This window comes from Melanostigma gelatinosum, assembly GCF_949748355.1.
Source record: "Melanostigma gelatinosum genome assembly, chromosome: 3".
Lineage (NCBI taxonomy): Eukaryota > Metazoa > Chordata > Actinopteri > Perciformes > Zoarcidae > Melanostigma > Melanostigma gelatinosum.
The window spans coordinates 9423246-9494546 of NC_136636.1; the positions used below are offsets into that span (position 1 = coordinate 9423246).

General features: G+C 42.0%; 6 protein-coding genes and 1 pseudogene across 10 annotated transcripts in view; 1 reads left to right on the plus strand and 6 right to left on the minus strand.

The window, feature by feature from the left end:
* The window catches only part of LOC306797828 (myogenesis-regulating glycosidase-like), a 4342-nt gene extending 2864 nt beyond the window's left edge, over positions 1–1478 (minus strand). Inside the window, exons 1-2 of the mRNA XM_079297268.1 lie at positions 1161–1478; positions 1–1039 (exon numbers count right to left, since the gene is read on the minus strand). The exon at positions 1–1039 is cut by the window's left edge and continues 2864 nt beyond it. Coding sequence (XP_079153394.1) covers positions 1–1039; positions 1161–1444 — 1323 coding nt within the window. The 5' untranslated portion in view covers positions 1445–1478. The remainder of the gene's footprint in view (positions 1040–1160) is intronic.
* A 5850-nt stretch (positions 1479–7328) lies between these two features.
* Positions 7329–14224, minus strand: LOC306797570 (myogenesis-regulating glycosidase-like). Its single transcript, XM_079296908.1, has 3 exons — positions 14202–14224; positions 11353–11675; positions 7329–11231 (listed from the first exon to the last, which is right to left on the minus strand). Exons 2-3 carry the CDS (start codon positions 11634–11636, stop codon positions 9440–9442), a joined length of 2076 nt encoding a protein of 691 aa, XP_079153034.1. The 5' UTR covers positions 11637–11675; positions 14202–14224; the 3' UTR covers positions 7329–9439.
* A 3593-nt stretch (positions 14225–17817) lies between these two features.
* LOC306775588 (BOS complex subunit ncln) lies at positions 17818–22344 on the minus strand (the record flags this gene model as incomplete). The annotated part of the gene is made up of 15 exons (XM_079266045.1): positions 17818–17874; positions 18017–18095; positions 18173–18226; positions 18310–18482; positions 19387–19425; positions 19534–19621; positions 19750–19928; positions 20015–20154; positions 20272–20360; positions 20531–20634; positions 20728–20805; positions 20936–21033; positions 21128–21272; positions 21459–21649; positions 22194–22344. The coding sequence occupies 15 exons, from the start codon at positions 22342–22344 to the stop codon at positions 17818–17820; spliced, it is 1665 nt and encodes a 554-aa protein (XP_079122171.1).
* Positions 22345–22990: 646 nt separating this feature from the next.
* Positions 22991–33106, minus strand: fam219aa (family with sequence similarity 219 member Aa). Of its 4 annotated transcripts, none has more exons than XM_079265459.1 (7): positions 32898–33106; positions 32371–32467; positions 28478–28574; positions 27781–27874; positions 27259–27339; positions 26055–26109; positions 22991–25587 (listed from the first exon to the last, which is right to left on the minus strand). In XM_079265459.1, the coding sequence occupies exons 2-7, from the start codon at positions 32392–32394 to the stop codon at positions 25429–25431; spliced, it is 510 nt and encodes a 169-aa protein (XP_079121585.1). In that variant the 5' UTR covers positions 32395–32467; positions 32898–33106; the 3' UTR covers positions 22991–25428. The 4 variants fall into 4 exon arrangements, with proteins under 4 accessions (XP_079121585.1, XP_079121584.1, XP_079121587.1 ...); XM_079265458.1 differs by having other exon boundaries at positions 26034–26109; XM_079265461.1 differs by lacking the exon at positions 32371–32467.
* Positions 33107–33999: 893 nt separating this feature from the next.
* Positions 34000–49153, plus strand: dnai1.2 (dynein, axonemal, intermediate chain 1, paralog 2; the record flags this gene model as incomplete). Its single annotated transcript, XM_079266048.1, has 20 exons — positions 34000–34008; positions 34105–34170; positions 34281–34385; positions 34598–34678; positions 34786–34912; positions 35204–35259; positions 35346–35486; positions 35646–35705; positions 35829–35957; positions 36164–36248; positions 36350–36467; positions 36674–36717; positions 36830–37077; positions 37331–37420; positions 37650–37731; positions 37936–38015; positions 41532–41680; positions 42403–42502; positions 45298–45480; positions 48675–49153. 20 exons carry the CDS (start codon positions 34000–34002, stop codon positions 48774–48776), a joined length of 2055 nt encoding a protein of 684 aa, XP_079122174.1. The 3' UTR covers positions 48777–49153.
* Positions 49154–62839: 13686 nt separating this feature from the next.
* On the minus strand, positions 62840–64294 carry LOC306775591 (transmembrane protein 233; the record flags this gene model as incomplete). Its single annotated transcript, XM_079266049.1, has 3 exons — positions 62840–62851; positions 63722–63874; positions 64121–64294. 3 exons carry the CDS (start codon positions 64292–64294, stop codon positions 62840–62842), a joined length of 339 nt encoding a protein of 112 aa, XP_079122175.1.
* Positions 64295–68209: 3915 nt separating this feature from the next.
* The window catches only part of LOC306775162 (RNA-binding protein Musashi homolog 1-like), an 18335-nt pseudogene continuing 15243 nt past the window's right edge, over positions 68210–71301 (minus strand). The window contains exons 9-13 of the transcript XR_013773150.1: positions 70926–71006; positions 70360–70416; positions 69394–69453; positions 69063–69217; positions 68210–68947 (exon numbers count right to left, since the gene is read on the minus strand). The product of XR_013773150.1 is annotated as an RNA-binding protein Musashi homolog 1-like (transcript). The remainder of the gene's footprint in view (positions 68948–69062; positions 69218–69393; positions 69454–70359; positions 70417–70925; positions 71007–71301) is intronic.

The window sequence follows — 71301 nt, forward strand, 5'->3', positions numbered from 1 at the left end:
CCCTGCGTCAAATTTAAAAGATGACACCCCATACCTGGAGCGCAGCGAACGTAGCTGGGAGGAAAACCAATCGCGGGCTTCTGGATTTGTGAAGTCCAAAATGCCACCAATACCGTTCCACCAGCGCACCAAGGCTGGCAGCTGGCCTGTAGGCTCCCGGACAAACAGCCCCCTCTCTACGCAAGTATGGAAGTTTTCTGAGTCATAGTTAACAAAAGGGTGAATCCAGAGCGACACCAGAAATCCATCTGCTTTCAGCCTTTGGAACATGGACGAGGCATTCGGGAACTTTGTTTGGTCAAACTCAAATTCTCCGTAGCGGCTGGTGTAGCGGTCGTCTAGTTCCAGGAGGCTACAGTTAAACTTATATTTGCGGATGTTAGCGGCATACGTCAAGACTTTCTCTTGGTCAATGTCAGTCTTATGTAGCGCCCAGGTCGACCATATAGGATGGCGAAACATGACTTTGGCAGGCACTTTGTTTGGCTTGTTGAAGTATCTGCGGACCATGTACTTGTGTATGGATGTCACATCCAAGCCCACGCACACTCTGTAGCTGAGCTCAGCACATGGTGCCTCTCCTGGGTTTGGCTTGAAGGGACTGTCATTGTATCGCGCCTGGAAGGACATGGTCTTCTCCGTGTCATTCCAGCCCAGGTGGAAGGGCACTGAATTATTTATCTTGATGGCCGTAGCGTTGGATGAAAGCCAATAACTTTCCAAAATTCCACCAAATTCATTGCGGTTAGAGTAGATGTCACTAGTAACAAAGGGTTTGGGAGCCTGTTGGCCATTAATAGAAATAGGCCAGTGTTGAATTGCTGATACTGCACCACCATACCAGTGTGCAAACGTGTACGTCATGGCATGCTCAACAGGAATGTCAGGAACCAGTTCCTCCCAACGCACACGGTAGCATTGCACCGTGTCTTTGGGTCGCACTGTCTCAATGAAGAAGTTCAGTTTTCTATCAGTGGTGCGTCCGCAGCTCAGCATCTCCCCTTCTTTGGAGCATGAATCCAAATCCAGCGTACCTGACCTGCCAAGATTTACATATAATTACATTTATAAGCAATCTCTCTCAACAGACACATTTCCCATTTACTTTGTAACAGTTTACAGTTAACATACTATGCATCAATACACGGAGAAATACCAACCTGAAATCCATTCTGAAAACAATAGACCCTCCCTGGTTGCGGATAATGTAGCCATCTTTATTCAGATCCAGGAGCTCAGTCTTAAGCAGCTCAGCTTTGCGTAGAGAGGCTATGTAATAACACCATGCAGTCACTGCTGCAATTACCAGCACCAAGCCGATTACTCCAGCTCCGACCAAGGGTCGAGTGTCCTTCCTGTGCTTCTGCTTGGGGATAACATCTGTAATTGTGCCTCCCGCTCCTCCGGGAACAACTTGGTACATGACTTGTGCCGTCAAGATCATAGAAATGTTAATCGGGGAACCTTGATTGCTGCACTCGGCCTGTCATAAGAGAGAGAAAAACAAGCTTTGAAAAGTCAGTGGCAAGGTCTTCACGCAGTATTTGATCTTCATATATCAACACTGTTTTTGAGGGAAAATGGGTTCAAAGTAGAACAAAAAGGCAGCATGTACTCGGAGCCGTTGTACAGAGCATTCACCTAATGTTGCTTACCAGTTCTGTTTCCTCAAAAAATACTTTCAAATCACTTAACTATCAGAGACATGGAGGAGAACAGCCACAGACAGAGCAGCATGATATGCCAGCCTGTTTCTCAGTCTATCTTGTTTCCTTGTCAGTGTAAAGCCTCCATTACATTTCTAGCATTGTCTTATATGCTTTGTATTGCTGCACTATGTGATTCCACATCAATTAGAGGTATTACACTGTCAGGATGAAAACTTTAAAGATGTGTCTGAGATTTAACAAAACAAATCTACTGCCAATTACCCATAAGAGGATAAAGTGGTTGTTCCCAGCAGTAATGCTAACATATGAGTTCAATTGAAAGAAGACTCATTTGTATGGAAGGAAGTAGAGGAGCAAAAAAGGGGATTTTGGCCTGAAGGGTATGCCAATGCTGGGAAGGAGAGGAAAGAATACTAAACTTTGTGCTAACCTCGTTCATTCAAGCATTTGGCCATGCATTTTTGAATTTCTATTACATTTAGACCTGGCTGTCCCTCCCAGCAGGGATACAGCAAAAACTATTTGGGTAATCAACTAGTTGACGTTAGTTATTGTGGCTTTAGCAAATCTGAATAGATTAGATTAAGGTGCACAGCCAACCGAGGGGAGCTCAGTCCTTTCCACATTCTCCGTTTGCTGACTGGTCCTGACTGCAATTGACCCTCGTGATCTGCCCTGGCAGCAAGGGTCGATAATAAAAAATGCTTGCTATTAATTAGCAATCTAATTGACTAATTCTGTGTTCAACCACCCTTAGTATGGATTTACCCCCAACAACAGGAGTGATAACATGAGCCCATCATTAATTAACAGAGAACTTACTGTTGGTTACTCAGAGATCCACTGCTGGAATTGACCAGGAAAGTCAACAGAAGATTTCCTGTATTTATTTGCTTGTGTCTTTTTTTTTTCCTTCTTTATAAATGTAAAAGTGCAACGACAGATGTATGAATTGAACATACAACAATCTATGATTTGATTTGTGACATTCCTCACATCAGGCTCCAACCAACAATTGTTTTAATTATCAACAAATATGATGCTCATTTTCTCAATTAATTGTTTAGTCTATGAAATTATATAAAAACTGGGTCAAAAATCCAGCTTCCCAGAGTGCAAGGGGAAGTCTTCAATTTGTTTTAATCAACCAACAGACCAAAAACTTAAAGACAATACATTTATTAAGACGAGCAAATTAAGGTTGCAACCAACAATTATATGTACATTATTGATTCATCTGTTGATTATTTTCTCAATCTATCAACCACTCTTTTTTTATCCAAAAAACATTACAAAATAAGGAAAAATGCCGATTCCCACAGCCAAAGATGATCAATCAAAACCCAAAGATATTTAGTTTACTGTCATTTATATCACAAAGCAAAGCATCAACTTCTGACATTTAAGGACCAGAGCGTTTTTGCTTTAATCGATGATCAAAATAATTGATTATCTCTCAAATAACTAATTGATTAATTATTGCAGCTCTACAGCAAATAATCACATTTGTAACCAGAAAGGAAAGCTGGAGCCAGGAAATGTTTTGCCTAAAATTACTTTAAAGATGAATCGTTTATCTTTTTTTTATTATTATTATTTTAGAAAGCACATAATAAAAAAATCATGATGATACAATGATCTACTGTACATCTAATATAGACCAAATCATATTTGATCAAAATGGTTACAGATACATTTTCTCCCCTTAAACTAACTGATTGGTCGATTAACTGGTGCTTTTCTCACATAAAGGGTCTTTAGTGAACACAAGTATTGAACTTCAACGTGTTTTTCTCCGTTTGAAAAGGTTGAGACTGGAGCATTCCCATGTTTATGGTGTGAACAGCGGGATTCATATCTGCCGCTTCAGCCGATTCACTATCTGCTCTGACATGGGGAACACAAACACAGAGGAGCTGATGCAGTCGGAACAGAAGTCTGAGAGACGCTCGCGACCTCAAAAAAGCACGCGCGCGTTTGAGCGTGCGCGTAGGTAGACCATGCTGTAGTTATATCAGTCTCTTATAGGCATATATTCTGCTAATAAACTTGAATATTAAGTTGGCCTGCACGGCTGAATTTAAACGTAGCTACTGTACATACAAACGTGCGTTTATAAGTTAATAATCGTACTTAAAAATTGCTAATGTAGCCACAACTTCTAGCCTGCAGTCGAATGCATACTGAAGTCGTTGTTGTGCGCGGTGGTTTATTATTTGAGTAACATTATTTGCTGAATTACATTAATTGAAGAAATATTACGTGGAATTTATAATTTTCTCAAAAAATCCAACATGTCTTGATAAATGATGACTTTATCCCCTTAAACCCATAAGGTCCATGTGGCTGTGCCTCTTACCGGCCGGGGCTGGGGGTTGTTCCTTCGGTGGGCAGATGTTGGCCGAAGTTGTTCTCGTTTCGCTCTTCCGGGAGAGGCAAACTGCTCTTTGTACATGGTGAGGTAGAGCTGGGGAGCCATCTTCACTTCGTGTCTTACCTATTTGCCACTGCTTCCCTCCAGTCCGCCTGACAGTTATGGACATCCCTCTCCTCCCCTGTCACCTGGTGGCTCCTCCCTTTCCCTCATACTCTCTGTTGTTCTGCTGGGTTGTGCATGCCACCTACCTTGTTGATGTATATCCCCTGAGTCCTTCATTTTACTGTTGAAGCATATCTGTCGCTGTTTTCCTTAACTTTATACTATCTGCATACTCAAGAGAGCTTTGTTGTCATCGTCTGCAACAGCAGAATTACAGTTGCAGTCAGGTGCAAAGTCTATGGCTACGACCACCGCTGGCTGCAACTTGTGCTTTTCGTTATCAAATTATTTTCTTGGTTAAGTTGATCGATACAATGTCAGAAAATAGTTAAAAACCCCAAAAATAATTTAGTAAGCTCAAGGTGAGGTCATGGAATTGATTGTTTTGTCCAACCAACAGTCTTAAAACCAAAGTTGTTTGGTTTAGAAAAGAAAAAAGGAAAGAAGAGAAGAGCAGCACATTTAGTAGCTGGAACATGAGAATATTCAGCAACTGCTTGAATAATTGATCTGTCATCAAAATAATTGCAGATTATTTTTCTCGTTCGACGAATCAATTAATCGACTTATTGTTTCAGCTCAAGCTAAGATATAAGAAAAACACCAAATGTAAAAAATACTAAAGGAAGCCAATAAAAAAAACAACAGTGTACCAATAAAGAGTATCAAAAGTCAAAAATAAATAAGATATGAAAAAAATAAATCTGTAAGTGGTTACACACTGTAATACTAAACCCAGTCATAAAGTTAACAAACAACACCGACTATCTCCTACCCCGTAATGCCAGAGGCACGCTCTGAAATCCACAAAGGCTGCAGAGGAGCGTAAGTCTGATGCAGTGCAGCGAACCGACAGGTCAAAAAAAAAAAGATAAACAGATGCGAGACAAGTCTCAGGGGTGTCTGGTTCATTTGTTACCGAGCGAGGACAGACATAGTCCTGTCAGACAAGCCATGGCAGCACCAGATGCGAGGTCATTCTAGTTACGGAGTGAAAATCTTGGGTTAAGGACAAAGATTCACACTTCACACAAGAGAGACAGCGGGGTTTTATTTCCCCTGTGGCCCTCTACAATAAACGCTCATTCTGGCTCCAAGGAGCTGGAGCACTTTTTTTTAATAAAAACTGAAGCTTATTCATCATAGTCTGTCTATTGTTCATTTTGCTTTATAATTGTAATCTAAGTGCAACTTTCATGATGGATTCAGTAGTTTCGATGTTTATCTCCAATTATCATGTTTAATAAGTTGTTTGCAATATATATTATTCATTGCGGCTGAAGTCTAGCTGAATTAGGCTGTACAAATTACAACATAAATTGAGGTAATGTTATGTCAAATCTTTGGCACTTTAATTCACAAAAACATACATTACAACGCTGTGATTAAAAAAATCATTTTTACACTAATTTTTTGATCGTGGTCATTATTTAAATTCCAAACAACTGAGGACATTAACCAATTAGAAAAGCAAGTTTGAAATTGCAAAAGATGCATCTATTTGTAGTGTTTTATGGTTGTTGTTCCGAGCACCACTTCTCTCTGTGTGTAATATATATATGGCTTACTGGGGACGACAGACAGCAGACTCAAGGAGGATATGGGAAGGTACTTGAGACACACTGGCTCCGAACCAGAACAACTGGCGTCTCTCCTCTGCAGATGGACACACAGGTGGCCTCACAGGTGGGGAAGGAAGGAGGAGAAGGGCTTTGCCAGTTTTTGTGTCCTGCTTGGTGTGTGTGTGTGTGTGTGTGTGTGTGTGTGTGTGTGTGTGCGTGCGTGTGTGTGTGTACACGCACCTAACATCTGGACCATGGTCCACTGACATGTCAGAGAGAAATATCAATGAAGCTACACTGCACCCTTCTGGAGGTCTGCAGCACCACATGGCCAAAACACCCACAGATTTCATCCTTTGTTTCGTTTTCAATGTCTGTTAAAGCCCTTTCACAAATATGTGGAAGAAACCTATACATTCTTTTTTTAACGCTTTTTTCTTTCAAACACTTTGTCACGTACTTTGATGCTGTTTCCTCCACTCGTACTACTATCAACATCAAGTAAATATTCATTTTTTCATTCATTTCAATCAACAAATTTGTTAAAAACAGTAAAGCAGCATGTGCCTCAACGCACTGAACTAAGTACAAATATATATTAAAGCCGCTATTACTTTGGCATAAAATTGTCCTTTTTTTCCTCATCCCTCCTCCTGGAAATCTCCAAATTCCCCTCAAAGCTACTACATAAATAACTTGTCCATCCTATGAAAAGATGGGCAGAGGCAGACAATAAGATTGCAGAAAGCAAACAGACAAATATTATTGATCCCTGCAACACACGGACAGCTAATCAATGAATGTATGTCCTCCCCGCACAGGCTGCAAGTCCAGATCAATTTTGAAGGAAGATGAGGCATTGGCAAATAAAGTGAAGTAGTTCTTAAGCATATCCCGCTGTTTTGAAATGGAATGAATTCCCCAAACCTCTGAAAGATCGACTGCAGCCGTCAGAAAATGGTCCTGCCAGGCTGTTTGAACCCAGACAAACAATCATGCTTACGGCTCTAATTCTAATAAATATTGTTGCTATTATCTCCGACTGAAGTTTATCTTTTTTATTCTTGGTGTCTGCTCGTTTCATATTACTTGCTCTCTGGCCTCACATCACGAGCCACCAGATGATTTATTGATCTGAACACAGCCTCCAAATAACCTGCACAATTGTTTCATCACCTTGTCATTATCGCCCCGTGATGAGCTGGGCACCAAAAGTTTGAAAAGTCCCTCAAGGGTGTCTCTTTCAATACTGAACTGAGAGGCACATTAGTTTTCCTGTGTTGCAGACTCATAAGAGGCTACAGGTTGTTATTGGCTCACTGGTCGCACACTCCGCTTACTGACCTGGAATTAATGTCCATGTGTCTTTTCTTCTTGTAGTTTATGTGTAGCTGTGTGAAAAAGTAAAAGTCATCTGGGAGTGGTATTAATGGGGGAAATAGGGCTTTATGTACCATGTGATGTTTACTTTAACAACAAAGATTATTATTTTCAAATCAAGCGCAACAAAAATGCTCACAAACATACAAAAGTCAAACTTGATTTATTTGTAATGGATTCATACGAAACAGCATCAAACAGGCACTCTCAACGAAATGAGTGCAATGTTCAGTTGCAATACACACACACACTGGTTCAAAAGAGCCAAAAGCAAAGTAACACTCAGTCCGAGGTATACAGCCTCTGCGTCTCGTCATAGAGCAAGACAGTCTGAGACGGCAATAGCCTGAGAGGTTGGCCTGGCCCAGATGCTGAGTGAGAACTGCTATAAATAGGGAGCGTATAGTTATGATGAAACTATGTCAAAAGGCACAAACATAATCCACTTAGGTCAACCTATATGCCACACAGACGGCGTTAAACAAAAATAAAGAAGTAATATTGTGGAAATATTGGACCAAAATAATGTGGACGTTTCCTTTTTCGTTATTTTACATTCACATGTTAGTTTCATTATTGCAGCTTCAAATCTCATCAGAATCCATCTCAACAAGGTTTTAAAACGCGAACACGGGAGCCACAGGAAGTCATTTTTCCATGTTCCCAATATTATTCTTTATTGCTTTCACTTTGAAATAAGTCACTTCCGGAGTTTCATGAGACAATCAATATCAGTTTCCTCTGTGCATCTGCAAAATCACATGATGTACTTAAAAAAAGGTTTACGTTTGCAGCTGCATCATGTAAAATGTTATTTTGTGGCATTTGTGGAACACTTTGTTGACCATGGGATTGTGCATAAAGGGTTAACTCACCCCATTAAGAGTTAAATTAAGAAACAATATCACGTAATAAATGGACAATACAATCAATGTAACATATTCAATGTATAGCTTAACAACAAATTGCATACGAGTGTGTGGCAGTAAATATTAACACATGGCACTTAGAGATATCACCGCACTAACAAACTATTCACATCAACAAAACACAAGGTCACAAAATACATTGTACCATTCAATTTGATAATTAAATGCTGGTAAATTCATTGCACCTATAGACTTCCACACTGCATACCAAGTAGGTGTAAAGTAGCTTTCACTTAAGTTATTGTCTTCAATGTGTCATACACTATAGTTGTTTAGCTGGATTTGGAGTCAGCAAAGCACAATAAAGACAAAGACTCAACCAGACACTTTAAAACACACCAGAAAAAGCTGTTACCTGAGGAGGAGCATCAAATATTTAGTGCCTAATAAAAGGCATCTTCATCTGGACTAAGAGTAGTTACATGACACTGTGTTCCACAAATGAGAGCACATGCAGTTTGTAATGATTAAACTTCAAGCATTCATCCCGATTTAAGTGAAGCATAAAACCTAACTTCCTGAAAAGTATCTCGGAGCAGAGGAGTAGAAGAGTCATTAGTGTCAAAGGAAAGTAGGACATCTCAGTCAAATGGAAGTTAATATCGAAGGTTTTATGTGGCCTACTACCGGCGTAATGGCGGTAACGACACCCCTACAGTTGTCCTCCCACGATACAATCAGTTTGGCTTAGATTTAACTTCATCTTTATGGCATACAGTGACAAGTATGCTTTACTTAATTCACAGTTTGCATATTCCCTTTTTGACAAATGTTTGATATACATGATTTATACAGGCTTTAAAGTGAGACTATGTAACTTCTATACTGTCAGTCTGGTATGACCAGTAGCTTATGGTTTGAACTTTGAATAAAAATTGACATCATGGAGTCTGTTTGTTGACTTGTATAACTCTTCTCTGCTTGTGCTACTGCTGTATTACAGTCATGATTAGCCCATAGTTGCCACATATGGCTACAGTGGCTGCCATTCAGAAAACGTTACACGGTCGCTCTTTAAAACGTCCACTTTAATCAGCTACCTTTCCATTAAACCACAAATATATATATATATATATAGATAAAGATGATCCATCGATCATATACATGTATATATATAAAGATGATCCATCAATTTGTTTAAATGAAATAAAAAAATTAAATGAGGGTTTGACCATTTTTTGAGTGAAACGGTTTCACATTTGTGATGTTATAATTTAAGAGGTCTTCATATATTTTTGAAGAAAAGATTTTCCAAGAACTGTTTCATACGAGCATAAAAGCTGAATTTGTGAAGCTTGTCTTACAAGCAAATTGCAGCAAAGGCTTGTCAAGTTTGTTCAGCTGTACATTCCCTTCTTGCTACACCCAAAGAAAGTAAGCAATTTCATCCAGATCAACAGGATAGTCTGTAAGATGCAGCGGCTCCTTGATATCAAATCTCTCCCCCTTATAGCTTCTCCAATGGCCGGCAGGGAGGTAGATGTCACGCTCTTGCTTTCCAGGCTCTAAAACTGGGGCTACCATGAGGTCATCCCCAATCAGGAATTGGGAGTCGATTTTATAGGCCGTTTCATCACCTGTGGCAATCCACCACAGGGGCCGTATGATTGGGTCCCCGGTGTCCAGCACCTCGCCAGCCAGCTCCAGGACCCGTGGTGCCACAATACGCTCATGGAGGGCTGTGTATTTCCGAGCAATTTCAACCACCTCGTTGTCGTATGCCCATGGCGGAATAGAAAACTGCATGGACGGCATGAAGGCCGTCAGCTCCAGCCAGCGGATATAGAGTTCCCGGTCGGGTAATACACTTTTACCATCTGTGCGGTTTAGATATGCATTCCCTCCGATCATGTCCGGTAAAATGAACTGATAGCCCAGAATGCTGATGGTGAGCACGGTGGGGATAAGAGACTTGAGACCCAACTCGTAGCCCCAAACAGAGTCTCTGTCAATTGGTCTGAAGAAGCAGGATATGTTTTGGGACTGGTAGCCACTGCGCAGCTCAGCTCTGTCATTGTAGGGAATAGCCATTTCCGTGTAATGTCTTGTGAAAAGACTTGGGTCCCGAATGGGAGTTCTGGTACTAAATTTCCACGGCAAGTAGTTAGTCTCCCCTGCGTCAAATTTAAAAGATGACACCCCATACCTGGAGCGCAGCGAACGTAGCTGGGAGGAAAACCAATCGCGGGCTTCTGGATTTGTGAAGTCCAAAATGCCACCAATACCGTTCCACCAGCGCACCAAGGCTGGCAGCTGGCCTGTAGGCTCCCGGACAAACAGCCCCCTCTCTACGCAAGTATGGAAGTTTTCTGAGTCATAGTTAACAAAAGGGTGAATCCAGAGCGACACCAGAAATCCATCTGCTTTCAGCCTTTGGAACATGGACGAGGCATTCGGGAACTTTGTTTGGTCAAACTCAAATTCTCCGTAGCGGCTGGTGTAGCGGTCGTCTAGTTCCAGGAGGCTACAGTTAAACTTATATTTGCGGATGTTAGCGGCATACGTCAAGACTTTCTCTTGGTCAATGTCAGTCTTATGTAGCGCCCAGGTCGACCATATAGGATGGCGAAACATGACTTTGGCAGGCACTTTGTTTGGCTTGTTGAAGTATCTGCGGACCATGTACTTGTGTATGGATGTCACATCCAAGCCCACGCACACTCTGTAGCTGAGCTCAGCACATGGTGCCTCTCCTGGGTTTGGCTTGAAGGGACTGTCATTGTATCGCGCCTGGAAGGACATGGTCTTCTCCGTGTCATTCCAGCCCAGGTGGAAGGGCACTGAATTATTTATCTTGATGGCCGTAGCGTTGGATGAAAGCCAATAACTTTCCAAAATTCCACCAAATTCATTGCGGTTAGAGTAGATGTCACTAGTAACAAAGGGTTTGGGAGCCTGTTGGCCATTAATAGAAATAGGCCAGTGTTGAATTGCTGATACTGCACCACCATACCAGTGTGCAAACGTGTACGTCATGGCATGCTCAACAGGAATGTCAGGAACCAGTTCCTCCCAACGCACACGGTAGCATTGCACCGTGTCTTTGGGTCGCACTGTCTCAATGAAGAAGTTCAGTTTTCTATCAGTGGTGCGTCCGCAGCTCAGCATCTCCCCTTCTTTGGAGCATGAATCCAAATCCAGCGTACCTGACCTGCCAAGATTTACATATAATTACATTTATAAGCAATCTCTCTCAACAGACACATTTCCCATTTACTTTGTAACAGTTTACAGTTAACATACTATGCATCAATACACGGAGAAATACCAACCTGAAATCCATTCTGAAAACAATAGACCCTCCCTGGTTGCGGATAATGTAGCCATCTTTATTCAGATCCAGGAGCTCAGTCTTAAGCAGCTCAGCTTTGCGTAGAGAGGCTATGTAATAACACCATGCAGTCACTGCTGCAATTACCAGCACCAAGCCGATTACTCCAGCTCCGACCAAGGGTCGAGTGTCCTTCCTGTGCTTCTGCTTGGGGATAACATCTGTAATTGTGCCTCCCGCTCCTCCGGGAACAACTTGGTACATGACTTGTGCCGTCAAGATCATAGAAATGTTAATCGGGGAACCTTGATTGCTGCACTCGGCCTGTCATAAGAGAGAGAAAAACAAGCTTTGAAAAGTCAGTGGCAAGGTCTTCACGCAGTATTTGATCTTCATATATCAACACTGTTTTTGAGGGAAAATGGGTTCAAAGTAGAACAAAAAGGCAGCATGTACTCGGAGCCGTTGTACAGAGCATTCACCTAATGTTGCTTACCAGTTCTGTTTCCTCAAAAAATACTTTCAAATCACTTAACTATCAGAGACATGGAGGAGAACAGCCACAGACAGAGCAGCATGATATGCCAGCCTGTTTCTCAGTCTATCTTGTTTCCTTGTCAGTGTAAAGCCTCCATTACATTTCTAGCATTGTCTTATATGCTTTGTATTGCTGCACTATGTGATTCCACATCAATTAGAGGTATTACACTGTCAGGATGAAAACTTTAAAGATGTGTCTGAGATTTAACAAAACAAATCTACTGCCAATTACCCATAAGAGGATAAAGTGGTTGTTCCCAGCAGTAATGCTAACATATGAGTTCAATTGAAAGAAGACTCATTTGTATGGAAGGAAGTAGAGGAGCAAAAAAGGGGATTTTGGCCTGAAGGGTATGCCAATGCTGGGAAGGAGAGGAAAGAATACTAAACTTTGTGCTAACCTCGTTCATTCAAGCATTTGGCCATGCATTTTTGAATTTCTATTACATTTAGACCTGGCTGTCCCTCCCAGCAGGGATACAGCAAAAACTATTTGGGTAATCAACTAGTTGACGTTAGTTATTGTGGCTTTAGCAAATCTGAATAGATTAGATTAAGGTGCACAGCCAACCGAGGGGAGCTCAGTCCTTTCCACATTCTCCGTTTGCTGACTGGTCCTGACTGCAATTGACCCTCGTGATCTGCCCTGGCAGCAAGGGTCGATAATAAAAAATGCTTGCTATTAATTAGCAATCTAATTGACTAATTCTGTGTTCAACCACCCTTAGTATGGATTTACCCCCAACAACAGGAGTGATAACATGAGCCCATCATTAATTAACAGAGAACTTACTGTTGGTTACTCAGAGATCCACTGCTGGAATTGACCAGGAAAGTCAACAGAAGATTTCCTGTATTTATTTGCTTGTGTCTTTTTTTTTTCCTTCTTTATAAATGTAAAAGTGCAACGACAGATGTATGAATTGAACATACAACAATCTATGATTTGATTTGTGACATTCCTCACATCAGGCTCCAACCAACAATTGTTTTAATTATCAACAAATATGATGCTCATTTTCTCAATTAATTGTTTAGTCTATGAAATTATATAAAAACTGGGTCAAAAATCCAGCTTCCCAGAGTGCAAGGGGAAGTCTTCAATTTGTTTTAATCAACCAACAGACCAAAAACTTAAAGACAATACATTTATTAAGACGAGCAAATTAAGGTTGCAACCAACAATTATATGTACATTATTGATTCATCTGTTGATTATTTTCTCAATCTATCAACCACTCTTTTTTTATCCAAAAAACATTACAAAATAAGGAAAAATGCCGATTCCCACAGCCAAAGATGATCAATCAAAACCCAAAGATATTTAGTTTACTGTCATTTATATCACAAAGCAAAGCATCAACTTCTGACATTTAAGGACCAGAGCGTTTTTGCTTTAATCGATGATCAAAATAATTGATTATCTCTCAAATAACTAATTGATTAATTATTGCAGCTCTACAGCAAATAATCACATTTGTAACCAGAAAGGAAAGCTGGAGCCAGGAAATGTTTTGCCTAAAATTACTTTAAAGATGAATCGTTTATCTTTTTTTTATTATTATTATTTTAGAAAGCACATAATAAAAAAATCATGATGATACAATGATCTACTGTACATCTAATATAGACCAAATCATATTTGATCAAAATGGTTACAGATACATTTTCTCCCCTTAAACTAACTGATTGGTCGATTAACTGGTGCTTTTCTCACATAAAGGGTCTTTAGTGAACACAAGTATTGAACTTCAACGTGTTTTTCTCCGTTTGAAAAGGTTGAGACTGGAGCATTCCCATGTTTATGGTGTGAACAGCGGGATTCATATCTGCCGCTTCAGCCGATTCACTATCTGCTCTGACATGGGGAACACAAACACAGAGGAGCTGATGCAGTCGGAACAGAAGTCTGAGAGACGCTCGCGACCTCAAAAAAGCACGCGCGCGTTTGAGCGTGCGCGTAGGTAGACCATGCTGTAGTTATATCAGTCTCTTATAGGCATATATTCTGCTAATAAACTTGAATATTAAGTTGGCCTGCACGGCTGAATTTAAACGTAGCTACTGTACATACAAACGTGCGTTTATAAGTTAATAATCGTACTTAAAAATTGCTAATGTAGCCACAACTTCTAGCCTGCAGTCGAATGCATACTGAAGTCGTTGTTGTGCGCGGTGGTGGGTCGTACAAGAAAGTTGACGGAGGGGAAATAACCCACAGTCCGTGTAAGTACAGTGGCATAATATTATTGTAATGCGTGTTCTGTTTTACTGTCAGTTGTTCATTAAAAATAGTTTTTTTTTGCCTACCGATCAGCAGCAGCCCCCCTCAGCAGTTACAGCCACAAAATTGTTTGCCACAGTTCACAGAAAAATGACCAAGACATGCACGTTGTTGCGGATCCGCCTCGTCTACGCCCACCATAGCATGGGAAATGTAGTCCAGTAGGTGGGAACACAACAGTTTATTTTCTCATTCTGCATAGATTACACTGTTTTACATGATTTGAGCAAAGTCACACTAGTTGTACAAAACTTCACATAACACACGGGTTGTATAGTATAGCGAGAGGCAAGGGTGCCAAAAACTTGTTTTAAAGAACTCCAATTTGCAAAGTTAGGGGGAAAAAACAAACACATGTTGCTATTTCTATGGGGACCATCTGTACAAGGCAATGTGCTATAAATTACCGACAATAATAACCATGGTAAGTATTTAAATCCCCTGTGTAAAGTTTGATTGTTTGCAGTACTGTTTCTGTTTTAACCGTCCTATCATGCAATAAAGAATTCCTATATCAAATGTATAAAATTATCTTCTAATAGTGGGATAAAATTTTAATGCCACACACAGTTACACATTAGGGCCACGGTGCCTCATTCGATTTGATCACCACAAGGTCTTTGCCGCTGATTTAGTACTGAGTTGTAAAAGTGGCCCCGCTGTATGTAGGGAGATAACAGTGGCGAGAGTGCAGCCTACAGTTGCATTATTTATTCTTACACCTTGTCTCGCTGGGTTAATTTGTGCAGAATTAAACAATGGTGAAGTTAATGATGTCCTCAAGGAGCTCTGCAGGTCCCCGGTCCCCACTTTGGAAGCCAGGGCTCTAACAGTCCTAACGAAGGCATTCAGACACAAAGTCTGGGTGTATGATGTAGTGTCCAGCTTTGTAAGGCTTCACCACATGGAAGCAGCTGTAGCACCCGCTGTTGAGAGACAGAAATCCCGTGGTTGTTATTTAAGAGCATGATCAAATAAAGTTTTTATAATTTGCAGCTATAATCCTGGCTGCTACTAGAACTAGACCTCCGGTATTGTGTCCGTGGAAAGTGGTGTTGAGGGTTGCTGGTTTGCGGTCTTGTCCTGTGAAAAACAACGTCATTTAGTCAGAATCAGTCGACTATTGCTCAATAATGCATGTTGTTTACCAATGTTGAAAGGGTTTAAAGGCCACTAGAAGAGGTCAGAGGTCATTTTCTCACCTCAGTTGCTGTGCTGAGAGTGGATGAACATTCCTCTGATAACTCGTTCTACTGATGCAAAGACAATCAATTAGAATGAAAGTGTATTTAGAGTCCTCTTTGGAGCACAGATGAAACTGCTCTGTTGCTACCTTGTTGGGTTCTTCAAAGCTGCGTGGAGCTTAAATCCAGTGTCAGAAGGAGGCTCGGTCAGCTGTCGTGTCCGCAGTCCGCCAGCAGAGGGCAGAGCTTGTACCGTGGATGGGCTGACAGGGGGCATGTGGTTTGGTTTGTCCACTGTGTTCAGGTAGTTGTCCGGATGAGTCGTAAGTGGACTGTGGAATGATACATGTCCCACAGGGGGAAAGAGTGGACGGCCACCGTCCACAGGGGGTGAGGGGTGTGATGGTGAGCGGCGTGACCTGTAGTTGGACTGAAGACTCCGGGGAAACAGAAAGTCCTGGAAAGCAAGGAAAAGAAGCACAAGTGGAAATAGAAGATAAGGGCAACCTTGAACATTCCTGCTTAAATGTACCACACACATCTCACATTTAATATGCTTTTGATATGTACTTTTTTTCTTTTCTTTTACTTTTGTATTTATTTAAACCTTGTCCAAGATTATTCCTTTCTCCCAGTACTCACAATGTAAAGAGCATTCAAGTTTTAAAATGCTATTTGGGTTTTTCCTACATGGCTTTCCACTTAGTGCGATTATCAAACATAATACACCGAAAACTGTAGTGTAGGTTCTTACGGTCGGTTAACTGTACTCTGTTTTTAGCTCTGTTTTCTCCATGTCAGGATAGATAAATAGGCATGGAGGAAGTGCTGAATAATTGATGTCATGCAGCTTTCACCACGCAGAGGGAAATGTAAACAACCAGTCGGCAATTAGTGTAAGACTCCTAGGTCTTGCTAAATGAAGAACAAGAAAGAGAGTGCCAATAATAAGTGATCCAATTAGCCTTGTTTGACCTTACATGCACCACTTGGAAATGTGTTAAATTATTTGAGTAACATTATTTGCTGAATTACATTAATTGAAGAAATATTACGTGGAATTTATAATTTTCTCAAAAAATCCAACATGTCTTGATAAATGATGACTTTATCCCCTTAAACCCATAAGGTCCATGTGGCTGTGCCTCTTACCGGCCGGGGCTGGGGGTTGTTCCTTCGGTGGGCAGATGTTGGCCGAAGTTGTTCTCGTTTCGCTCTTCCGGGAGAGGCAAACTGCTCTTTGTACATGGTGAGGTAGAGCTGGGGAGCCATCTTCACTTCGTGTCTTACCTATTTGCCACTGCTTCCCTCCAGTCCGCCTGACAGTTATGGACATCCCTCTCCTCCCCTGTCACCTGGTGGCTCCTCCCTTTCCCTCATACTCTCTGTTGTTCTGCTGGGTTGTGCATGCCACCTACCTTGTTGATGTATATCAATCATTCTATGTTTAATGTATCACAACATCAAATGTGTGCGTGCATCAGCAGCTAAGAACGCTGCTGGGATCTTCATCAACAAACAAATACACGGTAAAAGCTTTGTTTAACTTGCACCTATTGTGATGGATCTATACGGAGGGAGTAGAGAAAGGTTAAGAGCATCCTTGCTGAACCAGAACAACTCTTTGTGCTACCCGAACACTCGGCCACTAATCCTCCTAAAGCCCAAGGCCCCCTGCAGAGACACACATACCTTGGGTCACTGTCCATGACCTACTTCCCTCCCAGGGCCCCACACAAACTAGCCACCACTGATCCCAAACACTCAGCTCCCAGCTGTTTAGCTGTCTCATAGCTAAAACAGAATCAGTCTTATCAGATCTATAGAACTGGAACAAACCAGAGGAGGGATGGGATTTCGAAGAATCTCCCACCACCACCATCACCCAGGGTCACCTCTATCCTCTGTCAGCATGCCACATGAGCATCAATAATTCACCAAGCGCTGCAGGGTGCCTTTGTGTCTCCACTGTTCTCACTGAGTTATCTGTGACAGGAACTGGCTGTTCATCTCGCCGCAGTGGCTGGGCCTTGTTTGACAGCCACGTTAAGCCGAGTCAAATCCATGTCAACAGATGCAAAGCAGAGGGAATCATAGCAATGATGCGGCAGCAACGGCCTTCACGGGTGCTCAAATCAAACCCAACCTCTAGTTTGTGTTCCCTTCTCCACTTTACTTTGACCCTCAATCCCATACTCCTCCTTTATTTGTTTTGTTTACTTTACATCTCGTCCAAACAACAAATTCCAGTCCGAGAAATGGTTTTCAATGCAGTGTATTTATGAAAACAATATACATTTCAAAGCAAACGCACACTTTGTAAGTTGTGCATATGATTGGTCTTAGAAGATTCTTGCTGCGTTGCTTTCATGTTCTGCACAGCCAGCGAAGCAGGAGTCCAACATGTGCAATGCAGACTTCAAAGCCCTGCTCATCGACTCAGCATTCACAGTCTCATTCAGTCGTGTTTGGATTTCACTGCCGCTTTGAGCTTTGTGTAGAGATAATCAAAATTCTGTAAGAGAGAACAGAGGGGTGGTGTGGGAAAAGAAACCCGATATGTCAAGCGTTGACGACCTGTTGAACGTATGAGACGACACACAAGGTGTTGTGCAATACAGTATGAATGGACAATATAAAAGGGTGTATTAACGAACCTGGATGGTATAGTAGACAATCCCCAAATAAGCAGCAATGCAGCCGCCGAGGAAGAGATCAAAGGCTGCAGGCTTCACTCTGGAATAAAAAGTGTGTCAGTGTCCTAGTGTCTTATTAAAATGTCATACAAAATGCATCGGAGTTCAGATATTTACCTGTACATCACTATTGGTTGGTTCATTTGGTCAAAAAAGGTAATATCAGGGTCCCTGTATGAAGACATGTAGTTAATCATGGGTGATATCTTTGCATTGGGATGACATATGTGTTTTCTCCTGCTACGACATTTTACCTCCTGTCCTGTCGGTAGGCGTGTCTGTGAACTTGCTGCAGGTAACGTTTGAACTCGTGCTCCAGTGAGTTGACCAGCAGGATGTGACTGGGCTCTTTGTCCAGCAGCTGGGTGGCTCGAGGGACTGAGGTCAGGAAGGACATCAGGCTGGACATACGACTGTCGTGAAAGTCCTGCGTCAACAGTTTAGACGTGGATTCGCATAAAGAAAAACGTAGGAAAGGCCATCACATGAAAATAAAAGTAGCCTATGTCGAGCATGAAAAACCTCATTTTCTACACTCCAAATATACACTGCCGCTGGAAAGTTTGGGATCGCCTGCCACAAAAAGTTTGATTTGTGAGTGTGACTGCTGAGAAAACAACAGTGGAATAGAAGAAATCCGTCATCGGTAAAAGAAACTGGAAGCTTTGCATCAACGTGTTTGCAGATTTAAAGAGGAACAAGTTCCCGTTTCAGTGTCAAGTGTACAATAATGCGGCCAATAACAAGCTGGAATACTAACAGGTGTGTTGCTTCAGCAAAGCTATTTTTAAAACCGCACACCAGAAATAGAAGGTTATTGTAGGCTGAGCACTATTGGAACTGGATCACAGAATATCATCTGGACAGACTATGGACTGACAAAACACAGTTTAAAACTCCTCAATACAGCAACTGAGTAGACTGCAGAGGGCCCAAATAATATAAAGTACCGTTAAATCGAGGGTCAATTATGCTTTTCTGGACTGGAAAACAAATTCTAAATGTAGACTGAACACAAGTTTTAACAATTTATTTTTAGATTTTTTGGCGGGCCAAACTATTTCAAATGTAATTATTTGGTGTCTGAATTATACTTAAGAGTAAGAGTTAAAATAGTCACTATTGAAGGAAAGACGAACAACATCAATATAACAGGTGACTTAAACTTTTTGAAGGATGGTGTCTCTTAATAAATGGTTTTATTCAAATGCCCCCAATCATTACATGAAGGCCGGGGACTTTGAAGACACAAAACTCTGCAATACCTATAAACTAACACCAGAGGTCAGCACTTGCCTTTGTTTATTGACCAAAATAACCAGACAACTTACCAATTGGCCCTTGAAAATCTGCACATCTTTTGGTGAAATCTTGTAGAAGACAATGAAAATGAATCACACATTAAAATGCTGATGACAGATGAAACCACAATATATGTGTTCGGATACATGCATTCCATTTTCATGCATTTGAATCACCTTGTCAGAGAGATTGTACATATAACGTGCCAGTGATTCTGCTATGATGAGGCCATTTCGCTTCATTTTCCTGTAGTCCACTTGTGACCTGTGAGAAGACACAAAGTCAACTGTGATGCGTGTCTTTGCAGCATCTTTTCATATCATCTCATCTTATAGTAAACAAGGCCTTCAAGCACCGAGTCATAACTATGAACCACAGAATAAAGAACCTACATGGTGTCTAGAATGGAGCCACGGAGCTCAGATTTGGGGTCTTCCAGACGAGACAGAGTGAAGCTTGGTATCCTGCGCAGGCTGTAGCGCTCATGCTCCCACGCTACTGTGGACTCCACAAGATTGATCTTCTTGTGGACCAATCCCACCTTCACCCAGGGAAATCTGGAGGACACCACCTGGTAGAGTGATCACACATGTAAGTCCATGAAGACCGAGAAAGGCCTGTACTCCATATTTTAGACCTGTCAATAAAGCTTGTTACTTCCTCCAGCTGTCGAATGAAAGACTGCATGGGAGTGTCGTGTTTAGGAGGGCGGGACACATGCATGTACAGTTCATCGCTGTTGGCCAGTGTATCCAAACACAGAACAAATGCCACATTGTCATGGAGCAGGCTGGACTCTGGAGAAAGAAAAAAAAAAAGGTTTGGATGAAATAAATCAGGGCTGCTCGTTTTTCAGATCTGGTGGTGCTGTAGACTACTTTCAAAAAGCCCAAAACACTTCAAGAAAAACTCACCGGCATGGTCCAGATTATCTTCAATCCATCTCTTCGTGCCAAGAAAATTGTACTTTCCTCCTCCAGTTAAGGAGAACATTAAATGGTATCTTTAAAAGAGAAATCAAACATTTAATAATATGTTGGTTACCTCTACATGAAAGACATTTTTTCAGATGATTCGCGGTAATCTACCAAAACAGATGGTGATAGTGCACGGCTCCCTTGAGAATGGGACACAGCTAGGTTTTCAGCCATGGTTTGGCGGGTTGTAACTCACGGTGGTCTGGTGCTTGGGTTACTAAAAAGCTTCTGGAAGAGACGTGCCAACTCTAGTAGGATGGTGACCCCACTGCCATTAGAGTCTGCTCCGTATGACAACCACTGTGTGACACACAAATACAAACATCAAACAAACACAGAGCATTGTACTACAAGTGCAGAAAACCGTGTTTACATCATTTTGACGTGACTCACTGGTGCCAGCCCGTAGGAATCATAGTGGGCAGCGATGACGACAGTGGGTACATCCTCCCCTGCACCGGGAAGCACTCCCTTGAAAGAAACATCACCAGTTATACAGTGCGGAGCTGAGGACCAATCACAAGCCAAACGAATCAGGTTTGACTGGCATCTGAAGAACGTCATGCGGTCAGAGGCTGGTACCAGTCGGTTCCGTACTCACCTCCAGTGTGGTGATGATGTTGTCAGTGATGCCCTTAATAGGGACATTGTTGCTCACTAAGATCTGAAAGGCTGTCGCTGTGACCATACTTCGAAGCACTGCGAAAAAAGAAAACGTATACAAACCTCGGAATGGAGATGTTCTAATGTTTTTCACCTCCTAAAAATGTAACGATCCTCTCGCTCCTCTCACCTCTGACGAATATAGACGAGGTCCTGGTGGCAGCAGCTTGCTTGACCTCCTCATACATGTAAAGCAGCTGTTCGTCCTCAGGCACCACATACACAGGCATGAGGGTCTCCTTCAGCAAGGCCTCGCTCTCACTCACCATGAAGGACTGCGAGGGGGAAAAGGGAACTCTTTCTAGTCGCAGATATATGAAAGATGGTACCTAAAACCCTGGAGCACTAAGATACAATATATCATGTTACAAAACTGCATCCTGTCAGAAAATGAGAATGTTTTTCTTGTTGCCTCGCAGCATGTCCTGGAGCAGAAAGGTGTTTCTGGATAACTTGTTTACCTGCACAGTGTCATGGGGGATACCGGAGATATTTTTGGGCAGCAGGATCAGGATGGCCGCAGCACTTTGCTTTTGGGCCTGGAGGTATTTTTCTGTGGTGAAGTCCAGCACCTTCATGATGACGCAGCGGCGGGTCAGCACCGGCTCATCGGCTGAGCGCGCCTCCGCCACCACGATGGCTCCGCGGCAACCTCAGAAGACACAAATATCACATCGAGCCAATTTACTCAAGTACTGTACTGGTAACGGCCTGTACTTTATTTCTATTCTTTGTTAGTTCACACTTCTACTACACTTTAGAGGAGATGTTGTATTTGTACTCCACTGCTTTTATCTCACCGCTATAAATTTACATTTTTGTTTTCACATGCAAACATGGTCAGTTTATGACATAGGATACATTCACATCCCGTTTAGATATGAGTGCACCAGTAACAATTACCCAACAGTATAAGACACACATAGGAAGGAAAGAAGAAAACATTTTCTGCAGCACATATTTGTAGTAAGTTTTCAGACCTCTAATCTTCACTTGTGTGGGAAATATTGGATGATTTGATCTCTTTGGGCCTCCAACAGTTATTTAAATGAGAGAAGTTAAGAGGGGGAATCTCTCTTTAAAGCAGCATTAAATGGATATACTCAAGTAAAGTACCTCACAGCTGTACTGAGCTTGAGTAAATGTACATAATCACCCTCCACCACTGGAGTTGAGGTGTAACGCTCTGAACTCACCATGCTTCCTTTGTACCAGGTTGAACTGTTGCATCCTGTAGGCTCTGAACTCGTAGGAGGAAACAGCCGGGAGAGCAGAGCCCTGCAGACGCTGGGCACAGACCAGCAGCAGCAGCAGCTCGGCAGCTACACTCAGGTCTCTCGGCAACATGATGTCACGTCCCGCCTGCGTCTTGTTATGTTCTCAATCTATGAGGGACGGCTGATGTTACTGTAAACTACATACAAGGCCTGACTCATGTGCCTTCGTACGTCTTCCTCAACTTCAGTGCTACTCCTTTCAGCGTGGACATAAACTAGATCCTGGGATTCGAGGCGTCTTCTGTAGGTAAGCCACCATTCACCATCTGCTCCCAAGGGATCAACTCAAGGCTAATCACAAATACCCAACCCCCCCCCACCTCTCACACTCACTACTCTTCCATCTCGCCGTCCCGCCTCCCAATCCTCTCTTTCCTGGCTGAAATGTTGCCTTCAGTCACTTCAGCAGGTAGTCCATCAATCACACATCACCAGCAGAGACTCTGTGTGGGAGGCAGGCAAAGTGTTTCATACAGTAGCTATTTGTTGCATCTCATGCAGAAACAAGCAGTTTGAAGCAGTCTGAGGAGCTGGTTGAATAAGAGCTCTCGAGAGCTGACTGAGGCTGCATGGAGGCGTCACCCCCTCTGACCAGACCGTCCATCTATTGGTGAAATATGTAAAACATTGTTTTAAAAAAAATAAAAAAATAAAAAGGGAGGAATGGCAAAACTTGTACAATTAAAAACTTACAGAAAGGCATGACACCATCACACTTCAGATATCTAATATTTATTCTTTTGATATGTTGCACTATACACAGAACTTTGACACAGTTAAAATCTAAATGGAACCAGTTCACAATCATAATAAGCATCTGACAAATAAAAAATGAAAAATAAAATCTGTCTGCACATGAATTATTTCCCATTCTTGAAAAATAAATTAAAAACACACAACTGCAAATAAATAGCTTATGTTACAATGCATTAATGAAGACTCTGAACTCAGGAGATTAGTGAAGCTACACCCCCAGTGAGACGACATTGGCCGGAGTAGTGCACACGGCACGCCTGCGACTGCCCGTGTGTGAATCTATCGGGATGATGTTAATGGTAGAAAAACAAAGCAAAACCGCACCATAGTCAACTGCAGTCAGTCCCTACATGGAAATGTTAAGTGTACTGGTCAGACACGCGCCTCAGCTAGTAGCACATTACCTGACCTACTCTTCTATTCAGGTATTCTTCTACGTAATACAAGTCATTTTATCGTCTACACACATGGCACCTGTAGCTTGTTTTAATGCTTCTTTTCTTTTGTAACTCAAGTGCTGCAGAAACATTGAGGCCGTTTAATAATCAGGTCGATCAGCGATGAGAGAAAGGCAATGCCCTCTTACAGGTTAACGGGTACAATCAGCCTCTTTGTTTCCTTTACAAGTAGCTTTGACTTTTCTTTATTCTCCACTTATGGTATACGATTCATTCAAAAAATCATCTTTTTTTCTTGACTGTGCTTACTGTATGCTTGCAGATTTGGCATTCTCCAAAAAAAAAAAAAAGTGAGCTCTAAGAGATTCAAGGTTCAAGGTTTAAGTTATGTTGAATAGAAAATATTTTTCCAGGTGTCGAAATGTGCATTTTGTGTTTTTGGGAACAGATTCACATACAGTGCATCTGTAGATCTAAAGAGAAGTGATGCAAACATTACAAAGAACCAGAATGCATTAAGTACTTCCTACTCAACATCATTGGAAAACATCCATTGGCATAAAGCATCGACAATACACAGCTGTGTCCGGTGCTACATATACAGACCCCAAATCAAATCAGACAACTTGCTCATATTATCAGTCAGGGGGGGGGGGGGGGGAATATGCGCAGATGTACAACCATACAAACCCCAAAACACTTAAAACTAAAATTGTGTTTATTTTCTGAAAAAAAAAAAAAAAAATCCATTTAATTTCCATCCAAGCAATATGGAATCAATTTATAGACATTCTTCAGAAACCATAACACGGGTACAGGCCAAAAGCTGCACAACGTTTTATGTATTTGCACATATTCTAAGCCTCTTATTGTTATTATTCGTAGTATTATTGTGTAACCACATCCACTCATGTCGGGGCTTTCATGGACAAAAACAAAAAGGACGTACGCAGCAACTCATGAGCTGTTTCTACGGTTTCTCTACATCCACCGATATTACAGCGGATGAACCTAAATACTACGAACTCGATGTTTTTGAAAGCACGCCTCGCATGTCGTCTCATCGGCACGAGGATGTGTTTAGAGGTCGACAAGAACTTGATAAATCATCTGCACAAACTGGTCACTAGGACACAGTGTAAACAGGCAACATGCAAAACTATTTGTTTTCAGCTTCTTTTAACTGTGTCTGTACAACCTCGTTGTCACAGACACACTTGAAAAAGAAAATCTGGAATTGCTCCTATAGTGTTGTGAGTGTAAGCATTCGTGTTTCACCAGCAGCTTGGTGGTTTAGAACTACTTCCTTGGACATATTCAGACACACGCATGTCATCTTCATGTCTGACACATATACACACACACACACACACACACACACACACACACACAGGAAGACAAAGCAGACTGGCTGAAAGAGAAATGAGAAAGAAAAAACAATGGCCACTACAAGACGTCCAATCTCTCCTTGTCCTTTGTTCGGACACTTTCAATGACACACCAGTAGAAGAAGAAGTAGACTCCACGGATGATGCACTGTCACGGTGACGTCACAGTGTCACCCTTTCAGGTGTTTGTTCCCACTGACTTTGTTTCCACAGTGACGCACAATCCCCCCATGGTCCTTGTAAACCTAAATATCCACAAGCACGAGATGGGAAGTCAGACGAAGACGAAGCAAAAGTAACACGTTTTCCTTAGAGGTAATGTTTCTGCCATCAGTCGAGTCCCCGCTGAACAAACAACGCAGAAGTAAGATGCACAGATCCTACCATAGGAGGAACGTGCACAGATACTGTACATAGTGACTCTATTCTCACCACTTGACCTATCTCCATTTCTTAACTTCGCATGTCTAACCCTTGTTTTCCCTTTGTGCCACTGCCAGTTGATAGTTTGTTCCTCCTTGCTGCCACTCTGGTGTCAGTAGTTGGCCTCAGTGTAGGTGGCAGGCAGGAGGGTTTCTTTGGGGGAGGGGAGGGGGGGAGGGGGGGGTTGCACTATTGGATTTGACAGGCTGTGGAGGGAGCAGCCTGGCAGCACATGCAGGTGGGGTTGACCGCTTTTGGGGGGATCAGATCCAGGTCCTCGTCATCCGGGATCTCGTCGAGCCGGTACCCATCCTTCAGGAGCTGGATGTTCAGGTCCTGGTTGATCTGCTGCAAAAGGAAGAAGAGATGAGACACAGTATCAGCAGAGCCTCAGGACAGTGTGGACAAATCCTTCAGCTAGGAACAACCTCGTCAGTTAAACCAGTTCCTATGTTGATTCCAAAAAAAATCTCATCATAATTACATTTGACAGAAACAGAAGGCAGAAAGATCATTGTGCAGGCAGGTCATATAGGTGGCAACGGGGAAAAGCACAACAACAAAAAAGAGAATTTACTCTAAGCAGGAGAAATGAAAAGGAATTTGAATGAGAACTATGGAAAAGTCTTTACAGATGACTGTGAGTCCTCGGAGGAGCCAGCAAAGGTGTGTTTCAGACGGGTGCACATATACCTGGTGTGAGTGGAGTGACAATGGAACTGGGTGATCAAGGTGGTGATGTTTGTGGATTCACCAAATGACGCTGTGAAACAGTATAATGCGTGTATAGATACCTGGTCCCTCAGACATCTCACCTCGGCTGAGGAGTATCCTGATGAGGAGTATCTGGACATGTCGAAGTCATCATCACTGAAAGACAGGCGACATCAGCAGTTAAGACAGACGCGTCTCAAAAAAGGTAACGGTGAGACATGATGTCTGAATGTTTAAAGTAGAAGTCTAGCAATTCAATGTTGCTGCGAGACTCCGGAGAATCTGACTTTTAAAGAACGGTTAAATCGAAGCAGCAGAGGTTGAGATATCCTGACTGTATATTCACAGTGAGTCAAGCCATAAAAAAAAAAAAAAAACGCTGGATCCTACGTTTCCCATGATGCAACTCTGTAAACTCTTTCGTCCTACGCTTCCTGCCTGCTAAATGCCCACGTCTTTCAAACTCTGTGGCTCCAGTTTGTGACGCAGACTTTCTGCTGTAGAATTCGAGTCACCATTGAGGTTATTTAGTCTGTACATCATCAGTGGTTTTTATTCATTTTCTTATAGATATATAATATCAGTTAACAGTGATAATCTGCTGCAGTCTCTTGATTCCTAAATGATTAGCTTTTTTTCAGTGAGGCTGAATGAACAACAAACAGGACAATAACGACATTTAAAAAAATAAATAGTATCAGGCTCATGCACCCAACAGGCTTTTTCCTCCAAATGAATAATCTGCCTTTCAAACTGCCTCGTAAACAACCAACAGAGCGACATTGTCCAAAAGGCTCTGCACGCGAGCCTAAAATGTGGACAACAAACAAACTGGTGTCCTGTGTTGCTGTGAGTCAGAAAGCTTGTCAGAGGGCGTGTATGAAGCAATACATGATGTAAGCTCGCTGGGCTTCCAGAGTTCTCATTTCACATGAGAGTTTCCCTCGTGCAGCAGCAGACGGAGGGCACAAAGGGTGGGGCTCATATGTGTCAAACGCAGATGCTGCTGGTATAAGGGGGGGGGGGGGGCGAGCACTCCCACTGAGCCGCTTTTCCCTGCCCAAATCCTCACCCTGCTATCCTCTCATCTCACGCCCCGGGAGAGGCTTTGTCCCCCTTTTTTAGGATCTCTTCTGTTAAGAACTCTCTCAAGTTGCTCCATGGATTGATACGCAATCCAGCGGCAGAGTGAGACCCGACAAAAACAGCAGAGTTAGCAAATATCTCCCGTTCGATCCCTTTAAGTCGACCTGAAACGTTTGTTCTTCTAAATGTGTGAGAACATGTACTACGTGGTATACATACCTGTCAGTGTCCAGTGCTACCAGGGGCTTCTCATCCGGGCTCTGGTCTAAAGAGGAGTAGCCTTTGTTTGGCACCACCAACCTGAAGATGAGCGCAGACACAACACAGAAGGCAGAAGACTTGAAAACACAACACAAACGTGGTGCTCTTCTTACAGGCCACGAAGAAACTCAAACTGGGGCTAATCTGTAGCCTTCAGACTGTTTCTAGATTATCTTTCCCAGACCAGTCGGCAGCCTCTCTTATATTTCCACTAACCCACCAGTGGGATTAGACAGATGAGCCAGTTGTCAGTGTTGTTGGTTGCACTGGGTTAATGCTCAGCGCTATGACTCGATTATCACCATTCACACCATAAAAAAAAGCTTTGTTGAGCATTTTGTTGTAACGTTAGGAAGTCTGACGGCGTCCCCAGCAGGCAAAAAAAAAAACATGCTTGAGATGCTAATTGATGCAAAGTGTAACATTTGTGGTCGAGGTGGTCAACACAACAGGGAACAAGGAGGCAGTGGAAGCCGTTACCTTGTCCTGGCATTCTTCTTGGGCTGTTGATTGACAGGACTCCCCACGGTGCCGTTCTTCACTGATCCCTTCCTGGCAAGGTCCCTCTGTTTCTCTGGGCAACCACAGGGTGTGAGGTCATCAGTAAATGCATCAATAAAGCTCACCTTCATGAGCGTCAGATGCCAGATTTATATGATTTTGTTTGTTGCAGAAAGCAATCAAATGTGTTCAAAACAAAAACAGACTTTTAGTCATATTATCTGCTGTACAACTGCTTCACAGTATACAGCCTCGACAACCAGCACAAGCAACACCTTGAATTTAATTGAAATACGTTTTATTATCCTTTGACAAACTGAACATTTTGTAGATATTGACTCGGGAGTTTGTTTGGAACAGAGCCCTCAGGACCAAATAAATATGAGTGTGACGAAGGCTTTCACAGTGTTGCAATGCTGGGGAATATAATTCCACGAACAGAGAGTACTCTCTGTGAATATCTTATGGTTCTGGATTTTAACTAATGTTTGGACTTACGTTGACCTTTGATGATGCCTTAACACAAATCTGCATACTTGCTGTAGCCCAGAGCAAATACTTTGTTCATGTGTTGAGTTATTTCCATTCTGCAAGGGCTTTGTTTCTGCTTACTGTTAAACCTCGATTATTAAGCGGGAAGTTGTGCATTGATTTGCGATGTGTTTTCTTGCGATACCTATTTGGACTTGCAGTGGTGAGGGCTTGTAGTTCATGGTCACACTCTCTCCCTTGGTGTCAGCGTCTGCCTCTGAGGTGGAGGATGCTGCTGGGTCCTAGAAATAAATTTAAAAAAGTAAAAAGGCACAGGGCATGTCAGCTTTGATACAACACTAAGAACCAACTTCATATGTTATCGTCTCGTCATAGACGTTTGCTAATTCACTGGCTGACAGGGGTTAAACTAAACAAGTTGTTTCTGGTAATACAAGTTGAATTGTGTTATACTTCCACTGGGCAGCTGAAATTGAACACAGTCCTGAGGGCACAATCAACTCAGTACCGAGAGCCACTCGCTGATTTATCACCAGGCCCACACAGCACAGAGAATCAGCTCTATCTATCTATCTATCTATCTATCTATCTATCTATCTATATATATATATATATATATATATATATCTATATATATATATATATATATATATATATATATATATATATATATATATATATATATATAATTTTACAGAACCTGCTTGTGTCCAGTACCCTGGCGATATTCCCGAGCCTATATGTGCTACTATAGCTGCCTGCTTTTCTCCATGAATAGGCTCGAGTGTTCTGGCTATGTGCTTGGCTCCGTCTCTTTTATGTGTTGAGCAGCGATGACATGGGGAGGGGGCCGTGAGAGAACAGAGGGGGTTGCTGTTGCAGTCACGGCTTCCCCAGATTGAGAGAGGGGAGCTGACAGAGCTCCACATTATGTTGGAGAAATGCCTGCTATGCTTAAACTATCCCTCAAGCAGTTAAATACCTGCAGAGGAAACTTTTTATTTGATTATTTTACAGTTAAAGTTGAAAGATTCATATCGGCTCAGATCACTGCTTTATACTTACATACATCATGCTACTGTTCTTCATTAAAAACTAGAGTGTCTTTAAAGATGCAGGGGGATTGATGGGATTTCAAAATAAATAGGTCTAGACACAGATATATACTATAATAGTATACCGTATATCTGTACTATATGAATTTTGGCCAATTCCATGAGACCAGTAGAGCTTATTCAATCCCACAGGGCTGAGTACTTGGCTGGGGACAGTGAGAATATAAATTTTCATGGAACGCATTTAAAAAACAAGCCGTCAAGAACATAAAAAAAATCCGGTAAAACAACAAAACACAACACGCTTAGACACACGTGATGTCTCGTTAACGAGCAAGCAAAACTAAAATTTTGTCATCAGAGCAAAAGGTTGATATTGTATCTTTTAAATGTTTTCTCAGCAGCCATCCAGATGAATCCATCTCTTAATGTGATAGAAAAGCAACCTCCTTCCATTTCTCTACAAGAGCAAGTGCACTGCGGCCAAATACACCTCCAATGCGTTCAGCAGTCTCATTCTCATCTGGCGAGGGAGCATCATCCATTTAACTGGAATAATTAATGAGAGCTGCAACAGTGATGAGTATGGAGCAATGGAAGCACACGGCACACAGATGAGGCATCCCCACAGTAACGAGCACAAACACGAGCTGCGACAGGCCCTTCCCTTGGATCATTGAGGCTTACCCACAGGATTTATTATTTTCACTCTTGTTTTTTCCCCACTTCCCTTCCACCTCGGACAGACACTGTGATGAGGTACGGTCATATTGTCTGTCAAGTAAATCCCTTTGAGATATTCCAGCAGAGCTGGCAGTTAATCGTGAAAGGGACTCAGTACTAAGACGAACGGGACAGAATTCACTGCCTCATCTCGAGTATAAGACGAGTAAATTACTGATAGCAACTGTAGCGGGACGCCCATAATAAACAAGATAGAGTTCATCTTAAAATAGACCAGCTTACACTATAGCACGACAGAGTTTGGCTGAAAGAAATGCTACCAGAAGGTTAAAAAAATGTACTAAATAAATCCTTATGTCAGTCACAGCAGTTAGCTGAAGCCAAAGCAAGATGGGCCATTTAAAATGTGTATTTATAGCCTATAGTTCCCCGACAGTAACTCACCAATGATTTGCGAGCTGGCCTGTGACAGACGGAGTGACACATTGATTTTGATGTCTGTAAAAATCAAACAGGGCCACTGGCCCTGACCTTCAACATGCATTCAAATACACCTGCACTCACTCATGGTCACACACACACACACACACACACACACACACACACTCAAGAGAACATGTGTACACACACACACGCATATAAATGAGACGCCCTCTTAGTGTATCCGTTTCATCAGCATGTTCTCAGACTCCTTTACTGCCTCTGATGATGAAGAGCCACAAGGCCGCTGACACAGCACAGACACAGAGCCATTGGTGGGATTACACACCCCGGCCTCCCACTGGCCAATAGCAGTGTCGGCTGACAGATCAGGTGACCATTAAAACAGTTGCGTGTTGTTGTTATGATAATGTGTCATAATTAGATTCAGGCGACAGTGATCACTCTCAAATGTCCTTGTGCTTAAATGATGGGCCGGTTTGGGAAAAGGGTCGTTTCTTTGAGACCATATTTCATTCAGAAAAATCACTTAAATTTAGTGCAGATTTAAAATAATCTATAAATTAACGTTCACAATCTAAAGCGTGAAACATAGAAGATAATAGACAATAACTCAGTGATTTAAATCACTCAAATTTCTATGAAAAAAAGATTCTTCCATCATAAGACGGGCTGATTTCATGGGTGGAATATGGTCTCAAAATGCCTTTATTTTACATGGGAATATGTATTTCAGGGTCATTGTTAGCAGGGTCCTTTTAAATATATATTGCCATGTAAAAACAATAATTTTGCTCAAACCCTACAGTGTGGCTTGGATCAGTTTCCAAGGGGGCTTTGCATTTATTAATGACCATTTTCCACCGATGCATTGAGCTCTTCACAAGATGGAATAAGCGCAGCACACCTGAGGGATCCAAACAGCACCTGTATGTGATCGTTCACCACAAAAGAGCCAGCAATGCGCCTCGACTCCATTGTCTATAAAAAGCCGTTGTATTTGAGGGAAATGTATTCTCAACAAGGAGGCAGGTGCCAGGAGCATTCATGCGTGTTTTTAGCAATCACAATGAAGTTATTAGCATTATAATACACATCCATGTGTGCCACAGCACACTGTGATTCTGACACAATCAGACATGGTTTGAATGGAATGTGTGTTTCCGAGGCTGGGACTGCCAGATAGCAGGGGTAACATTTAGGAGGCCAAGGCATGATAATAAGTAATTACATGATAAGGAATGAACTATACCATTTGTAACCGACACACCGCAGCCACAATCCAAGTATCACTGATATTGGATTGAATTCCACATGAGAGCAGACTGATCAAATCGTCATAAAGGAGAGGCAAAAAGGAGACTTTCTGTACCAGAGAAAGTATGTTCCTCTGTGATTTCTGCTGGCGTTTAGCCTCAGGGGTAGGAGGGCTGGGGAAGCACAGGTACTATAATGAACAGTAGAACTTGGAGCTCTGCTTTTGCCTAAAACCCGAAGGCAAACACTTACAAAGTATAAAAAATAAAAAGGGACATCTGTTTGAGACTGCTTTGTTTGAAGTATGGAGAATAAGGCTGGCACATGAGAAGGATCTATGGTAATAATAAACTCAACTCAAAATTAAAAGTAGGGAATCAGAGCAGTGGTTCAGTAAGTTATTGGTGGCCATTATTTATGATGTCAGATGTTGTCCGGTGTGCAGGCTGGGCCTTGTATTATACTTGCATTCAAACCTGGAGAAATAGATCCCTTGTGTGATGAACAGCACGATGGAGAACTAAGCACAGAACACATTAATGTCATGACTGGCTACTGTTTGAAGTGTATCTGTTGTAAATTGTACTGGCAGGTCTGTGTCCAATAAGAAAGCATGGAAGGAGAGACGATATCCTCTTACTATGGGCCTGCTCGGGCTAGCCATCCTGAAGGGTTGCAGTCTGCAGTATCGGTGTGGTCGGAGCTCCTGTTCACGCGATCATTTGGGCTCACAGCACCTACAGCCATCCCGACCCCAAATAACACGTCACCAAAACACGAAATGTAACAACAACAAAAAAAAACAGTGGGCTATGTCGTCTATTGATACGTAGATTTAAAACAACAACAACATGATTTTAGTCAAATGCGTGGTTTAACTACTGGGATACAGTAAAGTGAACGCTTGTCTATTATTTAATCCATATATGTATTATTTATGTAATCACTCTCTGGATAAAGAGAGATGACGTTGTCCTTTCGTCTACAGAAGATCAATCTACACCCATCCCAAAGGCTCAGTCTGTGCCAAAGCTGTACATTGCTATCGGTTAGCTCACACACGCAGATTACATGTCAATATAAACCCACGAGCGACACTAAAATGTTGCATTCAATAGAATTATTTGCAAAAAAATAAAAATGTTGTTTTTGTCATTGCTCTCTTACCAAAGGCTGAGTCTCTCCGTTGACTGGGGGCACTTGGAACCGGTCGATTTCTTCCATCATTTTGAACATAGAAACGGTGCAATAGTCAAAGATAAACAGTGACTTCTCACTATCCCGGTAGATGATGCTCGGTTTGTCGGGAACCTTCGTCTTTCAGCACGATAGCAGTTCGTTTTCCTCCATCCTGACAGAGGTGACTCGACAGCAAAACAGCAGCACCGCCCCACTTCCGGGTCTATAGAATATTAATGAGGAGTCCGACCAATCACAGAGGAGATCGCACTGAAATGCGTAGGGGAGTAATCCCATGCATTGACGGTGAATTTAAATGTTTTACTGATAAAAACATTTGTAGGAATCTATATTAATATCATACTGTTTTTTGATTACCTTAACATACCGATATGTTTGTGGCATTGCACATATGTGTGTTTCATTTCAGGGAAATATAGCCACCCTTTCAGTCTACACTGCAGTATGATATCATACAACATAATAGAAACATGTATTTCTTTCAATCTTAACGTATTGTGGTCTCAAAAATGTACAAACAGCACCCATATGGAACAAAACGCTGTTTCAAAAGTTTAAAACGTAGGTGTGTGGCTTTCAAAGCGTATAAAATGCTCTTATCGGTTGATACAATTAAAATATCAGTGCAACAATTTACAATTTGGAAAAACGGATTTTTTTGGATTGTATTAGGATCTTTTCCCTCTTTTTCCTGGATTATATTAGGATCTTTGCTCTTTTTCTGGATTATTTTAGGATATTTGCCTTCTTGTTTTCTGGATTATGTAAAGATATTCGTCCTATTTTTCTGGATTATATAGGACCCTTGCCTTATTGTTTCCTGGAGGTTTTAGGGTCTTTGCCCTCATTAATGACTGACAGGCCGAGACTGCTGGTTGTCCTGGTAACCTGTATACAGCAGCAGGCCATTGCAGAGCTAGTCTCGTGTAGTTTACAGCTAACGTTAACTATCTAACCTTTCTTTTTTTTAACTTTGTGTCGTTGTACTGTATTTTGACAGAGCTAGATTGCGGCGAAGACATTACAACGGACTCTTTTCTCAATGTCTATCAGTAACGCAGGAGCGACAATGAAAAAGGTAAATGACAGCTTTGTTTAGCTAGCTAACGCTAGCGTCATCAATCACTAACCTGACGATGATTTAGCAACGTTTTTCATTTGTTTTTGCGCACAGGGCGTACCTGCGCAGAAGGCAGCTTTACCTGGTGCAAAGCCAACCAAAGCTGCAGCTAAGAAAAAGGTGTGTGCACTTCCAAATCACAGAAACATGGGACCAACTTCCAGAAATGCCTGAAAGTTCAGAGTTTTAAACACATGTTGCAGCTTGACGTAACTTGTTTACCATTCCAGGATGAGGAAGAGGGAGCTGTGGATAACGGTGGTGGGATAACGGACGACTGGTTTCATGGGAAAGGACTCGTCAAGCCCCCAGATCAACTGGAGCTCACTGAGACTGTAAGAGATCTCCATTGCTCAGGTTTATGACAGGCTGTGTTTGGGGGAATTAGCTCAGACTCTACTGCTGTTGCTTAATTCTCTTTTTTCCCAAAACTAGAACAATTCATCATCATCTTTTAAACATTATTTTTGCAACCTTGGCCAAATGAGTCAGGCATGTGTACCCTGCGCTGCTATGTGCTCTGCTATATCTACAATGTTATCATTAGGAGCTGAATGAGGAAATCACAAGGATCCTGACTACAAACAACCCACACGCTCCACAAAATATTGTCCACTACAGCGTCAAGGTAATAAAGCTATATCGCTGTAGATGCATCACTGTAATATCACAAACAAACTAAACAGGTTTCCTCTGCTCGCTGTTCCTCACATCATTGCTCATTGTGTTTCCCAGGAACGTGCCTACAAGCCCATCGGTGTTGTGGATCACATGGCTGTTCTCTTCGAGTTGGAGGGCAGCCTCGTGCATCAAGATTCTGATGAGGCTCGTAGACTGAGGGCCAAGGGGGATCTCCCCAAGGGTAGCTCCTGAAACATGCTGCATTCTGTGTTTACAAATCACAGTCTTTGTTAGACATTCAAAGGCGAACATACTATTCTCTTCCATAACAACTGCACTCTGTGTTGCACAGTGTTTTGTGGTATGTGGTGATGTTTTCCTCCCTGGTGCAGTACGTGATTGGTGCCACAAGGTGTCCCTTTTAAACATGAGTCATACAATTGAAGACAAGGCTCAGAGTTTATACAGAAAAGAGTGACGTGTTTGTTTTCTTGACAGTCAAATCACGATTTCATGTTTCTAATGTGTCCAGAGACTGCAACGGTCGACACTGAAACAGAACCCGATGAGGAGAAACCGGACACCCTGGTGAGAGCACTGGTCTGTGTTGAACAGAATATTTTTATTTTTACCAAACTTGAGCTACAACTCTTTCCCCTGTTGGATTTCCACAGGGCACACTTGTAGAAGTGGATGACGCGGGAGAAGAGGACAGACCAGACAGTGCTGCCTCCAAAGCAGACATGGAGCCAAAAGCTTCGAGCCAGTTCAACCTCAGTGAGAGGGCCTCCCAGACCCTCAATAACCCACTGAGGGTAGGGAGGAGAATCTCAACACGCATCTTTTACGCAGTATAGTTGGGATATCTAACATTTCACAGAGGAAAGTTTGAATATTGGAGGGTATGAAAAACACGATATTGATGTATAATAAAATATTCATAGCCTAATGCCTGTTTTTTAATGTTCCTGTAGGAAAGAAGCTGCCAGACTGAACCTCCTCCATGCAGCATCTTTGCTGCCACTGCTAATCAGGTACTGAATTCCCCGACTTGTTTAAAGAGAGATGTTTCGGCCAGGCTTGTTGTCGCACTGGCGAGCATCAGTGAACATTTGCGCTCACATGGGCCGCCTGTAACGACTCTATTCTCTCTGCAGTGGGTGATCTACGATGCCTATGTGGAGGAGCTGCAGAAACAAGAAAGAAATAAAGAAAAGCAGAAAGCTGCGGCTTCAAAGAAAGATACTGACAAAAGCAAGAAGAAACCGATGCTGATGGAAACTCAGGTAAATAGAGTGCTCACCCTTTCCTAATTTTAACATGCATCTAACATCGTAGCACAGTTACATCTGATTACAATGCTGACTCATTTAGACGGTCCAAAGCATAACTTACAATCACGTCAAGATACGTCACGCTGGCCACAGTAATGTAATATCAGCAAAATCTATTCTTGTGTTTCCAACAAAATCGTGTCATGTTTCTGTTACAGAGCGATGACATCACCAAAGTGAGAAAGTCGGCCAAGATCTTGGAACGAATGGTCCATCAGAATATTTTTGATGACATAGCACAAGGTATGTTCAAGTGCATCTGTCAAAGTGACACACAATGATGAACTACGATCTGAAGTTGCTCCAGATTCTCTTCTCCCTGCTCGCCTTTCATGCCCTTTCAGATTTCAAATACTTTGAGGACGCATCTGATGCCTTCAGGGGCCAAGAGGGCACTCTTCTCCCGTTGTGGAAGTTTCAATATGACAAAGCCAAAGGACTGTCTGTCACTGCCCTCTGCTGGTAGGTTTGCTGAACAACACGTTCACTTAGAATGATGTTCATTATTATTCTCTGGGGGAATTTGTAGTCGCGACTGCCCTGCTGTCTAGATAAAGACGTCATTGATTGTATACCTCACTTATCAGTGTTTGCATTTCAAGGTTTGTACATCTCTCCTGCTGTTACAAGAAGGGCAGATGACTAATTGATGCACCTGTCCTCAACAGGAATAAGAAACATCAGGACCTTTTTGCCGTGGGAATGGGGTCGTGTAAGCAGTTAATGAGAATTCTCAAGTGATAAGTTGTGTTAGCATTTCTATTCTGAGATATTTGACCTGACCTTTCCTCCCGTCCCCGCTCCTCTCGCCCTCTGCTGGCCAGACGACTGCAGTAAGCAGGGACGTGGAATGCTTGTGCACTACTCATTGAAGAACTCTACCTTCCCGGAGTACATCTACCCCACAGACTCTGGCGTCCTGTGCCTCGACATCCACGAGCAGCATCCCCACCTGGTGGCGGTAGGCTTCTATGACGGCTGCGTGGCTGTCTACAACTTGAGAGAGAAGGGATTGGAGCCTGTGTATAAGAGTACAGCTAAGACTGGCAAGCACACGGACCCAGTCTGGCAGGTGAGAGGAGGGGGGGGGGGGGGCAAAGGTAGAGGTGATGGGAGTTCAGAGTGTGTATTTCGTTTTTCAGAGCTATCCCAAATCAGTTAGTTGGAAGTGTAAGCGGACTAATACGTTCTCAAACACCAGACATGCAGCCATGACCAGTTACGATACCCTACAAACCTGACAGAGAATTTCATGTTAGGTTAGAGAATTTCAACCATTTTCTTCTGTTTTCAATAGATTTATTTATTTATTCATTTTTATTCAGGTGCGCTGGCAGAAAGACGACATGGACAATAACCGCAATTTCTATTCCGTGTCATCTGATGGCCGAGTTGTGTCCTGGACACTCGTCAAGGTTAGCTGAGGCATTGTATTTATTCATCCTCTCTGTAACTAAGGTCATTATCTCAGTATAATTTAAATACAATGAAACTTTTGAGAGGCTAATTACATGTGTTTTGTGTCCACTCTGGATAAGTCTGCCTGTGTGATTGTTCACATTTGCAATCGTTTATGTTTGTTCTCATTTGAATATGTGTACAGTATATCTATGACTGCGTCACAGTGTGTTTGCATGCTTGCAGAATGAGCTGGTCTTCACAGACATTATCAGACTAAGTGGAGCCGTCTCTGAGGGGCCAGAAGGTGCACAGCAGCCTGGCATCGGTAAGATCTCCATCACTCACAATGTCAATTTGTGAACGTATGTAAGAATGTATGCAATTACAATACAGTTTTCACAGCTATTACTCATGCAAAGTGCTTACACAATACATGTCACCTGACATCAGATCAGATTTGACTGAGTCTGGTGCACCTGTCTGTAACAGTGCGTGTCTAATTTAAGTGCTTGATGCCTCCTGTCCACAGCCTGCGGTACAGCATTTGACTTCCACAAACAGATCGACTATCTCTTCCTTGTTGGCACCGAGGAGGGTAAAATACACAAGGTATGTATCCATGGCTTCTAAAATGACATTAAGCGTGTTGTCGACGTAACTCACCTCAGGGACGGGAATCATAGCATAACTTGTGATACGGTAACATCAAGATAAAGAACATTGGCAGGAACGAACATTGACAAATCTATGATACAAAACACATTACGGGACAATCATCTATAAATACATGACAATACAGTATGTGTGTGTGTAAAAACAGGACCCTATAAAATGGCTAAATAGTTTTTAAAGAACATGAATTCATAAGGTTCTGTGTCATTCACTTCATTGACATACTTTAAACTTTCATTCAGTGTAATCCCGTACTGATACAGATGTGTAGTAATATTTTAGCAGGTGATGTACATTCAATGAAAAGATGTTTCAGTCAATTGAACACGGGTGTCTTTTAATTAGCTGTCCTCCTCATTCCCTCTGTTTGAAGCTTCAGCATCAACATGTAGCTATTTGGTAGTATTCTACAACTATTATGCTGAGTATGACTTGATGTTTTAGTTTTTAGTTTCGCTTTAAAACAGAACCAGTTTCAGATAAACAGCAATACTAGATGGCAGTGTATCAATTATGCAGTGGCGCAACAGTGGAGCCACCCAGAGTGCATGTGAATGACCGCTGACAAAGGACCTAGACGAAAGAGGACAGACAACACGAGCCTTGAATCAAGATAATGTTTTAAGTTGGGCGAACATCCCGATGGAAGCTCAGTATTCCTGTCAAAATATGGTCAAAACAAAATGGCCAACCTCAGCAGGCAATTGGTCTGGGAGGGTCGTCAGCTCATCTAATTCACCTGGGCCTTGCCCACGGCTCACTCTGTCTCTTACTTATGCATCCCCACGACCATGACGACCCGTACCTCCCGACCACTGCCACCCTTCTTATCAGCTTTAATTCCCTCCACCCAGCCACCGTTTATCCCCAGGGCCAATTTAAAGGTGATAAAACAACCATTTAAACAGGGTCAGTGATAAATCTACTGGGCCCCTTTGACAGGCGACACTTTTCTCTAGCCCTGACCTAATGTACCTTTAAGCTGCTTTTAAATCCTATGGCTGTGTCCGGAATCACATACTTTGCACTACATGCCCAATACCTTTACTGTCGCTCAATATGTGGGAATAAACCGCATTATGTATCTCATGTGACCAAAAGATGATTTGTGAGAATCACGAAGGCTGAACTAGTCTTACACTTGAATTAAAGTGTTACAGATGTCATAGAACGTTCTCGTCTACATCATTGCACTGATATTTATGCTTTATTGATATTATATATCGTATATATAATATTTATCTTTTGCCAGTTTTAACCACAAAGCACTATGTATACATACAGAACCAAAGAAAATGTTTTTCGAACTTAACTTTGGTTCACTTGTTTACCTTTGAAAAGTCATTAAAAAATGCTGCTGATGTTGTGCAGCACAGCCTTATCCCTCAAATGTGTTTTCTTTCTACACCACCCCTAAATGACATTAGGATCATCTTGGGCCTTTACGCTGTCTGCCCTGAAAAACGGAAGCTCATTTAGTTTGAGGTGCACTTATAGATATCGTGCTGGGCTTGCACTCCAGAGGGTGCACACGCTAGGAAGTTCCTATTAAGTGTGTGTGTGTGTGTGTGTGTGTGTGTGTGTCCACGTGGCTCGTCGGGAGCCCGGCAGGCTTGACATTAAGCGTTTAATGAGCCTCCTTAAGCAGAGGCTCTCTCTGTCCACATCAGGCAGCTGCTAGTTGTTGGCTGGCCTCCCACCTCCTCTATGCTTTTCTTCCTCATCTTCTTGTTACCATCGGCAGAAAGACACTCATAAAAGTCTCAATCGTTTTCCGGTTTCCGACCGTGTCCTCATTCAATTCGAAACAGCTCAGTGACTAATGCACACATCATTGATATCGGCTGATGTTTATCAAATTAAATCTAGTGCTTGAGGGAAGAAGAAAGGGGGGGGGGGGGGTACTCAAAACGGCTTCTGTGTTAGTTCGTGCTACAGAAGGTTTCTCCAGGACAACACACACACACACACACACACACACAGGGTGCTTTTCAATATACTATCGTGTCTCCTCGGTTCCTTTCCTCACCTCCTCTTCTCATATCTTAGTCCCGCTCATAAGAGACGCGAGTGTAGGAGCCATGGAAGAGATGCGGGGAGAGAGGAGAGGAGGGGGAAGATGCTTAAACAAGATTTAATTCAAGATTTGATCAGTTTCCTTTCATATCAGACAAAGATTATCCTTGAATTCCTGACTGAGACAATCTGAAATGCAATAACATCCACGATTAAATTACTCATTCGTCTTAATCGTAATCAAACACTTTTAAAGCCTTTTTGATTGCATGTTGATAGCTTTGTGCTACAAGACACAATTCAGGTCACAAGTGAAGCAGCAGGCTGATTTGTCTACTTCCTGCGATGGCTGTGGCTTAGATACTTACTGGCTGTATATATAGGGACACACCATGGCTGCACTCCTGAGAAATCACTTCATATACACCTAACCCTCCTTGCAGACGTACGGGCAGACACACAGCCGGTACGTGTGATGAAATACGTTCTGTCTGTCACCTCAAGGTTCACTGGCACAGAAACCCCGGGAGAGGCCAGATTAAGAATCTTTCTCCTCGCTGCAGGAAACAATCAAGCTGTCAGTGCTTTGGAGAGCAACAGCTGTCTCCACAAGCTGTCCAGCTGTTTGATCTTAGATTGTCCAGTGAATGTCGAGCTCTGCTGCTGTAAACCTTATTCTGTCATTTGCAAACAAACTGTAAACGTGTCGGGCAATTCAACATTGAAGCAGAGAAGCTTACATTGTTCTCTTTGCGTTAAAACGGGCAAGTATATTTGACTTCAAGCCTTTCTCCAATCAGCGATGTCACGGCAAGACTTTTCCATCCGCTTTTGATCATGTGCTCAGATATATAAAGCATTCTCAAGAAATATTTTCATTTTTCATCGTTGCGGAGTCTAAACTAACCTTCTTTAGGAGTGGTTTAACAACTGCAGTTTTTATGGCTTGTGGGAAGACACCTGAAAGAAGGGATGTGTTTACAATTTGTAAGAGATCAGTGGTCATGCAGTTTGAAATATTTTTGAAAAAGTGTGTTGGTAGAATATCCAAGCAGCAGGAGGATGACTTCAGATGTTGTATTTTGGGGTTCTAAGAGTTCCTTAGAAAACAAAAGTAGATTACAAATTCAAGTTAAAAGTTAAAAAAAAAAATGTTTTCCTTCTGTTTACGAGTCACAAATACCTTTGTCGCGTCATACTGATGTCTAGTTAGGCCTCTTTTTTCTTTTATTCCCACACAATTTGTTTTTACGAACCATAATATAGAAACACTAATAACAGTTTGAAGCTGAGTGGGAACGGTGTTACCACAGAAACTTTAATTTAATACTGGACTGGTGCGCTATCACAAGGTATTTTAAAGAAAAATCTGTGTTTATACCATCAACTTTGGCCCAAATCAAGACTGATATTTGCCTTGATGCCTTTATTCTCTAGTGCTCCAAAACGTACTCAAGCCAGTTCCTGGAGACGTATGATGCCCACAGCATGGCAGTGGAGGCAATAAGGTGGAACCACTTCCACCCGAAGGTTTTCATCTCTTGCAGTTCAGACTGGACCGTCAAGATCTGGGACCATACCATCAAGTAGGAAAACTGAAAGAGAAAGAGTGAAACGTGCAGCTACTGTAGATATTTTATCACTCTACACACTGTATATTGTATCACAGCTATAGGAATTATATATATATATATATATATATATATATATATATATATATATATATATATATATATATATATATATATATATATATATATATATATATATATTCTATTTTGTCTATATGTTATGTTTCAGCATTATTCAGGTAAAATACCTGTCTGGAAGAAGATGAATGATACATTTGTTATTTATACCTCATGGGAATTAAGTGTCGTGGTTAGTTACAGAATAGTAACTGTAACTTTATACAGTATTTATATTTTCATGGTTATCAACATCACAAATTCTCTGTGTTCGGATGTCTATGTGCATTCAGAGACAATATAATCAGCATTCCTGTCACCCTTCCTTTATATTACAGTATATTGGTCTTTATTACCTTGTACTCACATTGCGTCATGTTCCTTGCTTATTTGACTAACCCACAGTGCCGCCCACTTCTTGTCAGCTCAGGCAGCTCGACTGAATAATGATAGTAATCATCCTCCCATAATGAGAGACAAGGTTTTCAAGAATGATCCATAACACCCCATGGATGTAGTTTCCAGGTCTATAGATCTGTATATAGATGAGGCTGTGTGTGTGTGTGTGGCCGTATTTTACATTCAAAAAGCACTAATTTGAATAAATTGTGCTTTGTCAGCACTCCAATGTTCACATTTGATCTGAATGCAGCTGTTGGTGACGTTGCCTGGGCTCCATACTCCTCCACTGTATTCGCTGCCGTCACAACAGATGGAACGGTAAGTGTCCGCCTAAACTTACATTTTGCAGCCCTCAGCTTGACATAGAAGTTTAGCAGTTCATACGTATGCCTGTTTGGGCCTGTAGAGTACTCTGGTTCAAGCCACAGTGCATGTTCTCGCTTAGATTTATTAAGAAGCTCACAGCATTGATTTGTACATTGAAGTGTTTTACGTTTATATGCAGAATAGCCTATAGGCAATTGAGTTTGTTCAAACACGGTTTCATGTGACTAAGGCGGGCTCCTGCCAGTGGTGATTGATTCCAGCCAAAAGTCATTTCCGTGGATGCCTTGTTGCTTATCTTCGCATCTTTTCTTAGTATGGCTTCAAGCTGTCCCCATCTGTTTGTCTTCGCGCCAGCCTGCACCATGCTATGAAAGTCCAGAGTGTTGTGTCTGACACATTTCCTGTCCAGTGTGCCAAGTGAAGTCGAGTGAGAATGATAAAAAAGGAAAGGAGAGCTGAGCTATTTGAGAGACACCGTATGTGATAGTGTGTGTGTGTGTGTGTGTGTGTGTGTTTCCCGTCCTTTCCAATGCCAGAGTTCAGTCCCCATAGGCTCAATACATACTATAGTGTACCGATGATTCCCCAAAATATTTCATAACCAAACATTAGTCTTGATTAGATGTGGAAGAGAAGAAACATGGGATTGTTTACCAAATTCACAACCACAAATGAAATGTCCCCTCATAGTACACAAGCTAAATGGCTATATGTATACAGACAGATTATTAAACGCAGTATAAAATCAGCAGTTTTTTTTAGAAATTGTATACATCCTCTACAGAGAAAAGAAAGAAATGAAATGACTGCTAGAAAGCATATTAAATCTCAGTCCTGTAATTTATCCTCTGAAACTAGATCAAAAGCACTTTCAGCAGCTATTAAAAAACTCATTAAAAGCTCATCAGTTGGCATACACTTTACGAGCACAATATCCTCTCCTCTCTACGCAGCGGGAAGGACAAGAATATTAAGTTGGAGTCGATCAAGGTCAGAGTGCTGATCCTCAGTGTGCTGAACTCAAATGTGATTTTAAGCATGTGCTTGCTTAGACTTTGTGAGCTTGTGATGTTATATAGATATTATATTCGTGTTTGCTGTAATGCCACATTTCGAAGGTGTAAATGTCATCTGTAAACTGAGGGACGGGGCTGTGCAGAATTAACTGTATCCACTAAATAATCATCGTACATTCAGTTCCAAAGCGAGGCTGAACGTGCTCTTCGGTCACTGTCACATTTTGAAGCATGGCAGAATATTGTCCGAATTTCCACATTCACTGGTGCGGTCGTATCGTGTATGATGTTAGTCGGCATGATTTGCAGTATACGTTGTTGTTTTCTGAGTGTCTGATAGAGCTTGAGTGACTCAGCATGAGCTGTGCGCCCCCTGACGTGTGTTTTCTGTTGATGAAAACCTGGCCTGCTGCTGCTGCTGCCACACTGCAAAATGTCAAATGTGTGTGTGTGCGTTTGTTCGTGCGTGTGTGCGTACATGTGTTCATGAGGATAATGACTTGCCTGGCAAGCTGAGGTGTAGAACTGACACTGAGTTGTGCAGTGCAAACAAATATCTCTTGGTTCTCTCTGTCACTGCCTCTCCATCTGAGGTGCCAAATGAGGAATTAAAGTGTCAGGATGAAATAATGAGAAGTCCAAGCTTATCCTCCAGTGATTAGATTCCAAATCCATATTTGCTCTGTGTGCAGCTCTTCTTAACCTTCTGCACATGGACTGCTTAATATTTCAGTTAGAATACCTGCATCAGCTCATGCTCGGTTTTTTAGATCTGATACAACAACATCAGCCTTAAGCAATAAAAACTGCCTCGATAATATAACAATTTGATATTTTAAAATCAAGTCAAATGAATATGTGCTACCGCGTAGGTTTAATAAATTATAGGCAATCATTTCAACACAGGAAAATGTATCTTGTGTGAATTACAAATCAGTGTGTACTGCAATCAGGTATGACTAATGTTACATTTGTGCTCATATATCAAAAGCGAAAACACACTGCAGATAATGGCTGAAGTGATGGAGGTTACAGAAAGTCATACCCTGGTAGAATATGATGATTGGTTGTGACTGTGGTGCTTAACGTGGTGTTGGTACACATACACGGTGTGACCAACAGCCCGGGCTCAGTCATATTTCTGGTAAAAGGAGTGGGCCGTGCTCTGCAGTGGGTTTATTCGTTGCCGGACAGATTGTCTGAATGCACTTATACGCTGAAAAAAGAATGTCTGTGATCTGGATAATGATGCTTCTGGTTTTGTATGCCAGCACACAGCGGCTGTGGCTCAACGGTAGACCGGGTCGTCCTCTAATCGTAAGATCGGTTGTTGGGTCCCCCGGCGACTCACGTCCACGTGTCGAAGTGCGGATTGTCGGCATCGGTGTTTGAGTGTGCGTGACTGTGCATTAGTTTAGATCTGATGGCAGGTAGCACTTGTGATGGCAGCCTCTGTGTATGGGTGTGTGTGTGTGAATGTTGACATGCACGCTATAAATGGAAGTCCATTCACCATTGACATACATACACACATACTGACAGAAGTGCACACACTTTGCACCAGATGTTCAGCAACAGATCTAGCCTTCAGAATCTTCAGACATGATGTCCGTCCTCCAGCCTAAATACTGCTGGTCAATACGATGGGTCAGTTTTTAGTGTTGGTGGTGATGCCAAATTCTTGAAATCTCAGTTCAGAGGGTCAGAACTGTAACAAACAAAAGATTTATAAACAACACATTTATTCTTTTGATTACTCGTCTTTTTCAGGTTCATGTCTTTGACCTCAGCGTCAACAAATATGAGGCCATCTGCCAGCAGTCGGTGGTGGCCAAAAAGACCAAGCTGACTCACATTGAGTTTAATCCCATCCATCCTATCATCACTGTGGGTGATGACCGAGGCTCTGTCAGCAGCCTCAAACTCTCCCCCAACCTCCGCAAGAAACCCATGGTAAGAATCTAATCGAGTTGCAAGAGAGGGAATTGTTTGAGCTAATTTGCTCCAAAGCTATGCCCATTTGAATCCTTCCAAATGCAGCTGCTTTACCGTTCCGTGTTTCTTTTCTCTTGCTGCTTTGTCTTCATAACGAGGCTCTATTGGCACATCCGAATGGAGCTTGTCCACATTACAAATTGAATACCTTTCAGCACGATGGAGCAGTGTGTTCTGCATTGTTCCCATTGCATTTGAATGGCTTATTGTGCTCTTGCCCCTGCTTTGGATGGTAACAGCTAATCGAATGGGTGTTATCAGCGTCATAGGTGTCGGTTAGATGGGGCCTGCTACACCTACTAGTAGGTTCAGAGAGCTGTTATCATGTGTTCGATCACCGATACAAAAACACGAAGACGCACTGACCTCGTTTCACTGCAATAATTATGAAGGGAATTAAGGTGGAAGTGAGGTGATGGAGTAGAGCGATAAAATGATGGATGTATAAAGAGACTGGAGGCAGCGCCCCGTTCATTCCTATGAAAGTTTCTCAGTGGCACAGTTTAGAGTTTAGAATTCAGTGGAAAATACCCGGATGTTCTGGCAGTCACCTACATAAGGGGCCCATGAGGGGCGATGGATGGGTCAAACATTCACGGGACTTTCACCTGGAGGACCATTGTTTGAGTCCTGTGTGAAACCATAAGTCACTTGCATTAGTGATCACTTATCACTTGATAGTGATGACCGCTGATGAAGCCCATTGAAATCAGATCAGCTGATAACATTCAAAATGGGTGTTTCTTTCACCTTATACACCATCTTATCTGTAAATGATCTGAATGCATGTCTGCCCTTTTGTATTATTGTTCCTTTGCATGAGTCCTGACCTCGAACTAAGAAAATATTCTTCAAGAAAAGAAAGCTGAAATATATTTTGGATTCAAAACAACTTTTTGTTTACAGTAAAACTAAATTCCACTATACTCCATTCACAATTGATGAGTCACTGAGGGCTCTGTTGCCAGCCAGTGACAGTGGTTAATGAGCTGTGGAGTAATCACAGCGGCCCTACTAAACACAGGAGGAAACCTAATGGCACGCTGAGTCACAACACTTTAGCCAGGGCCCATTTATAGAGTCCGCTCCGCCACCTCTCCAGCCTTTTCTTTTGTGCTCCTTTGTGTTGGCCACATCGGTGCATGTAAACTCGAAAAAAACATTGTCATGACCAGAGTAATACATATTTATTTCACAACGCATTTGTGTGTATTATACACTGCAATGTAGTGCCTGGGTGCAACACGCATCAACAATTCTCATTCAAACACTCGCATAACACAGTTTGAATGAGTACAACATATCAACACACACACACACACACACACATCCAGTGGTACCTCATTAGCCTCAGACCTCAGACTGTAGCCCTAAAGCCTACAATTGGGGAGTAATTGTATAGTTAAGCGCCACTGACTGCGGTCAACACCCACAGCAAAGGTTATCAGTAATAATATGTCTTGTAAAATTGGCACTGCAGCCCTCTAAAACTTGCACAATGGGCATGGTGGCCCATTGAAATACCCCAAAATGCTGTAAGGCTGTCGGCGCAGTCCAACTTCTTGGCTCATTTACTCTCACCATAAAATTCCACTTAACCTCTGTTTGTCTTGCAGTGCACCTCGAAATGAGTTAATTGTTTGGGGGCTTCTAAAATGAGAGGTCAAATGTCAGAACTCTGACTTTAAGTGTCAGAAAACAAAAGGTTTACCGCAGGATGTTCTAGAATGCTCTGTTGTGCTGAAGTGTGCCGTTATTTCCCCGTTGTAAGTCTGAGGGCAACCATCAGTAAGAGGCAGTGTCAGGTGTGCCTGTTGTTATGCTGTACACACACACACAGAACTCTATAGAACTGTGGATACGTGGTGTTATCCTGGAGAAAGAGAACGTTCATGCAGGCTTCTCTTTCTCGTTGAATCTGGTCTGAAAGTGTTTCATAATTCACATCATGCATATTAGGTACCCGAAAGTCCACGTTCTAGTCAACTTTAGACACACGCGGCAACTGTTCATCACTTTTAGATGAGCACTTAGCATCAAATTACCCCCCGTCTGTGTTCAACACAACGCACTCTTCTGGTCAGCATGAATGCGCATCTCATCTGTTCTCTTCTCTTTCGTTGTCGCCCACATAATAAAGTGTAATATAAAAGCAGCATTGTGCAATATTCTGTAATTGTCTATTAATCCCGATTATCTCCCAGAACATAACGCCGATCACAGCGTTTACATCTGTATTCATGTTGAATGCTAGAGAATGAGCAGACACAAGTCTTGGATTTGTTTTTTCTGCTGCAGTAAGCAAGCCAGCAAGGAATTTAGGAAATAAATCAGAACACATGTTGACATCTTGAGAGAAGATGATTTGATATTGATTTTGATTATACTTTTGAACAGCCTTTGTCTCCACTACGGAGGAAGCTTTATTGAGCCATTAATCGTGGCAGAGATATTATGTTGCATCGAGATTTGATGCTCATTCATTTCGGGGGCGCAGCTGTCTGTCTGGACCATCATTGTGTCAACATTGCAGACTAAAATATATACATATTTTAGTATGCATACACGTCGTTTTATCCCTCACGTTGTCATTCTTCAATGCAAAAATACTACACACACAATAGATGATTATATTAGCATTACATAGCAGCCATTATGGGATGTCATATTAGGAAAAGCACTCGTGTGTCTAATAACATTAATGATAGCTGCATTCCATTGTGGTCCTGGTAGCCTGCCTCTCTGCAAAAGCAAATCAATATAAATGACCTCTTTGTTCATGAAAGTAATAAAAGTCCATATCCAGTAAGTTGTAATATCATTATATAAATGTCATGAAATAATATAGACATTCTAAGACTTGATAATGATGGGCCCGTCCTTCAGCTTCATGTCTTCAAACAACATCACAACATGGTGGAAAGAAATGACTGTAGAATGGATTATTATGACCTCTTTGCTGCTATTGACTTAACATCCATTTCAGTTCATGTCTGATTGTTTTCTCCTCTGGTTAACTGCCTGCACTGCTGGGTTTGTGGTCGCCCTAAGTGCTTGGTAAGCAAAATATAATTTACAAGTTTTCTCTCTCACTCTGTGTGTGTGTCTGTGCTTGTGTGTGTGCGTGTGCGTGTGCGTGTGCGTGTGTGTAGGCCAAGAAGGGTCAGGTGCAGCCGAAGGGTCCAGAAGTGGAAGTACCCAAGATGGAGGAGCTCCTCAGTCTGCTCAGGGAACCAGAGCACCGCACTGCTTAACGCGGCCGCTGAGGTCACTTTTAGATGAGCACTTAGCATCAAATGACCCCCGTCCGTGTTCAACGCACTGTTCTGTTCAGCATGAATGTGTTCATCTCATCTGTTCTCTTCGCATTCTTTGTTGCCCACAAAATCGCAAGTGGCACTGTCAATATGAAAGCAGCATTGTGCAATATTTTGTCACTGTCTATTAATCCCAATTAACTCCCAGAACATACCGCCGATCACAGCGTTTACATCTGTATTCATGTCGAATACAAATGTAAACGCGGCCGCTGAGGCTCCCAACACAACAACATGATACAATCTTTTATTCTTGTTCGTTAAAAAAAAAAACATGTCTTTTGCTCAGTGTGTGCAACCGTAAACACCATCAACATAACAACGAAAATATTTCTATGTCTTTATTCAAAATGCTTTTTGTTTGATCTCTCTTTAGCTGTTAATAAATGATTCCGTTTCATTTATCAATGCATTTATTTATACTGCAGTACATAATACATGTTAAACAGGCAACATTACAATTCCATAAGCTAAAAAGTCATAAGGACGAGTTATTGCAAGCGAACGGGGAGTTAAATGAGCGTAATAGATTTATCATTCATGGACCGTATCCAGACGACTTATCTTGGCTGGCACACGCCGTCCAGGGCTGAGATAGAAGCATTTTAATACTTTAATACATTACTTCATCTCCACAACTTTAGTGAGAGAGGGGCGGCTCAGCAGGCTTCCGACAATGCGGCACAAATGATTGTGGCCACACTCAAAGAAAATGAATCATGGCAGAGTCTGTTATTAAGTATTTTCATCTATTTAATTCTATTGAAATACTCATATTTTCAAAAAATATGTTTGTTCAAATTCCTTAAAATCAGCATGAATCTGTTATTATTTTAACAACAATTAAATTGAATCGGTTGAAACGTATGAATATGGTTTGAATATGGCTCGTTGTGAAACAAGCAAGATTCATGAGATTGGTTTACATATACACTACGGGGAATGGAATCGTTCAGAAGCGGGAGTGACACTGGCTTTGTCGGCCATCTTACCTCAGAGCAACCTGCAGCCTGGATTATAACAGGTAAACTACATCTGCTCTCATCTTATATAATCTCCCCGTTATCTGTGTATGTACATGTTTTATGAGTGCAGTTGACATCGTGGCACGCCATTATCGATACATTGACGGTCATTTTTGTCTCGTCAGCTTGCCAACTCGCACTTGTTGTAACAAATAACAACTAACTTTAGACTTAGCTATTTTTTCTTCCTCTTTTGTTTCGTGGGAAGTTTTGAAAAATGTTGCATTATTTTACATATGTACATTGAATGATTATGTCATGATATAAACAGTGGGCCTTGAGAATTTTGAACATCACAATGTGACCATCATGGGGACACAGCTCATTGTTCTCTGTGTTTATCCTCCAGGACAGCGGGACAACAGAGGCTGTGTCGGTGATTGCACAGACAACGATGGGCATCTACGTCTTTCGGGGGGAGGGCGCCGGTCCTCCAGAAGAGCCTAAAGATACTGCCGTTGTACTTGAAGTCATTGACGTTTTTGCAAAACCTACCAAGTGTCACCCTTGGATGTGTAATACTTTCCGGACTGATTTATGCGCTCAACTTCAGCTACCCCAAGGACCTCAAGTGCACATTTGAAGTGTTTCAGAAAATCCTGATGGAACTGGACTCCACCAAGCTTTCACCAAAAGTGCAAGCACTGGAAATGAAGAGGCTCCAATGATTGAGTAATTGTGATTTGTAACTGTTTGTATCTGTTTTTATGCTTCTTGGATAATAAATCCATTTGATTTTTAATTGAACCTGCTGTTGTGTTTTGGAGGCGATTGAGACAGCGTGTTTCTGTAGAATATTTAAATGACTTACTCCTTACTCTGCGTTACTGGAAGATATTGTAAAGTTTAAAATACACATCTTTTAACTCTACAACACGCCTTGTTGAGTCTGAAGTTGCAGCACTGGCGATACAGGTTCAATTCCTAAGTATTGATCATTTGTAGGGGGGTAAATGTGGGCAGTTTCTTTTCGTGATCTGTAGAATTCCACGTGATTGATATCTCTGTATGTACGTGCATCCATGTGATTCAGTCCAGAGCGAGTGGGCCATCACGTACAGCCACAAGCAGATGTCAGTGTGAGGGCCGCATTGAAGAGGACACAAATCTCGACAAAGCCTCTCGAGTCCTTATGTAACACCCTCAGCCAGGCGCTATGCCTCACAGATCGCTGTTTTTTATGAGTGACAATGACACGCACACTCCACACAGGCTGAAGTCCTTGTTTTCAGCGATATACAGGTGTTGTCTTTTTTTCCCCCGGAGAGAGTAAGGAGAGGATATATTTAGAAACCTCCAACAACAGGCCAGCCGCTCTTTGTGCACTGAACCTTCCACTCTCTCTGTCTTTGTGTGACCTGCATCCCTCCTTGTGGCCTTGTCCTTTCCCTCTCAGTATGTGTGTGTCTGTGCTAAACATTCACATCCACAAGTGACAGCTGCTTAAAAATAGTCAACTCACTTCGCCACAATCCATCCTCGCTATCTCTGGGAGGCTCAGACATTTCTGCCATCAGACCGGCAGCTGGCGTTAAAAACAGCGAAGGACGAGTCCGATTGTTGCTTGCACTCAGCCCCTGTGCTCGCTCAGTACCCTCTCCAGCGGAGGAGTGCACGGTGGTCGTCGCTCCTCGCTGCATTTGACTCATCCCTCTGCAGTCAGGAGGTCAACGGGCACTTGAGCTCGTTCACCTGCTGGGCTTCTCCTTCACTCGGAGCCAACACCGGCAGCCTCGCCTGGCTGGACGGGACCCCGCAGGCTCGGTAGAGGACCAGACAGAGGAGAAGGAGGAGGATGGCGACTAACGTGTTGCAGGCGATGGCCACCAACGCAGCTGTGGACAGTCCTGTCATTCTCTCTTCAGATTCCATAATGAAGACTGGACTGCAGCTTCCCGTGTTGATCAACTTGGATGATAGGTTTTTAAGTTGGTTCCATGATGTCTTCAGTTCACCATTATGGAATGAGGGAGTCTTGATGTAAGACTTATTTGTAGAAGCTTGAATCCATATGATTATGATTACTCATGTCCATTTGTAGTTAAATGCCTTAGGTATTGTGAGGCAAAAAAAATCAACATGTATTGTGACTGTAAAAGGGGCACGATGCACATTTTGTTCTGCTGATTATTTAGATTGGACAACAGCAGGGAAGTCTGCCTGTACCTCGCACTGCAGCGATGACCGTTAACTCCTCAAGGCTCCTTTTGTCTCTCTTTAGCTTCTTTAGGGTGACACACCACCACTCCACCATACGGATGAGCCTCGTGGCATTTTTATGAGATCATCAAGAGATTGCAACTCCAGTAAATGCCTACCAGTGCCTGTAATAGAGGGATAAACAGAAGAATTAGTGCTAATTGAACACAAGCAGAGTATGAAATGGGACGCAGGAACAAGCTTTGTGTGAGTCAGTGAACATACTTTCATTCTTTATTGCATACGGTCTAAACATTCATCAGATGCGTAGGGAGTGAGCGGCAGTGCTCATTCAGCGGTGTGTTGCTGTAGACTGATGAGCCCCGCTGCTCTCGTGTTTCACAGATATACATAATTCTGCAGGGGGGCTTCACCTCTTCACACACATGCGGAGCAGAGGAGGGACAGGCGAGGTGAAGATAACGATGGCGGTAGCCTGCTGGTTACAAAAACGACGGATTCTGTGTTTTTAGCTGAGCTAGACTGAAGAATATTCTGTTCAAGCAGATCGGTGATGCTGTTTTGCCTCCATTGTTTGCTGGAGGTGATGTAATGTGGAGTGAGCACTACGCCAGACTCTGTTCAGGAAAGAAACACTTTTAAATGTCACACTGCTTGTCAGCAACCGGTCATATGGTAACTTAGGAGGCAGTTTGGCCTCGTTTGCTCCGACTAATTTGGCATGCAGGTAACACACTGGTCATAATTTAGTTTTAATGAAAACTAAACACCTAGCATTTACTTTCGGTGTTCTTCTCCACTCTTTTGGAAGAATTAAATAACGGTCCGAACAGGAAAACCAGCTTTAAAAGTGTTCTATTTTCTTTTTAAATGAGTGACTTGCGGTGGAACTAATTCATGCCGATGAGAAAGAAATTGAAATGTTATATTTGAGAACGGAACTCAGTGTGGTGGTACATGTGGAAGGATGAGTGTTTAATTGCGTTAGCCCCCAATGTGCATTTTTAAAGTACAAACATGCACACCAGTGCACTGTGGTTAACCTCGTTAAATTGAACACAACCACGTTTAGGCTGCTGCAAAGTAATCACCCAATATATTCTCAGGCTGCTGTATTTTCACATGTGCAACCGCTGCACATCACACACAAGAGAACGCTCTCCGCTGATAAGATGCTGATCTGGACTCTCCACTCCATTACCACAACTGTCAGTATTTACTGCTTTTAAAGCAATAATTTCCGTGCTACTGGCCCGAAACCACTTCCTAAGACTCGTAATGTATGTTAATGGATTCCTCCCAATCCCCTCCTGTTTTCACGTGCACCACTGGTGCACTGCAAGCCTTCAGCTACACACCAAAATGAACCCAAATTCTTGATCAAATTGGATCCTGCACAGCTTTTTTTTGTTTCACATGCACTATCTATTACATTATGCAACAAGCAGAGCCGGAGCCAGGGATCGAACCGCCAACCCTCTGATTGAACGACGGCCCTGCTATGCACTTAGCCACAGTCGCCCTATTACACACGTCTACACACTTGATGTGCTCATCTTTCTTCATAATGCTTCAAATTAACATCTGTAGAACAGACGGCCCATATTCTAATAGGGATGCACAATATCAGGAACTAGATTGAAAATGCACTCCCATTAGTTTCCCATCAGGCACATTTGCATATCCATAATTTGACTTTGGAATAGCACTTGTAGTGTGAATAGTTAATACATTTATGCTGCAGACAGTGAATTGGGTTTACCTGGACAGTGCTTATCAAGTCTCATCATTTTCAATTCATAAAAACATCAAAACAACATCAGAAACATATCTGCTGAGTTACTGTTGTTGTTGCCAGTTCGACTTAGAAGATAAATAAATAACAAAAATAGAACAAAGAATCACAGGTGAGAGTATCTGAATGGTTTGAGATTTGATTGCGATGTGCATTCTGGTCCTTTGGTGAGACGGATTTATTTAAAATAAATGACCATTCATTTGCAATTTTCAGTAAAACTAACACTGTCAATATTGATCATGTTAGTGGATTAATGGTAAAATCAATTGAGACAAGGCAAACCTGCAACAGGGCAGAGGGTGGGAGCTTTTCTTTTTCACAAATATTTTGTATATTGAGTTTCAATTTAATATGCAATAAGAAAAATATCCCAATTCAGAAGTCTTGCTCTGCATTCTCAATAGAGTGATTATAAAAGCATGAGTGCATGATATTATTATCAGTCAATCTCTAACCCGTTTGTCCTTTTCTCTCTCTGGTTAACACACAAAACAACACACATGAAAAGGTTTGTTTCCAAGCAGAAACATTGACAGCACTATCACACCCAGACCCCTAATCACCTCTTATCAATCAGTCTGATCTGTTAATCTGACCCCCTGCCTCAGTGAATTCTATAAACCCACAGCTCGAACGGGGAACCTGGCTGCCCACGGAGTGTGAAAGGTGGATTTGATAAAGTCACGGATGGTTTGATCTGGCTTTGGTGCAACCTTCAACTCTCAGGTGGAGAGAAGCCTCCCTCTTTGCAATTTCAAGCGAGTGAGGCGGATTGTTATTCATCACAAACAATCCAAAACCTCCCCCGAGAGTCTGAAAATGCAGCAATCACAAGATCTCCTTTGTGTATCGTTGCTTAACTTGGTGTCTAATTAAGTCACATTTTAAGAGGCTCAGGTTGCCTCCAGTCCTATGAAGAAGAAAAAAACATCTTTCATGTCTGGACGTTTACATCAGCTCACTCAGACTTTTTTACATGTTGTGTGCTGTCACATGCCAGAGCACAGTCTCAGATTCATACTAGTTGCTCACTTACCTCACAGGCTCAGCCAACAGTTTGTCTTCTGCTTTATAACCCAGTCATCCTCCATCATCTCTGCCTCTGTCGCACCCTCTTCCTTTCCCCACCGATGACCTACGCACAGTCGCACACAGCTGAAGACGAGGCAGGATTTGCTGGTGCGAGAGCTCTTCAATAGCAGAGAGAGAGAGAGAGAGAGAGAGAGAGAGAGAAAGAGAGAGAGAGAGAGAGAGAGAGAGAGAGAGAGAGAGAGAGAGAGAGAGAGCACTAGAGGAGGGGCTGTGTGATATCCAGAGGGGAATGGGTTGGATGTAATTACACAGGGCGCCTTCTGCAGACAGGAGTGTGCGTGTGGGGGACATGGAGGTTGTTATGGAGAACACGCAAAGCCGCCTGTCAGACAAAACAATGACTTTCGCAGTGCAGAGTACCTCCAAATAAATAGTTTCAGCCGTTCAACACCATGGACTGGGAACAGAGCATTCTTTTACAAGAAGAACACAAATGTAGGCTCAATCTAGGACATTTAGGACATCTTACAAATGGTACAAAGCTAAATCCATACAGAGCTTTTCCTTGTTCATCCAAGTTTCATGGTTGTTTCTGTGTTTTCTTTCTTCCTGATGCTTCTTTCCGGTAAGCAACACGATCATATGGACTGCTAACAATATGATTGCAGCAGAAATATGTCTTCAAGGCTGAAAAACAGCTGACGAGAGAGAGAGAGAGAGAGAGAGAGAGAGAGAGAGAGAGAGAGAGAGAGAGAGAGAGAGAGAGAGAGAGAGAGAGAGAAACTATTGCAGCATTCGTGGAGTGAGGAGTTTACAGGCACGGAATTGCTCCACTAGGACATCATGTGCTGTTGCAAATGAAAACTCTGGATTGTTTTTCATCTGAGGTTTCTGTATTCGATTAATGATCTCTCTTTATCAGTCATAATGATCTCTCTCGTGGGATTTTATTTTGCTCAAGTTGCTCCGACTTCCATTGTTTTGGGGGCGTGTAACAGTATGTGCTCTTTGTAAGCACACATTTGGTTGGTATGCAAGAAGGAGAGTCAATTCAAATGAGTTTTAGTGGTTTAATCCAAATGGGAAATGTTTCATCTAACTTTGAACAGAGGAGCAGTCATATCTAAGTAAAGATTGAAGATAAGGGGTGTGTCCGGGGAATATAAAATACTTTACTGTGGATAAAATATCAGTTTAATACTATACAGTTGCTCACTGTCAAGGTTGACACTGTCAAACACAAACAGTTTGGCAAATGTCTCAAGGTCAGGGAGCTGAAAAGTGCTGTACTGCCGTGTTACTTTTAAAGACTTGTTCGTACATGTTTGGAGCAGTCAGTGAAGTTTAATTATTGTTGCATTGTAAATGTGTGAATGAAAGCTGACAGAATCAGAACAATATTTTGTTTTTGTCAAAGCAATATACGTAGACTCTATATGGAAATAGTTCTGTGTGCCATACAGACATTGTGAGTTTGATTTGTTATAACTTCTCTTCTGCTTTCTTGACGACGTAGAAGACCATGAATGTACAATCTGCTTATTTATACCCATGTCTGTTTACTGTTTATAACGAATTGGAGGGCAGGATCAGTACTAGGAGACACATGGAACATTTAGCTTGAGGCCCGTCTACAGGCCACAAATAGGATTACCGGCAAGTTTAGGACAGTTTGAATTGACTTTGGAAAACATGTATGTGGACTGACAGGCTTCACAGCACATAGGACGTCCCTCTGAGACTCTGGGTGTGCTCCATGTCAAACTCATCTATGTCCATCCATATCACCTGTTGATATAAACTGTGATCAATGACAAACACTACATGATGTAACACCAAAAGGCAACTTGTGCTAGCGCTAACATTAGCATCATTTAAAGTGAATGTGACAGATAATGCTGGTAAACTGTCACACTGGCTCTTTCTGTCACACGCACACACACACACACACACACACACACACACACACACACACACACACACACACACACACACACACACACTCAAAATGCCAGGATTTGGGGTCAAAGTCAGTTTTGAGAAAGAAAACCTGATGCATCAGATTGGCACCTGTGTAGGCAGGACACACTGTAACTCTCTGTTAGCTCCCAAAACGTGACGCCAGAGACACATATTCTAATAAGCAGGTCTTCCGAGAAGCAAAGACGCAAGACCAGGAAAAAAACCAAAAAGCTGTACACACCTGTAACAGCAGAAAATATCACTTCTTACACTTTCATTTGTCATCTTCCTGTAAATGTAAATGCTGTGCACCTGTGGAATGATTGTTTAAATCACTGAAAAAAGAACTGGAAATATGTGGGATATAAAGTATGTTTGGAAATATCAACTCTTTATTGGTTTCAATGTGCCAACTCCTTAATGTTTGACAGCTTTTGAGATGGAAAATAAAAGTTTCCAGAGACATCAAGTTCTTCACTGTGCGATCAAGTCTGCTGAAGAATGCTCTGTTCTGCTTTCACGTTAAGACTGAAAATCTGAAATCTTGCCATCCTTAAATAACATAATTTGAGACTTTAGTTATGTAGAAAGATGTGTCACTCATAGTTCATATATACTCAAATGAGAACATGAATGAGGAACTCAAAGCTGACCTGGATACAAAGAAATATATTCCAGGTCATAAAAGCTGAGTCAGAACTTCACAACATGGCAGATGTGAATGATGTCCTTCCGTGAGCTTCATGATATCAAGGGTTGTAGCAAGTAACCTCAAACATGGTGAATTCAGTTTTTTATTATTAATGAGCAGATCTCATATATTTTAAGGACAATTGTTCACTGACATACGACCAAAACATAAATACTTTGGTTCTTTTCCATCCCCCTCTCTTTCTTTCATTATTATTTCCAACCGATGCATCTGGGTGTCTTTACACTGTTTGTAATCTCCCCTAACACACCACACACCTCCGTCCTGCAGATATCAGTCGCTGCTCGGAAAGACTCCTTGAGCTGAAACACACCCACACTCGTAAAGATAATCAGCCGAACGTTTCAGAGTGGATCTAAAGAAACGCTTAAACAGTGTGCTCAGTCTCAGCCGCACTGTAACATGCATGACGTAGCAGACATGATATACTGTATACTACTTAAATCCGGCTGTAGATCATGTTAGAAGACATCATTTTTGTTGTGACACTATATGCTCCAAGATGAATCCTCCATTCTTATTTCTTTTCCTGTGCGAGTGCTACGTTCATGACCCATTTTGTGGCAGTGGTTGTTCCACCACCTGTGTGTTCTCTAAGGTCATATCTGTCATGCAGAGAACAAATTGCAACAGTGATTTCTAAATGTAGGCTGTGCACGACAATAGGGTGGACAATAACAATGTATTAAGGTGAAAGGAAAAGCAAAACTAGCTCAATCAAAAAAAAGGTCAATACAATGGAAACAAACAGGGCATCTAATTTCTTAATTCAACACAAAATAAACTGCATCTGTAATTTATTTCTCAATTAATTAAAGCTTTTGCATCATTAATTGTGTTCAAACATAGCTGCCGATGGATCTCCTCAGCAGACAGCGACATGATGGCAGTTTATCAAATGACTGTCAAATATTTTCACTGACCCACTGCATCGGCAACAAACACCATCAGTACTGAATGTTCCTATTGGTCCCCCATAACGAATCATCCATCACGAATTATCCTTTCAGCCTATTATTTCTGCCAGACTTAATCCTGTGTGGAGATTATGCATCCGATCATTTGTGAGTGAGTGCATGCGTGCAGTGCATCAATCTGTCTGTCCAGGGCTAAACTTGCATACTACTGAATATCAGCAGTGAAAGCCTCTTCAGGAATCCGCTCGGCTAAAACAAGCCTTGCCTAGTTTTTGCAAGCCACATTTTGGCCTTTGACATGCCTCAAAAACTGAACAAAAGTTTGATCTTACTTTGAATTGGAAGATCTTCAGATCAATTCCATATCCGATATGCTCCACTAAAGCTAGGCTTGATACAAAATGAAGACATCCCTATTTGTATTACCTTTACCGCCGTCTCGACTGTAAGGGAGCCGGCAGGGACAATTGTGTGAGACACAAGTCTTCTCAGTTTGGGAGGGGAGAGGGAGACATACCTGGCAGAGTTGTGCATTCTATCGAGTGTACTTTTGGAGTTGTTTTGGTTTTCTGCTTCACTGTTTTACTCTCACAGCTCTCGTCAGTGCCATTTCCTGATCCAGCTTTAAAAACCCACTTTATACCACCTGCCCAGCACCAAACGGCCGACAGACCACATAAAGGCTCGTTGATGACCACAGTGGCACGTTTAGCAGCTAAAGAGCCATATTTCTTTTTCAGGGCCAAACACGTTAGCATCAGCAGTTGTCAAGTGGTCACAAACGTGCCTCCAAATGAATGCTGATGTTGCTCCGTGTCTGCTGGATATTTAATAGGGAAACACATTTGCCATAGCGATTCTAGCCCCCAGGTGTCCAAAGAAATCTATTAATGCAGCTGAAGTAAAATAGTTGGTTAAATGCAGACACAATCTGTATTGATGATAAACTTTCAGTTTGGTGGCAGCTACCTGAATGCATGTTTCTGCTCCCTGCCTGATGTGCATCATTCCCACAGTTATCCTCTTTCATGTATTCACACTGGATCAAACTGCTGCTCCCTGGGAGCAATGTGTTGTGGGATATGCACGCATGGAGGCTCTATCTTTTGCTAATGGTTGCAGCTGCTTTGAGTGGCCTATTTATGAGCACTTCGTGTGAGTCATGGTGTGCTCTCCAAATGTATTGGGCTATAGTGCAGCTTGCAACACAACAGCTCAGCGTCAGGTGAGCCGATGCTTTGATTGCGAGCAAGAAAAGCATCGAATTCATTATTCTGGTACAGAAGAAAAATCGCAGTTGTCTCACAATGCTGGAAATCAGATTATCTTTAATTTAGCATGAATTCTTGAAGAAAATTGAGTGAATACTCGATACATTTGTTTTGTTTGTGTGAATGTTTGATTGAAAGGAGATCATTATAGCGCGAGGTAATCCGTTTCCTGTCACAAAGTCCACCTTGATCACCAGTATTCTCACCAGGTGCCTTCAAGTCGCCTAATCCCTGCACTCATTTCATTTTTCATCTCGTTCTCTCGAGTTTTGCTTTGGTGTGACATCAAAGAGGTGGCTCCGCAAACACGCTGCAGTTCTCTTTCAAGTAATGGAAGATAATAGTACAAGATTACTGCCAAAACTAATTTGTCCAAGTGCATTAGAATAACTTCTGAAACTTGGCAGCAGGCCTGTTACATCAGAGGCACTGCTTTGAATTACACCTGCATACGGGGAGATTGGTTTCCTGCAAATCAAACGTGAAAATGCAAACATGTCGTGTTTTTATGTTTATACCATGTAGGTGTTAATTGCTCTGTCCGGGAAGGTTATTGTTGGAGAGCTGTTCAAATAAATGTATGAAAACAGCCTGAAAGTGTTGTTGTGCAATAGCAACAATGGAAATACTGAGATGAGGTCTGAGATGAGAATAAATTAAACACACAGGATCAGGACCCGCTCCTGCTTCAACCAATCTGAATCATCCCTGTATTTCCTCCCTGCCTTTTATGACACTTTTCATATGTTTCAGTTGCCTCGCAACAGGGTCCGTTCTGCTTGACCATGTGACGTGCTGTGCAACCTGCAACACAGAGGGGTAGTACGTTTTCTATATTTAGTTGGGGATATACTATGACATATCAAACTACAAGATGTCCTAGCAAGGCAGGTTGTACCTAAGGGTTAGAAATATGTTTCAAAATGAATTGGGGTTAAAAAGAAATATTACAAATGGGCTGAAGTTTGTTTCTGTACGTAATTCTTTCAGCATATTTAAAAGAGGGGTGGGGTGTGAGGGGTCTAAGAGGCAACAGGTGCATCAAATACCATCAATGTGCAATGTGATCTTTTGGTTTGTGTTTACTGTTTTATGATATGACATGAATATTGTGCCAAAGTCCGGAGCCAACAGCCATGGCACGTCCATCCACACCGGAAACAGTGTGGTACTGTATCACAGCAGGAACAGCCTCGTTCTGTCAACAGAAAGATTAAACGAATCAAACGTGAAATATTCCCTGCGTTTACCAAGAAAAGGTGACTTTTGTTTTTGATAGAGACTGATTTGAAAAAACGTAAGCTGCAAAGGCTAAGTTACTGACTTTCAACCCCGGGTATGCTGGATGGGTCAAACTATACATAACCGCTGGATCCTATATTTCCCGTATTGCAATCAAGTGGTGTCTCTCTTTGACTCTTGCTGGCTGCTAAATGCCCACGTCTTTCAAACCTCAGCCCTACGTTTGTAAAGCAGACTGTCTGTTAGAAATTGAAGTGTCACTCCAAATAGCTACATTTGAGATGACATCATCAAGGTAACGTTTTACTTTCCGGTCAAACTTTGTAACTTTTGCTGTGCATCAGCCACAAGTGATAAATATTGCTCATGCTAAATGCTAAAACCTATAAACATAGCGTGGAAACAGATAACAAAGTCAGCGAAATGACTCAAACTAGCCGAACATTTAAACATTAGCCATTAGCCACCATTAGCTACTGGTCTACCTGACCACCTGTGACTGTAGCAATTAAAGCCCTGACTGTAATGAATTGTAAATAGTTCGTTGATTTGCTTATTAATGTCACTTTTTATCTGTGAGATGTGTAAAGGTTACAAATTCTCACTTTAAAAAGATACCTTCTTATTCACAGAAGAAGCCGAGTCGTATTACTTACAACAAGTTGTCAGGATCCAGGATCCCTGTCTGACCTGTTCGGTGTTACCTCTGTTTCCCCTGATCTCCTCCTCATGTGTTCTGTCATTCCCCCGTTTATTATTGTGTGCCATGTGCTCTGTGTTGTCCTCTGCCTCCAGACACCTCCCATGGCCACACCCTTGAGTGTGCACAGCTGAGGACACTCCAGCCATCACCTCCTGCAGCCTGACACACCAGACTCAGGTCCCACTAATGAGTCCCCTGTCTCTATATGAACTCTGGGCCTGCAGTCTGGGGTTGTCAGGTCGTACCGTCTTTCACCGGCTTCAACCCCGTGGCATCCTCTGCCCTCCTTGTGTTACACGGACTACACACGCCGTCAAGCTACCAGCCCTCCGGTGTCGAGCCACTGGCCTCACACCGTCGATCTGCCACTCGGGTGTCGGACCACGGGCTCCACACCGTCTAAATAAAACCTGTTAATAGTAACTTCTGTCTCCTGTGGTCTTGCGTTTGGGTCCTACCTGTGAACTCCCATAACACAAGTTAAGTGAAATGAAATCGGTGGAGTCCTTTTTTACAGCAAGAAAGGAATTAAGGAATACAAATTAATAAAATACAAGTTTATTTTTACAGAAATTCTTCGACACAATCATGATGTGGAGCAGGAAATAATCTAGAAATGTTTAGAGCTGATTAATAAGGAGTTTGCTAAAGACCATTACAACATTTGAAATTCTCTGTTACAATTGGTTCTGTACATACCAAAGTTATTTTATTGATCAATTCATTCATGACACATTATACTAACAATGAATATAAATGTTGTAGCAGGAAATATCAATATAATTACTAATAACAAACTATAATTTTAATAAAACTTAACATATTTAGCAGAACGATCTATTGTCATCACTGAAGACACATTTCTCAAATTGGGGTCACGGCCTAAGAAAATGTTACTGTGAACAATGGCTTCCCCCACATCTGCAGAACGCTGCCTTTTAATTCAAAGCATTATTGACGTTCATTTCTGAAATGTACACCTTCACCAGGTTGTAGAGTCCTTGATTGTCCACATGAAGAATGTTAAACATGAGAGGAAGTGATGTGCAGATTGAAGTGAACACGAGGCGAGTCACAGTCCTTTCATTGGCGGATGGCACCGTGTAAAAACGAACCACCTGAGCCCATCCAGACATTATCATCCACAGTTGTCTCCCCCGCTCTCTACTTCCACAACATCAAAAATCCCCCTGGAACACAAACAGAAGGACATTAAAGAACATATTTTAAATCAGGTAGCCACAGGAGACACATTTGCCAGAGTCATATCATAAAATGTACAATTTACTTTTATTTACATGGTATGATTACATAATGTCTTGCGTAACAATGTGCTGTATCATACATATTGCAAATACGATTAGACTTATGTGGTATACTGATTGAGAATGTAGTATGCAGTACGTCAGCATACAAGTTCGAACACAATCTGCATCACTGCGAATGAGTTATGGCAATGCACTCAGCTGTGCGATAACTGGAAACCCCTACCGGCCAGGGTCCGCTTAAGAGTGGAGAGTGAGGAGTCAAGAGCCAATCAGTGGCAGTAAATAACAGGCAGTGGAAGGTGTTTTGAGAAGGTGTGAGTCACTGCAACCATGAGAGGTGCTTGAGCATGCAGCCATGAATATCCTGCAGCAGAATGCGAGCTTCGTGGTGGATAGACACAGAGATGCTCACGCATGCACGCACACACATGACCGAACTCATCTATTGGCAGAGATGATTTAAAGATTCAAAAAGGAAAACAAGTTGTGTATTCCTGTCGCGCATTTTTGAAATTTGCATCAGGAGGAACGTAAACAGCAGCAACAAAAACACGGGTCAATTCTCTAGACAGACAATATGACTGGTCAGGGAAACACTGTCCATCATCTTTTGTGTTCATAGTAACAGAGTTGAATGAAAGTTAATATTATTTCATGTGCCACGTTATTTCAAATGCCATTTTCCCAAAGACAATTTGAATGCAATTGACACCTTGAATTAGGTGTTTGCGGATCGATATCAATAAAGTATCCACATGTTAAGAATCACAATATACTGTCATACTGCCCAACCCTGGGAGAGTGTCTTACAGTGGTAAAATGAACGATGCAGGAGATGGCGATGATGAGAAGGCCAATGACGATGGAGGCACCGGCAGCATAAAGAGCGGTCCTGCCCAGCCGCCTCGACCCATCATGGTCACCCTGATAATAGCTGTTCCTAGACTGACAACAAGAAATCACTGTGTTACACACACACATTTTGTTTCATTTTCCAAAACGGACGATGAAGTTATTTTATTTTGATGGGCAGAACAGGTGTCCAACACATTAATTCACAACACTGTGTAACTGAAACACAGTAAACATCCTGAAGAGAGAACTCATTTCTGTTCTCTCTGATGCATTTTATTCCTCAGTGACAGCTGTACACCTGTAAGATGATATGTATTCAGGCAACGCCACGCTTACCATGATAGAGAAGACCAAGGCCACAATGTTGACGGGGTATGCTGGACAAAAACAGGTGAAAATAGTCAAACAGAGGTAGCTGCGGAGTGGAGGTTCATCGATAGAACCGCGGTCGAAAAATACACTCCCACTCAGGGAATTTGTAACTTGCGGATTAAGCACCCCTAGAGCCATTGTACCTGACAGAAAAGAAACGCAGTCAGAGGGGTGAAAATTAGAAATTAGAGACGGTTACAAAAGTTACAAACAGGCCGTGGAAAAAGTAGATCCCGAAATGAATGAATGAATGAATGAATGAATGAATGAATGAATTTTATTTATATAGCGCTTTTCACAGACAGTACTATCACAAAGTGCTTAACAGAGCAGACATTTAAAAGCATAAAAAACACAATGTGACCCTACGGTCAATAAATTACATACACAGAGTGAATAAAAAATGTTAAAGAATAAAATAAAAATAAAATAAAAATGTAAAACAAATGTTAAGAGCAGGTCTAGGACATGGGTTTACTTTTACACAAACGCCAGCCTAAACAGGTGGGTTTTTAGCTGGCTTTTAAAAGTATCCACAGTATCTGCGAGGCGTAGAGTTGCAGGCAGAGCATTCCAGAGCCTCGGGGCCACTGCCTCAAAGGCTCGGTCACCACGGGTCTTAAATCGTGTGCGTGGGACTGACAGAAGACCGAGAGCGTTTGACCTGAGAGTGCGGGCGGGTGAATAGGGGCGAAGTAGATCAGCTACATAAGTCGGAGCCTGACCATGAAGTGCTCTGTAAGTGATGGTGAGAATTTTGAAGTGTATCCGAGATGCTACAGGAAGCCAGTGGAGAGATCGGAGTACGGGGGTGATGTGAGACCGTCGGTTTGTCCTGGTGAGTAATCTGGCGGCAGCATTTTGGATGACCTGCAGACGGTTAAGAGCAGATACACTGAGTGATGTAAAAAGTGAGTTGCAGTAGTCAATGCGAGAGGAGATAAATGTGTGTATGATCATTTCTAATTCAGGCGTTGATAATACAGATCTCAGTTTACTGATATTTCTTAGATGGAAGAAACATGACCTGGACAGCTGCTTAACATGAGGGTCAAATGACATGGAGCGATCAAAGAAAATCCCAAGATTGCGCAAGTTGCAATGGGAAGCAGAGGAGAGAGGACTAATAATCTGCCTGATCATGGGGACAAACTCCTCTGGAGCAATAACTAGGACCTCCGTCTTAGAGTCGTTGAGTTGCAGGCAGTTTTCTGCCGTCCAGTCTCTGATGGCATTGACACAGTCCAGGAGCCTAGTTAATGTGAATGCCTCGCTGGGTTTGGGTGCCAGTTTAAATCCAACTTCTGACAAACTTGTTTGAAGTTCAACAGTCTGGTTGATTAGTCTGATATGTTAAGTGGTGGTCCTCTTTCAAAGCTGGAAAAACAAAGTTTGTGGGGAGAGAGGGAACAGGAGAGAGGTGGGAGAGGATCACTAGCCCCGCTGGCCTCCATCCAGGACCCTGAGGCCCTGAGACGAAGTGTGAGGGATCAGACTCTATTTACCACTGCTGGCACAACCTGCTGATACAGCGAAAAGATCATTGGCTGCGGTTCAGTGCCGTGGAACATCTATGAATGTTGTTAACACAGGAGGTCAGGTATTCTGCTGTACCATGTTCCTTTCTCTTTGTGTTTTGTCTGGAATAGTTACACTCCAATTTAAAACTGCTGAAAACACAGTTGAAACTATCAGACTTCACATGTTAAATGGTCCTCCTCACACATTTACTACATCTTGAATGTCTTGTTATCACTTTTCACAGGCATTTACCTTCTTTATGTAGCTTTTCATGTAATTACTCGGTAATTGTATAGCAAGAAAAGGATCTTATATGGTTTACACTTTGTTTTGAGAGATCTCTCTGATGACAGAAATAGGGTTGTTTCTTCTCTTTAATTCTTTTTTTGGCATATTTGCAAACAACTACGGTCAAAATGAACCGCTGACTTTTTCTTTTCTGAATTTTCTGAACAAAGAATGTCTCCCTTGTCTTCGGGTCACACATATCACTGGATATCACTCTTCTGCTGTGTAGCCTCGGGTCAAAATCTGCCGGGGGAGGGATGTAATTTTGAATACTTCCACTTGGTGTCTCCAAAGGCAGACATTTTCAAATCCTACATAATGGAGGATTTAAATTGCACAAGGCCATGTTCAGACTGCCAATCCAAATCCTTTTTTTTTTTTTTGGCATATCCAGATCGTATCCAGATTGATTTTGGAAGGTCTGGACAGCAAAAAACGAATGAAATGCAATTTATGCAAATGAAAACACAAATCCGATCTGATCACTTGCAAGTAAGTTGGTTCTGTCAAAGATCTGATTTGAGAAACAAATTGGATTTGCCTGCAGTCTGAACGAAGCCTGAGAGAAAGTCCACTAAGAGTGTGTGCCATTGTTGGTCAACCGGTGTGACATCAGTGCGCCTGCATATAAATTCAACTCTATAACAAAAATTAAAAAAAAACAGTCAGAATCAAACGCTTTAGAATAATTTATTAGGATTTTAAAATTGAAATTATCAGAAAAATAAAACAAGGGAAAAAAAGAAAAGCAGTGTTGTAAAGCTTGGCGGGGTACAGCCCAAATCTTAAACTTTACCAGAGCTCATGTAGAGCAACAAGCTCCATTCAAAGCATTGGCCCTTCTCCTCACATCAACACAACAGAAGACATCATTAAAATCAATATACAAGGGGAACAAGATCTCAAAACAGAAAAATATAGTTTCTTTTTTTTTCTGAAAATAAGTCTTAATGCCGCAGAATTATCCACACGTCGTCTGCTTTTACCAATAATAGTACTATTTTCATTTGTAAGGTAAAAAATAACTTATTGCTTTATTGTAAGTTAAAAAGTTACAGTGTTGGTGTCCAGCAGTAGTTTTATGTCATGTCCCGGGCGGTCTGACAGAGGAACTACTGGCTGGATCAGGAAGTTTTCTGCTGTGCTGAACATCAAACAGGCTGCAGCAAGAAGGCTGAACAAACAGCCTTGTTGTTTTTGCAAATGTTGAATTTGTTCCAACTTTTTCTGCCAGCCAGTAGCATCTGTACTGAGTTCCTGTATCAGAGCCGAGTGGGAGCGAGACCCTGTTCCATTTCTGGTTCCCTGACCAAACCCCCTCTGTTCACCACTACACGGAGCAGCGACGGTATATAAACAATAGTATGTTGGTTTCAGAGGTGCAAAAATGTATTAAACCCAAATATGAAATGGGAGGGGGGGGGGGGGGGGGGGTGAGAGGAGCAGGTGAGCCTCAATGGAACAGGGCGATCTTCTTTTTTTTTTTCAGTACCAAAAAAAATTGGCAATCGAAATGCTCCTTCGTTGCCAAAAGTAGTTCCATATTACACCTTGATGTATGCGCACAAACACTCACTCACACACACACCCAGACGCAATCACATGCACCTTAAACAGCGATGAGAGGACAGAACATGATTGTGATGTTTTCTACAATTGCTTCTCTGAGAATGTCCTTCATTTGTTTTCACGGTGGAGAACACCGTGTAAAAGAATATTTTAAAAAAAAGAGAAAACAATAAAAACACAAACATTAAGAAGTGAATCGCGCAAAAATAGATATATAATATTTTCAAAAAAGAGGAAGTCAAGTCAAACCCCACCCCACCCCGTGAAACCCCTGTTGTCTCGTCCGTGGTCCGTCATCTTAATCTAAAGTAGTTTCTTGTGAAGATGCAAGAAATCTGGTTCATTGTGGTGATTCAATTATAAGTTGCTTTTTTCAAGAAGCAAAGCAGACAAAGTTATGAGTTTGTGAGAAAAACCTTAACTGAACAGATGTGCCAGACAAACTCCTGGAAGTTGTATTGCTCAACAGCTATCGTTGCGGGCTGGAGCCGACTGGCCAACAACGTACACATATCTACCATATGCATACCGATAAAAGTAGTGAGACCACACGTAGTAGTAGATGACAGCCAATCAAATAGCTGTTAACCCTTCCAAACCAACCAATGACATGCAAGCTGGTTCGGTAACCCCTCCAACCCCCCCACCCCCCCCCCATCCCAACGTCTATGTACAATATCTTACAGGAAGACATAAAAACATTGCTTTAAAACCAATTACAGAATAAAATACCTTACAGATTATCATTATTATGTCAATATTAATATTACAAAGGTTTTGTTTTTAAAGACTACCAAAATATACATTTTAGGTATTTTTTCCATGTTTCCGCGATGAGTTAAAAAGAGGACTTTGTTGGATTTTGTTCTTCCTTTGTTAAAAATGGTTTTCAGACAAAGACCCATGTCTCGCGGTTTCTTCTCTCTGTTCACATCAGTAACGGCTTTTGAAGGATCTCATGATGAAACGACATATCACATTGAAATAAAATAACAATAATTAAAAAAGAACTTACAATAGTCCTCTGTGGCTTTGTCGAAGATGACAACCGGTCCTCAGAGATTTTTTTTTTCTTTTTCTTTTTTTCTCAGCTTCAGAAGAAAATAATGGATAACAAAGGGGGGGGGGGTCTAGTTATAACACTACATGAGGACAAAAGAGGAGAGACGGGGGAAGTTATGTTGAAGTGAGATTAGTACAGCAAAACAGAGTTCAGGATTTCAAAAAGATATTCAGTCGGTGGGTGGAGCCACAGGGAGCCAGTAGAGCCTGTGGCCAGCCAATCAGGTTGTGCCATCAGAGGGCAGCCAGCATTCTGATTGGCTCATCAGCAGAAGAGAGGCCCTCCCAGCTTCAGTGACCTGAGTCTTCTCAGTGGTAGCCATTAGTGAATGCAGTAGCAATCAGCGGGCCCTGGGGGTACATAGACAAGAGGGGATACACTTTCTATTAGATTTGTGAATAATACGTGTACCCATGCATGTATTGAAGTGTGTGTGTGTGCGCTTTAGTAGGGCGTATGACCTACCCCCAGACCGTGACCAAACCCTGTGCTGGGGGCGGGGCTAGCGGCGCTCATGTAGCTGCCGACTCCTGAGTCCTGGTTGGCTGCGGCATACAGTTCAGCCATTGGTCCAGGGCTGCTGGTGCCCAGGAAACCAGCTGTGCGTGAAGGGGTGGAGCCTGAGAGATGGAGGAGACAAGTCAGGCTTCAGCACTAGAGGGCTTCACACACACACACACACACACATGTCTATAAATACTCTTCTATTTGTCCAAGCAGGACCATGTACACACATTCTACCGAATGCAAGTATATGCACGAGTACACACATGTTTTTGTCTCAGCACACACGTACCTCTAACTACTGCGGCTGCAGCGGCTGCTGCCATTGGTCCATAAGCAGTCAGGGGAATGGCTGAGGGTTACAAATAAACCAAATTATTGCATTGTCATTGTGGATGGCTCTCACATCACATCACGAGTCACGATCTACAGCTCAGTGTCGGTTGACTTGACATCCGTGCAAACATCTGTCATCTGATTTAAATCCAGCTGGTGGAGGGTATCGAAACTATAGCATCCAATAAAATCAGACTTTATGTGTTTTAAATAAGGAACAAAAATAAAGCTCATGACAACAACAAGGTGGATGACAACTCAAGGACAACTCAGAGCCACTAGATGGCAGTGTACAGACAGAGCTGCATATTCACAAAACATGCTAAAGCTTCAAGCAGCTCCTAACTGGCTGCATTAGCTGTGCGAGAAGATGAACACCTGTTCATAATTAGTCAAATTGATCATTTGATTGATATCTAGTTGAATTTTATTTTTTATTTCAAGTGTAATTTAATTCATTACAATATAATTTTTAATGTGATTCTTTTTTTTTAAACTTATTATTCCAAATTTAATTTTCAAATCCTTTTAGTTTTAATTGAAATTATTATTATAATTTTATTTTTCATTCTATTTTTTATTTTTTTTTCCTGCGCCGGTTGTCTTAAGAGAAATGTCTTTGCTAGAAACCTTTTAAGACGACTCTTAGTGGTGAGATATGCCACTTTGTTAATACAACCAGAGGATTCACAGCATTCTCTGCCTTTTTTTATCCCCTAAGTTAATTGGTCCACTGATCTAGTAAACAACTTGACGATGAAAGGCTTTATCAGTTTTCATGAAACTTACGTAAATGAATCGTTTGACATTTAGGTTATATGCTCGATCGCTTTCTTGCCAGCAATTTCATTTGGCTCTTCTGTGCGAAATAACCTTTTTTCTTTCTTTCTTGGGGCCCTTGGAGGAATGAGGAGCTACTGACCTGCCAGCTCAGCGGGGTGGGATGATGTCATGAGGGGGGTCCTCTCTAAATGGAATTCTAGAAACAGAGAAGGTCAAGAGACAGCGCTTTGTAAATACAGTCACCATCCGCCCGGCCAGACTACAAAGTCACACACACACACACACACACACACACACACACACACACACACACACACACACACACACACACACACACACACACACACACACACAGACATTCAGCCACAGCAGAACGCTGCCATGGACGCACAAGCACAGAAAGTTCAACATCTACTGTGACGACAGGCAGGAAGGTAGGAGCAAGGGAAGAGGAGGCTCCGAAAGTAGATCAAATAAACACAATAGAAGGAGAAAACAATGAGACAATCAAGATTCAAGACGTGCGGAGATATTTTAAAGGAGGAGGAGGTTTTGGACATAAAGGCAGGAACAATTTAAATAATTTCAGATGGCATGAAGTGTGCATGTTCTTGTAGTTTGTAAATATCAACGTTTTAACGTACTTCTCTTCCTGTTAGAAGACGTATAAAGAGTGCAAGCAATGTTAGATGTATGTGGACTCACCTGGGAACTGATAAGTGTAACCAGGAGCAATTCCAGAGTAACTGCGGCTGGTGTAGGTAGTAGTCTGGAAACCTGGGTAGCCTGTTGGAAATGTAAAATAATCATCAGTTTAGTTACCGTGGCTGAATAAAGAGCCAAGAAGACATAAAGACACAAACTTCATGAACTGTAATTGTTCTGAATTTCTTTAAAAAGAAACAAATAAATGCAGTCATTATTACGTTTGCCCTACTTGAGATTTAGGTGGTTCTATTTCTGGGTTCATTGAAATCAGCCGGTGAATATTTTGAGTTTACGGTGAAGCTCTGGATCCGGGTGACGTGTGATGGTTAACGTCAGCTACATTTCCCCCGTAATGAGTGAGCATCTACCGGCA

Coding starts and splice junctions, on each gene's coding strand:
- LOC306797570 (XM_079296908.1), bottom strand. CDS start 11,636: ATGATCTTGACGGCACAAGTCATGTACCAAGTTGTTCCCGGAGGAGCG. Junction 11,232..11,352: donor GTTTTCAGAATGGATTTCAG/GTTGGTATTTCT, acceptor AAATCTTGGCAG/GTCAGGTACGCTGGATTTGG.
- fam219aa (XM_079265460.1), bottom strand. CDS start 32,966: ATGTTCAAAATGATGGAAGAAATCGACCGGTTCCAAGTGCCCCCAGTC. Junction 27,340..27,780: donor AAGAAGAATGCCAGGACAAG/GTAACGGCTTCC, acceptor GCTCATCTTCAG/GTTGGTGGTGCCAAACAAAG. Junction 26,110..27,258: donor GTAGCACTGGACACTGACAG/GTATGTATACCA, acceptor CCTGTCTTTCAG/TGATGATGACTTCGACATGT.